We start from the raw sequence: 72089 nt of genomic DNA, 5'->3' as shown, positions 1-72089 counted from the left end.
GTCAAATTCTTTCACTTTTTGTCAAAATTCATCACTGGATTCCAATATCAGCATGATTCATAAATTTCTAACTAGAATTTACCTAATATCTATTGATATTTGCTTATTATGCATTACTTCATAAGAGGTTTAAAAGGGTGACAATCTAATTCAATCATGTCCATATTCATTATTTTGAGTCCCTGAACTATATAAAAGAAAGGCAGGATAAATTCTCAATTATTTTCCTTTTCTTTTTTTTTAATTTAAATAATTATCAATAGTACTCTAGTATCCAAAGGTAACCAATGAATTTTTAGTGAAATCATGGATGTAAATGTATTTTAGATATTTCAGTCTATTGCAGTGATTATTTTTTATAATAACCCCCTTTGCCATCTTAGAGCAGTGACATTTCCTTTAACTTCATTCCTGTATCCATTTACATGTTATCGGCAGGTTTGTATAACTTCCCTGCTTCATCTTTCATGTTTTCTGTTCCAGAATTGGAATCAGCCTTTTACTTTGTTCATTTTAGTGGGAAATGTTAGAGGCCATAATTTGAGCATTAAGTCTGTTCATTACTAATGTGTTATGAGCACTTCTAAGTCTTTTTAGTGACCAGTGAAAATATATTTAAGGGAAAAAGTTTACCTCAAAAACTCTCTATTCCACTTCCCTTTTCATTGTTATCTGTTTACATATTTTTATCTTGGGTGTACTCTTCATTTAATGTGGGTATTATCTTCATTATTCTTTTGTCTAATTAAATTCTTAATTTAGATCAAGGACTTCACATAAGCCTAGACAATCTTCTTTTAAGAATTATTAAGAATAATTTATAGTCATTTAATACTGAACATGCAATTCACACATTCACTACAAAAACTCTTATGAGTTATGCTGGGAAAACATTTAGGTTAAGTTAAGCCACTGGCATGAAGGAACTTTAAAAAGACTAGAACTAGTTTTTGTGAGTCTTAACCTCCTGATAATGTTAAAAGTTTGTTCCCACTCTAAACATTTCACACCTGGGTTAGATTTATTTCTGTTCAAGAAACACCAAGTATAGCTATTGTTGCTTTCTGCTTTTAACTCTATTTATCTGTAATAGTCTGCTAACCCCTCTTCTCTCCATTCTTCATCCTTTACCACTTCCAAGATTAGAATTTATTCATCTTACTTACTTCCTATTATAATATCCTACATATTGCACACATTTAATAAAACTATGTTGATTTTTTTTCTTTCAGTTAATGCTATCACCCTATAGGAGATAAATATGATTTTATATTTCTAATATTAAGGATCCCTGAATTAAGAAATCCTAAATCATGCAATATAATAGAATCAGTACCAGCTTGGAAGCCCAAAGATCTGAGATTAATTCCTGATTCACTTGCTGATTAACTGTAGGACTTATACAAAGAACCTAAGGTCCACCAAGTGTGATTTTGTTGTTTTTGTCTTGTTTTTTGTTTTAATCTTTAAAAATTAAATTTAAATATTAAATTTAAACATCTAGCAGTCTGCTTCCTAGATATCAAATTCCATTGATCCTAAAAACATACTTTTTTCTTACATTTTAACATCTCTGCAATCTGAATATACCTAAAGCCAATGTCTTTTATAGTTTCTGTCAGCCTGAGGCAGACATGATAGAGATTTTATTACTTGGACAATTCATGAGCATGGCTGAAATTACCAATAACACAACTGGACAACTGCAATCCCTGGATGCTTTATCCGAAAAGTAATCAGGGGAAATGTGAAGAAGATATATTGTTTTTTGCCATTTTCTTAAAATGCTTTACTTATTTTATAATAAAAAAAAAAGCATAAAGTGTTGTTAACGGCTTGGAGAAAGAGGTAAAGAAAAGAATGTAAATGTATGGCAAAACCAATACAATATTGTAAAGTAAAAATAAATAAATAAAACTGAGATAAAAATAAATAAAATAAAATAAAAAGTAAAAGAAAAAAAGAATGTAAATTTCTTTATAGACATACTGTTTTCCTATCACTCTTGTTGGTAGGAAAAAAATCACACAAACAAGGATGGCTCTAAGAATACCTTAACTGGTTAATTTCATTAAATTTTCCTTTGATTTACACATGACATTGGCATCAAAATGAGTATATAGGGTGTATTATGTCTAAAAGATCTCTATAAATATGTAACAAAAAGTATGTGGTAAGAATACATTTTTGTATGATTTAATTTATAGCTTTATTAAGTTTAGTAGATAATATAATCATTAATTTACAATCAGTGCTATCTTTGAATCCTTGAAGTAATGTGGTTAACATAAGTCAGTGATCCCCTTTACTTTGTTGTATAGATATTAAACACTATAGGTATTTGTAGGGTCTAGTAATGTTATATTACCTATTTTATATGTCTCAGTATATGTATAAGATCAATTATTTTCTTATAATTTTAGGATACATTCTATATTATAAAATTATTTAACTATCAGTTTATCAAATGAAGTAATCTAATATTTAACTAATAAAAACCCACAACTACACAAGTTCTATTCTAGGAATTGGAATTAATTTTTTCACAAAGTTATGCATAAAACAATTCTCAAATATATCTGATGTGTTAATTATAATGGTAAAGATTATCATAAGAGACAACATACATACAGTATTTGTTGGATTGATTTCATTCACTAAGATTTAGTCCATTAATTTTTTTTTCCTTTGACAGTAGTCCTTATTTCCCTACTTAGCAACACTATAGAATACTTATCATAGGCCAGTCTATTTCTAGTCACTTTATAATTATCAATGCATTTAATATTAATATCACCTCTATAAGGTAGATACTATAATCATCTTCAATTAACAAAGGAAAAAATATGATGTACAATTAAATTAGGTAATTTATCTAAGACTATAAACAATTAACCAAAGTAGAGGTGAAAGTCACTCAGTAGTGTCCAACTCTTTGCAATCCCTAGCAAAGACTCTTCGGAGAAGGCAATGGCACCCCACTCCTGTACTCTTGCCTGGAAAATCCCATGGATGGAGGAGCCTGGTAGGCTGCAGTCCATGGGGTCACTAAGAGTCAGACACGACTGAATGACTTCACTTTCACTTTTCACTTTCATGCATTGGAGAAGGAAATGGCAACCCACTCCAGTATTCCTGCCTGGAGAATCCCAGGGATGGGGGAGCCTGGTGGGCTGCCGTCTATGGGATCGCACAGAGTCGAACATGACTGAAGTGACTTAGCAGCAGCAGCAGCAGCAGCAGCAGCAAAGACTCTTAGTATATAAATTGCACAATAACTTCAGTGGGATTGAGAATGACAATCTTTATCACATAAACTGATCAGATTTGCCACTAATTGAAACAAAAGAAAGTGTTCCTGCCATCACCTTTATATTCTCTGTTTTTATGACATTGTTGTTGTTTTTTTTCCAGATTCCACAAAGTGACACAATACTGTATATATCTTTCTCTGTCTGTTGATTTCACTTACCATAATGTCCTCCAGGTTCAAATGTTGTTACAAATGACAAATGACAATAATTCCTCCCATTTTGTTTCTGATTAATAATTAACAGTTTATATAGATAAATATGTATGTACATATCTTGCCACATTTTCTATATTTATCCACTTGCTGATGGATTGCAGTCATGAAATTAGAAGACACAGGCTTCTTGGAAGGAAAGCTGTGACAAACCTAGACAGTGTATTGAAAAGCAGAGACATCACTTTGCTGACAAAGATCTGTATAGTCAAAGCTATGGTGTTTCCACTAGTCATGTATGGATGTGAAAATTGGACCATAAGGAAGGCTGACTGCTGAAGAATCGATTCTTTCTAATTGTGGTGTTGGAGAACTCTTGAGAGTCACTTGGATAGCAAGGAGATCAAACCAGTCAATCCTGAGGGAAAATGATGAATGTTCAGTGGAAGGACTGATGCTGAAGCTGAAGGTCCAATACTTTGATTGATGCAAACAGCCAACTAACTGGAAAAGACCCTGATGCTGGGAAAGATTGAAGGCAAAAGAAGAGGGCAGCAAAGGATGAGATGGTTGGATGGCATCAGCGATTCAATGGACTTGAACTTGGGTAAACTCCAGGAGATGGTGAGGGATAAGGAGGCCTGGCATGCTGCAGTCCATGGGGTCACAAATAGTTGATCATTACTTAGTGACTCAACAACAATAATAACAAATATTTGTGATAGTTTATTCCCTACTTCTCTAAAAATTGTCATTGGAATCTTGATAGGGATTGAATTGAATCTGTAGATTGCTTTGGGTAAAATAGACAATTAATCATATTAATTATTCTATATGTTTTCTTCAGTTTATTTCATTAAGGTCTTATACTTTTTAGCATACAGATATTTCACCACCTTGGTTAAATTATTCATAATTGTTTTATTTTTTTTTTTGATGCTATTGCATTTAAGATTGCTCTCTTATATTCTCTTACAGATAGCTCATATTTAGTGTATGATATGAAACTGGTTTCTGTATGTTGATTTTTTATCTTGTCATCTTAGTAAACTCATTTCTTAGCTCTAATAGTTTTGGGAGAAGTCTGTAGGATTTTCTATATTTAAGTCTATTTCATCTACAAGTAGAGACAGTTTTGCTTCTTCTGCTGTAATGTGGATGTCATTTATTTCTTTGTCTCACCTAATTGCTCTAAGAATTCCAGTACAATAGCAAATAAAAGTAGCTAAAATGATCATCTTTATCTTGTTTCTGACCTTAGAGTAAGAACTTCAGATTTTCACATTTAAGTATGATTTTAACTGTGGACTTGTCATATATAGCCTTTATTATGTTGAGCTACATTCCATCTTTATCCATTTTGTTAAGAGTTTTTATCATGAAGGTACATCGAATCTGTAAAATATATTTTTTGCACCTATTAAGATGATCATGTGAGTTTTCATCTCCATTTGTCAATGTGATATATCACATTTATTTTTTTGTGAATTGTAAACTATACTTTTATGGCTGGGATAAATCTCACTTGAACATGATGTATGACTCCTTTTATATGCTCTTAAATTCAGTGCTAGTATTTTGTTGTATATGAATATTGCTAGAAAACTGCATATTTCTTTTAATTTTATAATTTATATAAAGTTCAATCACTCAGTTGTATCTGACTCTTTGTGATCCCATGGACTTCAGCACTCCAGGCTTCCCTGTCCATTAACTTCCAGAGCTTGTTCAAACTCTTGTCCATTGAGACGGTGATACCATCTAACCATTTCATCCTCTGTCGTCCCCATCTGCTCCTGCCTTCACTCTTTCCCAACATCAGGGTCTTTTCAAATGAGCCAGTTCTTCACATCAGGTGGCCAAAAATTGAAGCTTCAGCTTCAGCTTCAGTCCTTCCAATGAATATTCAAGACTAATTTGCTTTAGGATGGACTGGTTGGACCTCCTTGCAATCCAAGGGACTTTCAAGAGTCTACTCCAACACTACAGTTCAAAAGCATCAATTCTTCATCACTCAGCTTTCTTTATGGTCCAAATCTCACACCCACACATGAATACTGGAAAAACTACAGCTTTGCCTAGATGGAAGTTTGTCTTCAAAGTAATGTCTATTCATTTTAATGTGCTATGTAGGTTTGTCATAGCTTTTCTTCCAAGGAGCAAGAGTCTTTCAATTTCTTGGCTGCAGTCATTGTTCACAGTGATTTTGGAGCCCAGGAAAAGAAAGTCTGCAACTATTTCAATTGCCATGAAGTGATGAGACCGGATACCATGATCTTCTTTTTATGAATATTGAGTTTTAAGCTAGCTTTTTCACTCTCCTCTTTCACTTTCATCAAGAGGCTTTTTGGTTGTTGATATTTCTCCTGGCTATCTTGATGCCAGATTGTGCTTCAGGATTTTCATGATGTAGACTGCATAGGATTTAAATAAGCAGGGTGACAATATACAGCCTTGATGTACTCCTTCCCAATTGGAACCAGCCAGTTGTCCCATGTCAGGTTCAAACTGTTGCTTCATGACATGTATGCAGATTTCTCAGAAGGCAGGTAAGTGGTCTGATATTTCAATCTGTTTCAGAATTTTCCACAGTTTGTTTTGATCCACAAGGTCAAAGGCTATGATATAGTCAATAAAGCAGAAGTAGATGCTTTTCTGGATCTCTCTTGCTTTTTCAATGATCCAGCAGATGTTGGCAATTTGATCTCTGATTCCTCTACCTTTTCTAAATCCAGCTTGAGCATATGGAAGTTCATGGTTCAAGTACTGTTGAAGCCTGGCTTGGAGAATTTTGAGCATTAGTCTACTAGCATATGAGATGAGTGCAATTGTTCTGTAGTTTGAGCATTCTTCGGCATTGCCTTTCTTTGGGATTGGAATAAAAACTGACCTTTTCCAGTTTTGTGGCAACTGCTGAGATTTCCAAATTTGCTGACATATTGAGTACAGCACTTTCATAGCATCATCTTTTAGGATTTGAAATAGCTCAACTGGAATTCCATCACCTAAATTAGCTTTGTTCATAGTGATGCTTCCTAAGGGCCACATGACTTTGCAATCCAGCCTGAATTCCTCTAGGTTACTTATCACAGCATTGTGGTTATTTGGGTCATTAAGATTTGTGTAGTTCTTCTGTGTATTATTGTCACCTCTTCTTAATATTTTCTGCTTCTGTTAGTATCATATCATTTCTGTCCTTTGTTGTGCCCCTTTTTGCATGAAATATTCCCTTGATATCTCTAATTTTCTTGAAGAGATCTCTATAGTCTTCTCCATTCTATTTTTTCCTATATTTCTTTACACTGATCACTGAGGAAGGTTTTCTCATATCTCCTTGCCATTCTTTGGAACTCTGCATTCAGATGGGTATAGCTTTCCTTTTCTCCTTTGCCTTTCACTTCTCTTCTTTTCTCAGCTCTTTGTAAGACCTATTCATATAACCATTTTGACTTTTTGAATTTCTTTTTCTTGGGGATGGTCTTGATCCCTGACTCTTGTATAATATCATAAATCTCCATCCATAGTTCTTCAGGCACTCAGTCTATCAGATCTAATCCCTTCAATCTGTCACTTTCACTGTGTAATTGTAAGAAATTTGATTTAGGTCATAACTGAATTGTCTACTGGTTTTCCCTGCTTTCTTCAATTTAAGTCTGAATTTTGCAACAGGAGTTCATGATCTGAGCCACAGTCAGCTTCCTGTCTTGTTTTTGCTGACTGTATAGAGCTTCTCCATCTCAGCTGGAAAGAATATAATCAATCTGATTTCAGTATTGACCATCTGGTGATATCCATAAGTAGAGTCTTCTCTTGTATTCTTGGAAGAGGGTATTTGCCCTGATCAATGTTTTCTCTTGGCAAAACTCTGTTAGCCTTTGCCCTCCTTCATTTTTACTCCAAGGCCAAACTTGCCTGTTACTTCAGGTATCTCTTAACTTCCTACATTTGCATTCCAGTCCCCTTTAATGAAAAGGACATTTGTTGTTGTAGTTAGTTCTAGAAGGTCTTGTAAGTCTTCAGAGACCCATTCAACTTCAGCTTCTTCATCATTAGTTGTTGGGGCATAGACTTGGATTCCTGTGATATTGAATGGTTTACCTTGGAAACAAACAGAGATCATTCTGTCATTTTTGAGACTGTGCCCAAGTACTACATTTTAGGTTCTTTTGTTGACTATGAGGGCTACTCCATTTCTTCCAAGAGATTTTTGCCCACAGTAGAAGATATAATGGTTATTTGAATTAAATTCACACATTCCAATCCATTTTAGTTCACTGATTCCTAAAATGTCAATGTTCACTCTTATATATTCAATGTTCAATTGAATATTCAATGTTCAATCTATATATAGTGTATCGCAAAGTCACTTCTGATACAAAAGACTAATGCTGTATAAATTTTAATAATTATCAACACAAAAATGACTATATGTATTTCTAGGTGATGAACTAGAGAAACAATCACTGGATGAGTGAAAACACAGCCTAGGAGTGCAGTCAGTCATTTATTATTAAAGAATCTTTTCTTTAAGGCATTTGAAAAGGAATCAAAGTAATCTTGCAGAGAATATAATGAACAAACACTACAAAAATATTCTTTTTTAATTATATTTTTTGTTGTATAAATGATCTTTACTTTTAATTAACTTTTAGATAAATGTTTAAATAACTTTTATACATTTCCAGTTAAAAGATTTACTACATTTCAGGACATTTGGGTTTCTCTTTATGGAATATTTGGTTTCCTTAAATTTATATAAAATAGCATATTGAACTTTATATTTTGCCTTTGAAATAAAAAGAACACATTACATATAAAAGTGAAAGTAAAATAAACTCCACATATTTATGTTGACTCTAATATTGGATCTTCATTTGATACTTAACTATGGGCATGCACTACAAAACATGAAACCTGCTTATGACTATCAGAAATTTAGACACTAATTAACAAGAGTTATAGGCATGCTTTGTTTTATTGCACTTGGCTATATTTCACTTGACATATGTTCCACTTTTTATAAATTGAATATTTGTGGCAATGCCACTTCTAGCCAATCAATTAGTGTTAATTTTTTCCAAAAGCACTTACTTCCTTCATGTCTCTGTGTCACATTTTGGTAACTCATGCAATATTTCAAACTTCTTTATTATTGTTATTATTTGTTATGATGATTTGAGATCAGTAATCTTTGATGTTACTATTGCAAAAAGATTAGATTTGTTGAAGGTTCAGATTATGGCTTGACTTTTTAAGCAATAAAAAATTTTTTTAAAGTATGTCCACTCTTTTCTAGACATAATGCTATTCACATTTAACAGACTACAGTATAGTATAAACATAACTTTTCTATGCACTAGGAAGCCAAAAAGTTCATGTGACTTTCTTTATTATGATGCTTACTTTATTGCAGTGGTCTGAGACTGAACCCACAATGTTTCCAAGGTATGCTTGTAATTAAAAATGGAATATGCTTGGAATTATTTTTTTTCTTCTTCCCTCCATAGTGAGGAGGAATATGAGAAGCATAAAAACAGATCAGAGATTCACTAAAAGTTCAGAAAAAAAATTAAAGTCATTAGTTAAATAGATTAATAAACTAGGAAACATGGAAGAAAGTGTTAAGAAACTTAATTTCAGAAGTAAGTATCAGTAAATAGACTATTTTGATATATTGATTTGTTGTTATTTCTGGTTAGTATTTAGGAAGCAGAGAGATAGTAGTATAAAAAATGGAGAAATACATTAGTTAATTCCTCTAAGAACTGGACATGGAACAACAGACTGGTTCCAAATAGGAAAAGGAGTATGTCAAGGCTGTATATTGTCACCCTGTTTATTTAACTTATATGCAGAGTACATCATGAGAAGCACTGGACTGGAAGAAACACAAGCTGGAATCAAGATTGCCGGGAGAAATATCAATAACCTCAGATATGCAGATGACACCACCTTTATGGAAGAAAGTGAAGCGCAACTAAAAAGCTTCTTGATGAAAGTGAAAGAGAAGAGTGAAAAAGTTGGCTGAAAGCTCAGCATTCAGAAAACGAAGATCATGGCATCTGGTCCCATCACTTCCTGGGAAATAGATGGGGAAACAGTGGAAACAGTGTCAGACTTTATTTTTCTGGGCTCCAAAATCACTGCAGATGGTGACTGCAGCCATGAAATTAAAAGACGCTTACTCCTTGCAAAGAAAGTTATAACCAACCTAGATAGCATATTCAAAAGCAAAGACATTACTTTGCCAACAAAGGTCCGTCTAGTCAGGGTTATGGTTTTTCCTGTGGTCATGTATGGATGTGAGAGTTGGACTGTGAAGAAGGCTGAGCGCTGAAGAATTGATGCTTTTGAACTGTGGTGTTGGAGAAGACTCTTGAGAGTCCCTTGGACTGCCATGAGATCCAACCTGTCCATTCTGAAGGAGATCAGCCCTGGGATTTCTTTGGAAGGAATGATGCTAAAACTGAAACTCCAGTACTTTGGCCACCTCATGTGAAGAGTTTACTCATTGGAAAAAACTCTGATGCTGGGAGGGGTTGGGGGCAGGAGGAGAAGGGGAAGACAGAGGATGACATGGCTGAATGGCATCATTGACTCGATGGAGATGAGTCTCAGTGAACTCCAGGAGTTGGTGATGGACCGGGAGGCCGGGCGTGCTGCAATTCATGGGGTCGCAAAAAAGTCGGACATGACTGAGCGACTGATCTGATCTGATCTGATCTGATGAAATCCATTGGGTTAGTAAAGAATCCACCTGCAATTCAGAACACACTGGTTCGATTCCTGGGTTGGGAAGATAAGCTGGAGACAGGGTAGGCTACTCACTCCAGTATTCTTGGGGTTCCCTTGTGGCTTATGTGGGAGACCTGGGTTCCATCTCTGGGTTAGGAAGAATCCCTGAGAAGGGAAAGGCTTCCCACTCCAGTATTCTGGCCTGGAAAATTCCATGGACTGTATAGTCCATAGGATCACAAGAGTCTGACACAACTGAGCGACTTTCACTCACTTATGAAACTCAATTTCTGATTTTATAATTAGGATTTCTCTAGAATTATTTATAAATTTTTGTGGAATTATATATAAACATATAAAGTAAGTATGTTGGCCTTTATATTTTACTATATAAAGTTATTTAAGTTCCTCTCTCTTATCATGTAAAATATTTTTACGAAAGACATAAAAATCAAACAGGAATTAACATCAAGGTAAATGGAGGATTAAGGGACAGAGAAGAAGAATAAATAAAAACACATTTTATTTTTTAAGAACTCTTTGAAAATCTTTTGTTACATTTTTTACATATAGCTCCAGAGTAATGTTACAAAACTGACGAAAATTGAAGGAAGAAAATTGTTTGCTTTTGCTCTCATTATTTTGAAACTGAAAATGGTCTCTTCTCTGTAATTATATTTAATATATTTTTAAAATAACACTAGAAACTAGTTGATAGCTACAGATGTAAATGTTTCTTTTTGCTCTGATATGGCTGAGAAGTTTTCTTAAAAGAAGTTTTGAGAACTGTGTGCAAATATCTGAATTGGTTAAAATCCTTTTTTAATTTTTTTCCAAAATTGTTTGTGACAGCTTAGGGAAAAATTAGGACACAATTGTCTATATTAAGTATCCATGTACTCCCATTACTATATTACACAGTTACAGTTTCCATATTACATAGTTTCCTACAGAACCTGTCTAGGTTCAGATATGGAGGGATCAAATCAATGGAAATATGGTGGAAGCAGCAAGCAGATTTTTTTATTTTACTTTATTTTTTTTAACTTTACAATATTGTATTGGTTTTGCCATTTTTGAAGTTGGCAATATTTCTGTTTGGAAGATAAGGCAATATTTGCCCTTAAGAAATTTCAATGAGTTAAATTAAAATGATGACCTGTTTACATAAGATGTATAACCTGTATAACCAAAATTAGTATAGTTAAACCCAGACTTTAAATTTTCTTCTAATTTTCTGACCATAAGAAGCACAACAGTCCAGTCCAGATTTTGTCTCTTTGAATCATGGAGACTGGTAAAATGATTTGTTTTACAATAGAGTTTTCTATGTGCTAGACTGTATACCAACAATGCCCAAGGTTTTCTTTCTTTTTTTTTTAACTCTTAGTCATTAAAACATGACTAAGTTTTAAATATTGATAGTATCTTAACAAAGCAATTTGCTCTAAAATCTTGATACAACGAACTTTTTTTACCCTCCAAAGACTACTTCCATTAATTCTAATTAAATTTTAACATGCATTTAAATTTGTGTGTATATGAATGTATATATGTGTGTATATATGTATATATGTATGTGGTATACACACATGTATCTTGTTATAAAGGGAGCAGGACAAACTATAACACTTAAATATGAATATTTTATATTTTGTCATTTGAATTTATAAAATATACTGTTTTATGCTTTTATTTTTTATCATTTTTAGGTTTCAGATAAAGGAGAGAAAAACATTTAGCTCTTGAACATAAAAATTCAAAGAAATCTTTAAATATCTAATCATATGTTCTAAAAGTACCTCCCTTCCTCTTGTAAGTTAATCAATACCCTCACTTGAAACCTTGTCTTTGTACTAATTCCCAGTGACAGGCAACTCTCATCTTTGCTGCCTCTAGATCAAATCTTCCTTACTATTAGAAATATCCACATGCATATACTGGAAAATCTACTAGGAGAGACATGATATTATGATTTAAATTTCAGAACATTTAAGAGAACAATTATTAACATATTTTGTCCATATATTTTCCTTGTAATGATGACTCTGAAAATACTATTGGACATAATCATGGGAATCAGGGACAGAGGAGCCTGGTGGGCTGCCATCTATGGGGTTGCACAGAGTCAGACACAACTGAAGCGACTTAGTAGCAGCAGCAGCATGTATGTATGTATACATATTTATATATATACATACTTCCCTGTAGATCAAACGCTTAAGAATCTGCTATGTGTGTGTGTGTGTGTGTGTGTGTATATATATATATATATATATATATATATATATATATATATATAAATGTATACATAGTGAGACTTCCCTGTAACTCAAATGGTAAAGAATCTGCCTGCAATGCAGGAGACCAGAGTTTGATCCCTGGTTAGGGAAGTTTCTCTAGAGAAGGAAGGGAATGGCAATCCACGCCAGAATTCTTGCCTGGAGAATTCCATGGAATTCCACCAAGAAACCTGGTGGGCTATAGTCCAAGGAGTTGCAAGCAAAGAGTCGGACATGACTGAGCGACTAACACACACACACACACACACATACATATATATACATGCACACATAAGTATTTTAAGGGTATACATAGAATTACCTTTTCATAGGACAAAATCTCAACTAATACATTTTTGTACTCATTTCTATGTCAGGGTTTCCCTGGTGCCTCAGACGGTAAAGAATTTGCCTGCAATGCAGGAGACTCGGGTTTGATCCCTGAAAAATGGAATGGCTACCCACTCCAGTATCCTTTCCTGGAGAATTCCATGGACAGAGGAGCTAGGTGGGCTACAGCCCATGGGATCGAAAAGAGTTGGACATGACTGACTGACTATCAGTTTCACTTTAAATTTCTATGTCAGCAGCTTCACAAATAAAATAGAAACAAGTTCCATTAAAAAATAATTGCTTTAGCTCTCAGTTTATAATACTTTTTTGAATAATTAAAATCTAGCAGAATCACAAAATTTAATCAGAAAACTAGAAGATCATTCAGACTTAACACATTTTTTCTTTTTCTTTTCCCAGTAAAATGTAACAGTCAGATCAGCTATCAGTGTCTGAGATGCACTTTTCCTATGGGATCAGATGTCTTAGCAAGTATGTCCAATCTGTCAGCATCTTGAACCTGTTGATATTAAAATCTATATTCCCCAGTCCATCGGTACTTCTTCAAGCATCCTGTTATGTGTAACCTCGCCCTGACTTGTGTTGTTACAAATACTGGATTTTCCTAAAACAATCCTGAGGGCAAGATACTTAAATGTGGGAAATCTTATGGAAAAGAATCAAGATTCTGGCTAATTCTAATGCATGTCAGCTAGTCATTGTAAATTCTTTATTCTTACACCAGTTTCCTTTTCTTTAGGAAAAAAAAAATCAGTGATTTCTGTCAGTATCTGTCATAAAACATTTAGTGCATTTCAAGTTTGTCATATTGTCCTAAATAAAGGCAAGTAGTACTCAAAAACTTAGCACAGGATGCACCTGGTGTTTATTCTTTAGCTCCCTATGGGCTAACAAGACAGAGAAGACAGAGCAATAGCTTCAAGCTTATTTTGCATAGAGCAAGTAAATCCCTGAAGTACCATACATTCTTGAGAAGAACTTGACATAGTATAAAGATAGTATTGCAAAAAATAAGCATTAAGTAGATTACTTGTGTTAACACTGAAATAGGTGTAAGTCAGAGAACATGGCAAGTTGTTTTCAAGGCTCAGTTTACTTGATAATAGAAAAATTTGAACATACAAAGATATTATTTGACTCTTTGTACACAAAGAAAGCATGCATATCTTGAGAAACTGGATGCAGAATTTAGAAAATTTTACTCACTAATCCTAAGAATTTTAAATAAAACTGTCCCATTACATATATTTCAATTTCTGTCAGCAATACAGTAAATTCTAGTTGAAAAATTTTAGGAAATATAAGCATATATCATAGTCACATTAGTGTTCTATATACATATTTTTTATAAATCCAAAAATAAAAACTGGATTAACCTTATACTTTCAATTCATACTCTTAGAAAGGGAGGACTATTTTTCAACACTATGTTTTCCTGGAGGATGAAAACTTCAAATTGAAGAATTGGGAATCGAATTCACATTTGTGTCTGTGTGTGTGTGTGTGACCATGTGTGTGTGAATGTGTGTCTGTTTAATGAAAGTGAACTGCACATAAAACACAAATGACTACTTTAAAGTATATGATTCAGTGGAATTTAGTTTATTTGCAATCATGTGTAACTGCTATCTCTCTCATTTCAACTTTTCATTACTCCAGAAGCATATCCCATATCCATCAAATAATCAACACCCATACCCATTAAATAATCACTAAGTGTTCCTCTTTTCCCTCATATCCTGATAACCACTAATCTGCCCCCTGGCTCTATATATTTGCTTATTTTGAATATTTCATTTGAAAGGAATTGTACAACATGTGACGTTTTGAGTCTGGCTTATTTCACTTAGCATGTTTAAAAGGTTCATCCAGGTGGTTACATTTGTCAATACTTCATTCTGTTTTGTGCTTGAATAATCATGTTTATGTATATAGAAAAATTTGTTTATACATTGACCTATGATGGATACTTGGGTTGTTTCAACCTTTTGATACTAAGAATAATGCTGCTATAAACATTCCTGCACAATTTCTATGCGGATTTACATTTTCATTTCTCTTGATATATACCTAGGAGTAGAATTACCAGTTTATATGATAATTCTATTTTTAACTCCTTCAAGAACTACCCAACTGTTTTCTTCAGTGGCTGTATCTTTTTACATTCTTATTAGCAATGAATAAGTGTTGTTTCTTTACATCTATACCAACAATCGTTATTTCCATCCTTCTTAGTATACACTTGAGTGGGTGTGAAGTGATATCTCATTGTAGTTTTAAAATGCATTTCCTTAAATATCAATGATGTTAAATATCTTTTTAAGTGCTTGCTGGGAATCTTAAACCATCTTTGGAAAAATTTCTATTCAAACATTTTGCATATCTTAAAATTATGTTGCTGGTCTTTTTGTTGTTGAGTTGTAAATGTTTTTGGCATTCTGGATATTACCCTTATAAGATAAATGATTTGCAAATATTTTGCTCATTTTATAGGTTGTCATCAATTATTTGATAATTTTGTTTGATGTAAAACACTGTTCTTTTTATTTTTATCAAATTTATCTTTAAAAAATTTTGATTATGGTAAGACCACTTAACATGGATCCAACCTCTTAAAAGTTTAAGCAGATGATAAAGTAATGTTAAATATATATACTATGTTTTACAGACAATCTCTAGAAATATTTATCCTGAATTACTGAAATCCTATACCTGACAAAAAACAACTCCCTACTCCCCCACCTTAGTCCTGGCCCCTGGAAACCATTTATCTACTCTGCTTCTTTGATTTCAACTATTCTACATAACTCATATAGGTGAAATTTTTTTTGTGTATCATCTGTCCTTCTGTAACTGGGATTTGAGACCAATTATATTAATATGTAAATATTACTGAGCAGGAAGACCTAATTAACAATATAGTCAAATATGTTTTGGACAGAGAATTGCTGAACATATCATTCAAACTAAGTTAAAAAATATGCTGGCCTTAACTGTGACCAAATTTTTAGCCTAATTTTCTTTCACATGAATCAAAATGTGTTTTTTTGCTTAGTCTGAATGCCATTGCACTAATATTTTGATTTGTTTATGGTTGTTCTTTTCTCTGAAGTTACAAATTACTTTTTTTTTGGATTGGTTTTTAGAATCCTCAAAAGCCACATTCAAAAGCTCTTAAGATACAGTTAACAGTATATGCATTTTCTAGTTTCTGTGTTCTTCCTTATCCCAAGAATAGGAATTGCCTTCTGTTTAGGGAGTCTGGGCCTTATTAAAGAGAAATATTGTAAATATCTAAATTCCTGGCACAGAGAAGCCTCTAGAAATTCATTTTTTTCAATTGCCATGTGTAAAATCAAAATTAGACAAAATCAAACCAGCTGTTTTGTTCTAATTGTTGATTTTTACAGCCAAATATTTTAGGTAAAACTAGTGATAAAATAATGCTTTCCTAATATTGAGTTTTTCTGGGTTATTTTCTATCTTGTCTCTCTTTTCATTAACAGATCTTGGGTATATGAAATATATCTTATTTGGTTTGATATCATCAAACCTTTAAAATAATCTTGATCAGAGCATAACAAACCAAATTTTAAAAATAGGAAAATGATTTCAAAAATAACAACTGGAACTATGTTTACCCACTGAGTTCAATGCTTTTGATATAAATCTGTGAATGATTTATGTCAGTGCCAGGCCCTATAACAAACAGAGTACAAATGCCAATTGAAAGCAAAACTAGAAAGAAAAAAAATCTGTGATTTGGGGACTGTGAAATAGCCCATTCTGATTTTAATATTTTCTATATGTGTTGTGTAATTCCATATTCACAAAATTTAAAGTATAAACTAATAATATTGTAGCTAATTTTTAGCCACTATTGGAAAGAATATATCATCCTACCTCACCCACTCCCTCTTAAAAAAATAAATTATGATAAAACATAAAACAAAGTATATCTAGATAAATGCCATTATGTATTAGGTACAAAATATTAAAAGTGTTTCAAAGATAAATATACAAGCATATGTCCTTTATTTTTGAGTGTGTATAGTACCACACCCTCATCAAAGAAAATAACTAAAATTATAGGTATTTGGTATGAATTATTCCTCTCAAAAAGATATATTGGAGTTCTAACCTCTAGTATTTCAGAATGTGAACTTATTTGGAAATATGGTCTTTGTAGTGATAATAAATTTAAAATAGAGTCATTAGGGTGGGTTAATTGTCAATATGATCTAATTATTACAGTATTTATACAATACCAGTCTAGGTAGGTTAAAGGGATAAAAAAAAAAGTTTCCTCTACGGGATATCTGCAATGGGAGAGCTGTCTATGGAAATATTTTGCTCTTGAAAATCAACATTTATGTAGCTTTTAAAATGATAATAAAAGAAACAAATAAGAAAATTTAATCTATATACTCTGGCAGTGTATAATGTTTTCAAATTTTATTTGAAAGAGAATTAAGAAAAGGTTAAAAAGCTGTGGCAGATTTGAAAACATTAAAATATTATTAAATAAAGACATTACAGAATAAAGTGAGGAAGTATAGACACAAAGTTTATTAAAGTCACAAATGAAGGGATTTTTATTTATTTATTTGCCCTTAAGTAGCATATTGACTGCCTTGGGGAAAAATGTGACTAATAAATTATGAGTTATCATATCTACCTAATTGAAGAACTTAAAGACTCATGGGCCAATTAAAAAAAATAGAAAAGGTTGCATTGATTTTTAATAGTCTGTTTTTATGTATGAGTGATAAATATTTATAAAATCCAAATCTATGTATATTTTGACAGTGCTCCAAATAAGTGTTTAGATAAAAAATAACATGAAATTAGAGTTGATAATTCTGATTCTTAAAACTAATTATAATTCGATTATCTCACAGCTTTAGGGGCAAAAACTTCCAACAAAGTTCTATGTGTGTGTAAAGGTAAATATTATATAATTTTCACATAGAATCTGAATTCCAAATTATAAAAGAAAAATTATTCAGTGATAATTGTTAAAGATGATAAGGTAGACTTTATTCAAGATTATGATACTAGTTAAAGGGACTACTGCAATAGGATTTTATAGTGAGGGACATGGACTCAACTCCAAAAATAGCCAAGGAGGGGAAGTGGGTGAAAAATTATTGAGGAAACATCAAGAGTAAGGGTGACTCTGGCTGAACCAACCTAACAGGATTCCCAGCTGAAGACAGGCCAGAGTAAGCAGATATCACCTGGAGAATGGAGGAGGATGAGGATCAGATTTTGAGAATGAGCAGGCATTCAGGATTTAGGGATTTCAGTTAAACTGAATTAGTATGTTTCTTGCTAACACTAGATTTTATAAGGAACTGCACAGGTGGACATAGGAGAAGGTTCAGTAGTCTGACTAAAGTTAGGTCAAAGATTTTTTGTCAAAATGAATTACTATTTTAGTTTGATGTACAACTTTTTGATCTTTGATCTGTTGAATACATAAAGAATTTATATGACCTATAACAGTAATGGTTAAAAGTGCTTTGAAATAGAATTAGATGCAAAGATACATTAAGAGTCACTAAACGGATAATTGCTGTTAAGTCACTTCAGTCGTGTCCGACTCTGTGCAACCCCAGAGATGACAGCCCACCAGGATCCCCCATCCCTGGGATTCTCTAGGCAAGAACACTGGAGTGGGTTGCCATTCCCTTCTCCAATGCATGAAAGTGAAAAGTGAAAGTGAAGTCACTCAGTCATGTCCGACTCTTAGCGACCCCATGGACTGCAGCCTACCAGGCTCCTCCGTCCGTGGGATTTTCCAGACAAGAGAACTGGAGTGGGGTGCCATTGCCTTCTCCAATGGATAATTACTGTGAGCTAAAAAATGACCTGAATGAATTTTGACAAGAATAAAAAGAAACAAAAGGATAGAATCAGTGAAATCAAAGTGTAGTCAGGGGTGATTAGAATATTATTAGTGAAAAAATTGGCTTAAAGCTTAACATTCAGAAAACTAAGATTATGGCATTCGGTCCCATCACTTCATGGCAAATAGTTGGGGAAACAGTGGAAATCAATAAGAGACTATTTTTTTGAGCTCCAAAATCACTGCAGATGGTAACTGCAGCCATGAAATTAAAAGATGCTTACTCCTTGGAAGGAAATTTATAACCAACCTAGACAGCATACGAAACAAATCGCCAGTCCTGGTTCGATGCATGATACAGGATGCTTGGGGCTGGTGCACTGGTATGACCCAGAGGGATGGTACCGGGAGGGAGGTAGGAGGGGGTTCAGGATGGGGAACACGTGTATACTCGTGGCAGATTCATGTCGATGTATGGCAAAACCAATACAATATTGTAAAGTAATTAGCCTCCAATTAAAATAAATAAATTTATAATAAAAATATCAAATAAATAAATAATTAAAAAATAAAAAGCAGAGACATTACTTTGCCAACAAAGGTCCACCTAATCAAGGCTATGGTTTTTCCAGTAGTCATGTATGGATGTGAGAGTTGGACTATAAAGAAAGCTGAATGCCAAAGAATTGATGCTTTTGAACTGTGGTGTTGGAGAAGACTCTTGAGAGTCCCTTGGACTGCAAGGAGATCCAACCAGTCCATTCTAAAGGAGATCAATCCTGAGTGTTCATTTGAAGGACTGATGTTGAAGCTGAAATTCCAATACTTTGGCCACTTGATACAAAGAACTGACTCATTTGAAAAGAACCCGATGTTGGGAAAGATTGAAAACATGAGGAGAAGGGGACGATAGAGGATGAGATGGTTGGATGGCATCACTGACTCAATGGACATGAATTTGAGTAAATTCCAGGAATTGGTGATGGACAGAGAGGCCTGGCGTGCTGCAGTCCATGGGGTCACAGAGTCGGACATGACTGAGCAACAGAACTGAACTGATGATATTTAACATACCTCACTTATATTCTGTGGTGATTGGTATGTATATGGAGAGTAAAATTTATATTTCAAGGGTACATGGAAATTAGAAAGAAATTGTAAGCAGTTAACACAAAGTCTATAGTAAAGTAAAGCAAAAAGTAAAGTCTCTGGAGAATGGAGAGTAAAAAAGCATACATTTAGGAGGCAGATGAGAAAATAAAATAAAGATGGAAAGAGTCCATTACTGTTATAGCACAGTAGATAGAGAAGGCAATAGGAACATGAATACAGAGTTTAAAAACCATGTTAGGAATGGTGATGTATAATAACAAATCTAACAAATAAATTGGAAGCTAAGGAATATATGGATTTATTTCTGTTATATTTACAAAAAATAAAACTGTTTCTAAGTAGAAAAATCATCCAGAGGCCACAGGTCTTGAAAAGGTCAGTTTTCATTCCAATCCCAAAGAAAGGCAATGCCAAAGAATGCTCAAACTACCGCACAATTGCACTCATTTCACATGCTAGAAAAGTAATGCTCAAAGTTTTCCAAGCCAGGCTTCAACAGTACGTGAACCGTGATCTTCCAGATGTTCAAAATGGATTAAGAAAAGGCAGAGGAACCAGAGGTCAAATTGCCAACATTGGCTGGATCATCGAAAAAACAAGAGAGTTCCAGAAAAACATCTACTTTTACTTTATTGACTATACCAAAGCCTTTGACTGTGTGGGTCACAACACACTCTGGAAAATTCTTCAAGAAATGGGGATACCAGACCACCTGACCTTCCTCACAAAGCAACAGCTAGAACTAGACATGGAATAACAGACTGGTTCCAAATGGAAAGGAGTACACTGAGGCTGTATAATTTCACCCTGCTTATTTAACTTATATGCAGTGTACATCATGAGAAACGCTGGGCTGGATGAAGTACAAGCTGGAATCAAGGTTGCTAGGATAAATGTCAATAACCTCAGATATGTAGATGACACCACCCTTATGGCAGAAAGTAAAGGACACCTAAAGATCCGTTTGATGAAAGTAAAAGAAGAGAGTGAAAAAGTTGGCTTAAAACTCAACATTTAGAAAACTAAGATCATGGCATCTGGTTCCATCACTTCATGGCAAATAGATGGGGAAACAGTGGAAACAGTTAGAGACTATTTTTGAGGGTTCCAAAATCACTGCAGATGGTGACTGTATCCATGTAATTAAAAGACGTTTGCTCCTTGGAAGAAAAGTTATGATCAACATAGCATATTAAAAAGCAGAGACATTACTTGGCCAACAAGGCTCCATCTAGTCAAAGCTATTTTTTTTCCAGTAGTCATATATGGATGTGAGAATTGTTGACTATAAAGAAAGCTGAGTGCCAAAGAATTGATGCTTTTGAACTGTGATGTTGGAGAAGAATCTTGAGAGTCCCTTGGACAGCAAGGAGATCCAATCAGTCCATCCTAAAAGAGATCAGTCCTGAATATTCATTGGAAGGACTGATGCTGAAGCTGAAACTCCAATATTTTGGCCACCTCATGCAAAGAACTGACTTATTTGGAAAGACCCTGATGCTAGGAAAGTTTGAAGGCAGGAGGAGAAAGGGATGACAGGATTAGATGTTTAGTTGGCATAATCGACATGAATTTGTGTAAGCTCTGGGAGTTGGTGATGGACAGGGAGGCCTGGCATGCTGCAGTCCATGGGGTCACAAAGAATCAGACACGATTGAGCAACTGAACTGAACTGATTCTATAAAAATATATTGTATAAACATTTACAAAGTAATTTACATGGCTATCTGAAAGCAATAGCTCACAGGACTGGAAAAGGTTAGTTTACATTCCTCTCCCTAAGAAAGGCAACATCAGAGAATGTTCAAACTGCCATACAATCGCACTCATTTCACATGCTAGCAAGTTAATGCTCAAAATCCTTCAAGCTAGGCTTCAACAGTACATGAACCAAGAAGTTCCAGATGTAAAAGCTGGATATAGAAAAGGCAGAGGAACCAGAGATCAAATTGCCAAAGTTCATTAGATCATAGTAAAAGCAAGGGATTTTGTTTTTTTTTTTTTTTTAGATCTACTTCTGCTTCACTGACTATGCTAAAGCCTTTGACTGTGTGGATCATAAAAAGCTGTGGAAAATTTTTAAAGAGAGGGGAATACAAGACCACTTTACCTGTATCCTGAGAAACCTGTATGCAGGACAGGAAGCAACAATTAGAACTAGACATGGAATAATGTCCTGGCTCAAAATAGAGAAAAGAGTACATTAAGGCTGTATATTGTCACCCTGCTCATTTAACTTCTATGCAGAGTACATCCTGCAAAATGCCAGGCTGCATGAAGTACAAGCTGAAATTAAGATTGCCAGAGAAATATCAGCAACCTAAGATATGCAGATGATACCACTCTAATGGCAGAAAGTGAAGAGGAATTAAAGAGCCTCTTGATGAGAGTGAAAAAAGAGAGTGAAAAGGCTGGCTTAAAATCAACATTCAAAAAAGTAAGATCATGGCAACCAGTCCAAGCACTTCATGGCAAATAGATGGGGAAAGTGGAAACACTGACAGATTTTATTTTCTTGGGCTCTAAAATAACTTCAGATAGTGACTGCAGCCATGAAATTAAAAGATGCTTGCTCCTTGGGAAAAAATCTATGACAAACCTAGATGGCACATTACAAAGTAGAGACATCACTTTGCTAACAAAGATCCTTATAGTCAAAGCTATGGTTTATCCAATGGTCATGTACAGTTGTGAGAGCTGAACAATAAAGAAGGGTGAAAGTGAAAGTGAAGTCACTCTGTCATGTCCAACTCTTTGGGACCCCATGGACTGTAGCCTATCAGGCTTTTCCGTCCATGGGATTTTCCAGGCAAGAGTACTGGAGTGGATTGCCTTTCCTTCTCCAGGGGATCTTCCCAAACCAGGGATTGAACCCAGGTATCCTGCATTGTAGGCAGACGCTTTACCCTCTGAGCCACCAGGGAAGACCTAAAGAAGGCTGAGTGCTGAAGAATTGATGCTTTTGAACTGTGGTGCTGGAGAAGACTCTTGAGAGTCCCTTGGACTGCAAAGAGATTAAACCAGTCCATTCTAAAGGAAATCAACCCTGAATATTCTTTGGAAGGACTGATGCTGAAGCTGAAGCTCCAATACTTTGGCCACCTGATGCAAAGAATCAACCCATTGGAAAAAATTGATGCTGGGGAAGATTGAGGGGAGGCAGGAAAAGGAGGTGACAGAGGATGAGATGGTTGGATGGCATCATTTATTCAATGGATATGAGTTTGACCAAACTCTGGGATATACTGAAGGACAGGGAAGCCTGGTGTGCTGCAGTTCATGGGGGTCACATGAACTGCAAAGAGTCGGTCATGACTAGCGACTGAACAACTACAAGACAGGTAAAGGAGATAACTAGTATTTCATCTGAAGTATACTGATGCAGAGTATTAATAATTAGGTAAGTTACTCAGACAGAAAAATAGATGTATTTCTTGTGATAGAGTAATTAGAATTGTATTTTGAAGCCATACATGTTCAGAAAAGTGAAATAAGTACATTTAAGAATTTATATTTATTTGTTGAATTGACTGGTTTGATCTCTTTAAACTGGGCTCTAAATATGTCAGAATAACATAAGACACATGGCTACTTGGTTAAATACTCTAAATTAGTTATTTCTATTTTTTATATCAGCACATTGTAACTTTCTACAATGTTTCTGCAGCCATATTTCTTTGGCTTCAACATAGCTTAGCCATGATTTTCCATGATATAGAAGAGTTAATTATAATTTATAGAAAAATAGTATTGCTTGTACTGCCTAGAGAACAACTTGATTTTAAAAATAAACAACATCTTTCAAAGTGAATTTACTTTTCTAAAGTACACAAAAAAATCTAAACTCTGCTAAAATTTTATTAAATATGTTTAGTTAAACACAAATACATGAATGCCAAAACACTGTATTCATACAGCATTCATTCATAATTCAAAAGATTCAATCTAATTGCTGTTGTTTTATTTTATACATATATTTCTATGTTACCACCAAAACCAGAAGTGCTTAAGAGTACTATGTGATGAAATATATTTTAGTAAATGAGAGCTAATTTACAGAATAATTTTTATTTAGCTTAGAATGAAAGATGGCAAATAAAATAACAGTGAAATACAGTAAGCCTTCTACTACAAGGGTTACTGAAATAGGAAAATGTTTTACTAAAGTATTCTTATGTGTAAATTCTTCATTTTCTTCATTATATAATTTATTTTCTTTATAAACACATGTGGGACATCTGTATTTATAGCCTTATGTCTAAATAAAATTAGTTTGCTAGGATGGAATCAGAAAATAGAGCAAGCTAAAATGCAGTATATAAAAAGTAATACATAAAAACGGTGACTTGGAGAACAGGAAAGACTTAAAAAAATTAGGTAGATTTAAAGCAAATCAAAATGTATTTTTAAAACTATCTACTTGTAAAGAATCAGTTCAATTCAGTCACTCAGCCATGTCCAACTCTTCCAGATCCTGTGGACTGCAAAACACCAGGCTTCCCTATCCATCACAAACTCCTGGAGCTTACACAAACTCATGTCCGTTGAGATAGTGACGCCAACCAAACATCTCATCCTGTTGTCTTCTTCTGCTACTGCCTTCAATCTTTCCCAGCATAAGGGTCTTTTCAAATGAGTCAGTTCTTCGGATCAGGTGGGCAAAATATTGGAGTTTCAGCTTCAGCATCAGTCTTTCCAATGAATATGCTTGACTGATTTCCTTTAGGATGGACTGGATGGATCACCATGCTATCCAAGAGACTCTCAAGTGTATTCTCCAATACCACAGTTTAAAAGCATCAATTCTTGAGCACTCAGCTTTCTTTATAGTCCAACTGGCATGTCCATACATGCCTACTGAAAAAACCATTATAGCTTTGAAAAGATAGATCTTTGTTGGCAAAGTAATGTCTCTGCTTTTTAATATGCTGTCTAGGTTAGTCATATCTTTTCTTCCAAGGAGCAAGTGGATATTAATTTCATGGCTACAGCCACCACCTGCAGTGATTTCAGTTCAGTCGCTCAGTCATGTCCGACTCTTTGTGACCCCATGAGTTGCAGCACTCCAGGCCTCCCTGTCCATCACCAATTCCCTGAGTTCACTCAGACTCACATCCATCAAGTCAGTGATGCCATCCTGCCATCTCATCCTCTGTCGACCCCTTCTCCTGCTGCCCCCAATCCCTCCTTGCATCAGTCTTTTCCAATGAGTCAACTCTTCACATAAGGTGGCCAAAATATTGGAGTTTAAGCTTTAGCATCAGTCCTTCCAAAGAACACCCAGGACTGATATCCTTTAGAATGGACTGGTTGGATCTCCTTGCAGTCCAAGGGACTCTCAAGAGTCTTCTCCAACACCACAGTTCAAAAGCGTCAATTCTTCGGTGCTCAGCTTTCTTCACAGCCCAACTCTCACATGTATACATGACCACTGAAAAAGCCATAGCCTTGACTAGATGGACTTTTGTTGGCAAAGTAATGTCTCTGCTGTTCAATATGCCATCTAGGTTGATCATAACGTTCCTTCCAGGAAGTAAGCATCTTTTAATTTCATGGCTGCAATCACCATCTGCAGTGATTTTGGAGCCCCCAAAATTAAAGTCTGACACTGTTTCCACTGTTTCCCCATCTATTTCCCATGAAATGATGGGACCCGTTGCCATGATCTTAGTTTTCTGAATGTTGTGTTTTAAGCCAACTTTTTCACTCTCTTCTTTCACTTTCATCAAGACGCTTTTTAGTTCCTCTTCACTTTCTGCCATAAGGGTGATGTCATCTGCATATCTGAGGTTATTGATATTTCTCCCAGCAATCTTGATTACAGCTTGTGCTTCTTCCAGCCCAGCATTTCACATGATGTACTCTGCATATAAGTTAAATAAGCAGGGTGACAATATACAGCCTTTGACATTCTCCTTTCCTATTTGGAACCAGTCTGTCATTCCATGTCCAGTTCTAACTGTTGCTTCCTGACCTGCATACAGATTTCTCAAGAGGAAAGTCAGGTTGTCTGGTATTCCCATCTCTTTCAGAATTTTCCACAGTTTATTGTGATCCACACAGTCAAAGTCTTTGGGGTAGTGAATTAAGCAGAAGTAGATGTTTTTCTGGAACTCTCTTGCTTTTTTGATGATCCAGCCAATGTTGGCAACTTGACCTCTGGTTCCTCTGCCTTTTCTTAATCCAGTTTGAACATCTGGAAGCTCATGGGTCATGTACTGTTGAAGCCTGGCTTGGAGAAGTTTGAGCATTACTTTACTAGCGTGTGAGATGAGAGCAATTATGCTGTAGTTTGAGCATTCTTTGGCATTGCCTTTCTTTGGGATTGGAATGAAAATTGACCTTTTCCAGTCCTGTGGCCACTGCTGAGTTTTCCAGATTTGCTGGCATATTGAGTGCAGCACTTTCACAGCATCATCTTTTAGGATTTGAAATAGCTTAACTGGAGTTCCAGCACCTCTACTAGCTTTGTTTGTAATGATTCTTCCTAAGGCTCACTTGACTTTGCATTCCAGGATGTGTAGCTCTAGGTGAGTGATCACAACATCATGATTATCTGGATCATGAAGATGTTTTTTTTGTAGTTCTTCCATGTATTCTTGCCACCTCTTCTTAATATCATCTGCTTCTGTTAGGTCCCTACCATTTCTGTGCTTTGTTGTGCCCATCTTTGCATGAAATATTCCCTTGGTATCTCTAATTTTCTTGAAGAAATCTCTAGTCTTTCCCATTCTATTGTTTTCCTGTATTTCTTTGCATTGATCATTGAGGAAGGCTTTCTTAACTCTCCTTGCTGTTCTTTGGAACTCTGCATTCAAATGGATATATTTTCCTTCTCTCCTTTGCCTTTAGCTTGTATTCTTTTCTCAGTTATTTGTAAGGCTTCCTTAGACAACCATTTTGCCTTTCTGCATTTCTTTTTCTTGGAGATGTTCTTGATCACTGTGCCCTGTACAATGTCAGGAACATCCGCCTATAGTTCTTCAGGCACTCTGTCTATCAGATCTAATCCCTTGAATCTATTTGTCACCTCCACTGTATAATCATAAGGCATTTGATTTAGGTCATACCTGAATGGTCTAGTGGTTTTCCCTACTTTCTTCAATTTGAGTCTGAATTTTGCAATAAGGATTCAAGATCTGAGCCACAGTCAGCTCCTGGTCTTGTTTTTTTATGACTCTATAGAGATTCTCCATCTTTGGCTGCAAAGAATATAATCAATCTGATTTTGACATTGACTATCTAGTGATGTCCATGAATAGAGTCTTCACTTGTGTGTTGGAAGAATGTGTTTGCTATGACAGTGCATTCTATTCTAATGAAGATATACAAATTACAAAGAAACACATGAGAAATTACTTAACATCTTTAATCCTCAGGGAAATGAAAGTCTAAAATCATAATGATTTTTCACTTCATACTTGTAAGAACTGAAGAGCCTCTTGATGAAATTAAAAGAGTAGATTTTAAAAGCTGGCTTAAAACCCAATATTTAAAAAAACTAAGATCATAGTACTGGCCCCATCACTTCATTGCAAATACATGGGGAAATAACAGAAACAGTAACAGACTTTATTTTTGGGGTTCCAAAATCACTGCAAATGTTGACTGCAGCCACAAAATTAAAAGACGCTTACTCCTTGGAAGAAAAGCTATGACCAACCTAGATAGCATGTTAAAAAACAGAGTCATTACTGTTGCATCAAAGGTCCCTCTGGTCAAAACTATGGTTTTTCCAGTAGTCATGTATAGATGTGAGAGTTGGACCATAAAGAAAGCTGAGCAACGAAGAATTGATGCTTTTGAACTGTGGTGTTGGATAAGACTCTTGAGAGTCCCTTTGACTGTAAGGAGATCCTACCAGTCCATCCTAAAGGAAATAAGTCCTGAATGTTCATTGGAAGGACTGATGTTGAAGCTGAAACTCCAATACTTTGGCCACCTGATGCGAAGAACTGAATCATTGGAAAAGACCTTTATGTTGAGAAAGATTGACGGCAGGAGGAGAAGGGTACAACAGAGGATGAGATGATTGGATGGCATCACTGACCTGATGGACATGAGTTTGAGGAAGCTCCAGGAGTTGGTGATGGACAGGAAAGCGTGGTGTGCTGCAGTTCAATGGGTCACAGTGAGTCGGACATGACTAAACAACTGAACTGACTAAACTGACATGTAAGAATGCCTATTATCAGAAAAATAAGAGCTAACATATGGTGGCAATATGTGGGAAAAAAGGGACCTTTGTACACTGTAGGGAATGTAAACTGGTATAGTGACCGTGGAAAACAGTATGGAAATTCCGCATGAAATTAGATAGAATTATTATGTGACCCATGAATCCAATTTCTGTGTATATTTCCAAATGAGATAAAATTACTCTCCTGAAGAGACATTTCTACACTGATGTTCATTGCTACAATAGCCAAAATATGGAAAGAACCTAAATATCCAGTGATGGATAAGTGGATAATAAAATGTTTTACATCTATCTCTATCTATCAATCTATCAACTATCTATCTCTCATTTAATTCAACCTTAAAAAGGAAGGAAATCCTACCATTTGTGAAAACATGATGAACCTGAAAGACATTGTGCAAGTGAAATAAGACAGAAAAAGACAACTATTGTATCGTATCATTTATATGAAAAAGTCTTTTTAAAAAGTTGAGCTCATGGAAGCAGAGGGTAAAATGTTGCTTCCTTGGGGCTGTAGGAAAAGGGAAATAAGGAAAGATTTGTAAAAGGGTACAGATTTTCAATTATAAATGAATAAGATCTAAGTATCTAATATATAATACAGTGATTGTAGTTGATAATGCATGTGAGTGTGCTCAGTCCTATCTGACTCTTTGCAACCCCATGGATTGTAGCCTGCCATGCTCCTGTTCACAGGATTTTCCAGGGAAGAATACTGAAATGGGTTGCTATTTCTTCCTCCAAGAGATCATCCCAACCTAAGGATCAGACACAGTGGAGCCTGGCAGATTACAGTCCATAGAGTCACAGAGATTCGGACAAGAGTAAAGCAATTTAACATTGCCTTCACTAGGGTAATCACAACTCACTCACTGTTTTAGAAGACTTACTTCTTAGTTCACTCTATGTGATAGGTATTATCATATTATTTTATATTCCTGAAAAACAAGAATTATGTATTCTTCAGTTAATCAGAAGTTTCTCCTTCAAGCATATGATGATTCCTTGATAGAGGTTATTGACCTATAGTGAATATGTATTGTGAGAAACATTTTGTAGAAATTGATTAAGATATATAAACTATGCATATGAAATATATTTATCTAAGTTAAAACAAAAAAATAAAGCTGAACAATCATAAAAAAATAAACCCACTGTAAAAATAATCACTCATTATAAATCCCTTACTTTCTGTTTGCAATGTTTCACCTATAGCAGGACCAATGTATTATATTATACGGTAAGACTACAATTGCTAGTATATTTTATTTATATTAAAGAGAAGACAGCAGCATGCTTTTTGTGTGTGTAGTCAAGATTTCGTGACATGTGAAAATGTTTGTCATTTTGTCGTGTCTGTCTCTTTGTGACTCCATGGACTGTAGCCTGCCAGGCTACTCCATCCATGGGATTCTCCAGGCAAGAGTACTGGAGTGGGTTGCCATTTCCTTCTCAAGGGGATCTTTCCAATCCAGGGATAGAATCTGGGTCTCCTGCATTGCAAGTAGATTCTTTGCCCTCTGAACCAACATGTGTTCATGAGCAACTTACCTGATATTATTTTTGAGTTTGAATATAAATATCACTGCATAGATTTATATTTATATTAATAATTTATAAATTAGAAAAGCTATTATAAACATAAAGATTGCATGCATTAGTGCTGGTAGATATTGGTAAACATTCCTGTTATGTCATCCAGAAAATACAACCAGCTATGTTATAATAATAGCTAAAAAGAGAAAAAGCTCTAAACTAATAGTCTCATCAGTTCAGTTCAGTTGCTCAGTTGTGACCGAAGGAAAGAGCTCTATCAGATCAGATCAGATCAGATCAGTCGCTCAGTCGTGTCCGACTCTTTGCGACCCCATGAATCGCAGCATGCCAGGCCTCCCTGTCCATCACCAACTCCCAGAGTTCATTCAGACTCACATCCATCGAGTCAGTGATGCCATCCAGCCATCTCATCATCTGTCGTCCCCTTCTCTTCCTGCCCCCAATCCCTCCCAGCATCAGAGTCTTTTCCAATGAATCAACTCTTCGAATGAGGTGGCCAAAGTACTGGAGTTTCGGCTTTAGCATCATTCCTTCCAAAGAAATCCCAGGGCTGATCTCCTTCACAATGGACTGGTCGGATCTCCTTGCAGTCCAAGGGACTCTCAAGAGTCTTCTCCAACACCACAGTTCAAAAGCATCAATTCTTCGGCACTCAGCCTTCTTCACAGTCCAACTCTCACATCCATACATGACCACAGGAAAAACCATAGCCTTGACTAGACGAAGCTTTGTTGGCAAAGTAATGTCTCTGCTTTTGAATATGCTATCTAGGTTGGTCATAACTTTTATTCCAAGGAGTAAGCGTCTTTTAATTTCATGGCTGCAGTCACCATCTGTAGTGATTTTGGAGCCCAGGAAAATGAAGTCTGACACTGTTTCCCCTGTTTCCCCATCTATTTCCCATGAAGTGGTGGGACCAGATGCCAGGTTCTTCGTTTTCTGAATGTTGAGCTTTAAGCCAACTTTTTCATTCTCCACTTTCACTTTCATCAAGAGGCTTTTGAGTTGCTCTTCACTTTCTTCCATAAGGGTGGTGTCATCTGCATATCTGAGGTTATTGATATTTCTCCCGGCAATCTTGATTCCAGTTGTGTTTCTTCCAGTCCGGCGTTTCTCATGATGTACTCTGCATATAAGTTAAATAAACAGATGACAATATACAGCCTTGACGAACTCCTTTTTCTCTATAGTTAATTTTTTGCCAGGCTAATGAGTAATTCTCTGGTTCAGTTCAGTTCAGTTCAGTCGCTCAGTCGTGTCTGACTTTTTGCGACCCCATGAATTGCAGCACACCAGGCCTCCCTGTCCATCACCAACTCCCGGAGTTCACTCAGACTCAGGTCCACCAAGTCAGTGATGCCATCCAGCCATCTCATTCTCTGTCGTCCCCTTCTCCTCCTGCCCCCAATCCCCCCCAGCATTGGAGTCTTTTCCAATGAGTCAGTTCTTCGAATGAGGTTGCCAAAGTACTGGAGTTTCAGCTTTAGCATCATTCCTTCCAAAGAATACCTAGGACTGATCTTCAAAACCTACAAAAGTGGATTATGAAAACAAGATCCTTAAAAGAAGAATAAATGAGGGTAGGATACTAATAAGAACTAATCACATGAAAGTTGGTATAAAATAAGATGAGCCATTAGAGCATATTACATATTTTTTAATTTGGCTATTCAGATATACTGAATTAAATTTCCTTTTCACATCGAATTACTCCAATGATGTGTAGCACAAACAGTTAGTATGGCAAATGTTTATTTTTACTAAATATTATTGGTATTAATTTCCAATGAATATATTTAATAAGCTTTATGTTATTAACCAGATATTATTTTCATGTTAAGCTCACATATGTCTATGGTAGGTTCATGTATCATTCAATTTTTCTTAAATTTTAAATGAGTACTCTATACTTTCAAGACTATTTTAGAAAATTATCATTTTATGAGAAAATGTATAGAAAAATGCCAATGTACAATGACTTCACAGAATTAAGTAAAGTCAGTTATCTAATTTTTAGGCAATTAGAGTTACTATTATGTAGTTCTCAACAAGTACAGCCTGTAATATACTAAGAATTTTGGAACTCATGTTTGTGTCAGAAACATCTTCATTTATCAAAATTTATCTTCATAGTTATGTCTACAGAGGAATTCACCACGTAAAATTGGACAAGTATTTTATCTAACACTCTGTTTGAAAGTTAATATAAATCTATGTAATTTTCCTCCAGTAATTCAGGTCATTTTTCAGATACTGTTTGGTCAAGGGTCATTGCACAACTCTTCATGCAATAAAGTTTTGTCTTCCTAATGAATGTGTTTACTAAAAAAAAAAAAAAAAAAAAGGAACCAATTAGCAAAGAGAATATTCTTTCAGGACACAATTAGAGAGAAAACAACTGATGACCACTGCAAAATTTCCTACCACATTGCGTAGTTTCAAAGTCAGAATACACACAGAACATAAATACATTAGTGAATGTTAAATATCCTTCCACAAGAGCCAGAGAGACCTAAAGTTCTCTGGAATGGCACCCAAGTATCCCTCACAGTCTGCACAAATGATCCAGCTTGTCAGAGGATACCAGAACCCTTCCAGTGCTGCACCAGAAGAAATAAACATCTCTCTTCTGACACTGTACTTTCCAGAAGACTGATTCCCCATCTTGAGTCTTTCTTCCTCTTTCCCTTCCTTAATCAAAGTTTGGATGCTTGGGGCTGGTGCACTGGGACAACCCAGAGGGATGGTACGGGGAAGGAGGAGGGAGGAAGGTTCAGGATGGGGAACATGTGTATGCCTGTGGCGGATTCATGTTGATATATGGCAAAACCAATACAATATTGTAAAGTTAAAAAATAAAATTAAAAAAAAGAGAAAGAGATCAAAAGATAAAAAAAAAAAAGTTTGACACTAACGTGTGTGATTGGCTATACCTATACTTAGACTTAGGGTAGTCTGGAAAAAAGACTTTTCTGGTTTCTATCTTTGAACTGTAAAGCCCAAAAGAGAGGGAGGGAATTCAAAGAGGTTTAGTGACTCCAAATGTTGCACATCCCCTGCAATAAGTAACCACAACCTTGAGGTTGGTAAAAAGTGTAAGGTAGCAGGTACAGCCTTCCCAGTGGCTCAGCGTAAGCAGGAAATGTGGGTTTGATCCCTGTGTCTGAAAGATCCCCTGGAGGAAGAAATGGCAACCCAGTTCAGTAATCTTGCCTTGAAAATCCCATGGACATAGGAGTCTGGTGGGCTATAGTCCATGGGGTCGCAAAGAGCTAGACAAGATCCAGTGACTAAACAACAACCAATATGTAGGGGGGGTGTGAGGTGGTTACATTAAACACTGGCAGCAAGTGTCACTTTGAGGACCTGGCAATGTGGAGATGATTCCAGAAAGAATCTTGTAGATATGACAGTTTGCCTCTCATGTAGCAAGTTTCAAGAGAAATGCTGGCATTTAGTAGGAAAAAATAAGAGGATACAAAAGGTGAACAGTCAGGCATGGTGATCTGACATTTCAAAGTGTGCAGAGAGCTACAGAAGTTATCCATTTCTCAGAGGTATGATAGAATACAAACATTGGAGTTATTAAATGTTTCAAAGTGTTGATTCTAAAGCCCCAGGAGCAAAAGAAATAACTAATATTACATATTTTAACAATTTCAATATTTGCTTTAGGAATTAAAACTAGTATTAAATGGTATTTTCTCATATTAATCATATTAAGCAAACTTAATGTAAATATGATAGTTATTAATATTTTTATAGGTCAAACCCATCATGTATAATTAATTACTGTCCCTTAGGATTTTTTCTCACTTGTTGAAGACTATTTTTTACATCCCTTTTTTCTTGTGATCCGAGGTTTTTTAAAATTCTGTTCCTTTTGCTTCTTGAACCTATTCCTAACAAAATTTTCTATCTCCAAAAGTGGATATCGATTCTGATTCTTACTTCAAGGTGGAAAAACTTTCTGACTTCCATTACCAATCTCCAACTTCTGATTATACAGCTCAGCCCTCTCTAGATGCATAGCTTTCTACATTACACACAAAGATGGCTCCTTTGTGTTACTAATCATGAAATTCCTCTGGCTGATGTCTTTCTGAGTGTATACATGCTTGAAAACTCAGATATCTGCTTTAAGTAATAATCTTTCATAGAAAAATGCCAATGTACAATTAATTATTCTGAACTAAACTAAGTTAGTGACCTAGTTTTTTGGGGCAATTAGAATTACTGATATATTATTCCTAATACAATTATTGCAGCCTTTTATATATTAAGAATTTTGGAACTTGAATGACTTCATAAGGATTTTCACTTTTTGAATAGGTAAAGTTTTGTCTTTGATGTGTAACTTATGTGTCTGAAAGGCACTTCTAAAAAGGATTTTTAACCAACACATGGCACCTGATTTTTCTTAGCACAATAATGGTGCATATGAATTTCAAGGGATGGTTGAATGTTACTTTCAAGTAGAATGGTTCTAAAGCTCTTAAATTATTTAAATAACTGAAAATAAAAAGGCTGTGTTGAGTCACACACACAAGAACAAAAAAGATCACTCACATTAACCCTTTAAAAATAGTATATCTTTTCAGATAGCATCTTAAGAAGCTGGTGAAGGGGACATTGTGCCTAAAACACACAAATGTTCCTAAAAATGCTAAGTGTTACAACAAAAAAGATTTCCTATAATAGCTGCTCAACTTAATTTTCCCTGTTTCTTTCATTTTCTCATTACTGTGTCCTCCTATCACGAATTTATTTTCCTGAAATCCTTAATAATCCTCAGAATTTTCTTCTGTCTGTAGGTTAATGTACAAATATGAAGTTTTTTTACCATGCTTTCTCCTCTGTTTCTCACCTGAAAGCAGAATAGAATATGAGGGCTGTAAACACACACACCCATATCCTGGAGAGAATTGTATACCATCTCCTATTAGTACATACATGTTGTTGCTGTTCATCACTATGTGTGCTTAATCTAATATTGGAGATTATGAATAGCTTATAAGGTTTCATGATTTTTGTTACTTATTGTCACTTTTGCTTTTGAATATTTCCATTGTCTTAACTTTTTTATTTTCTTTTTTTAATTTCTTTTTTAAATTTTAATTGGAGGCTAATTACTTTACAATATTGTATTGGTTTTTCCATACATCAACATGAATCCGCTGCAGGTGTACACGTGTTCCCAATCCTGAACCCCCCTCCCACCTCCCTCCCCATACCATCCCTCTTTATTTTCAATTTTATCTTTTGGGGAAGTTATGCTGCTTGCAGGCTTCCCTGGTAGCTCAGCTGATAAAGAATCCGCATGCAATGCAGGAGACCCCAGTTTGATGCCTGGATTGGGAAAACATCCTAGAGAATGGATAGGCTACCCACTCCTGTATTCTTGGGTTTTCCTGGTGGCTCAGATGGTAAAGAATTTGTCTGCAATGTGGGAAACCTGGGTTTGATCCTGTGGTTTTGAACCTGGATTTTCCAGGGAAAATCCCCTGGAAGAGGGTATGGCAACACACTCCAGTATTCTTGCTTGGAGAATTCCATGGATAGAGGATCCTGGTGGGTTACAGTCCATGTGGTCTCAAAGAGCTGGACACTATTGATCAACTAAGCACAGCACAGCACAGCACAGCATAGCACACTGCTTGCAGGATCATTACCTATGGTAATCTGCACTGATGGAGTAACTGTCTCTCTAACTTACACAGTGAAAAATACATGATAAGTCTCAAAAGCCAGGTAAAAGTTGCAGGAGAGTCCTTCTCTACGTCAATACTGACTGAAACAACACAGCCATGAGATATCCAAAATGACTGCATTGGGAATGTGATTTCCATCTAGGGAAACTATGGGGACTTTCTTTTCAGTCTGCAAAACAAAATTAATTTTGACACAAAATAGATACATACTTTGTACGATAGAATTTTATTGAAATTTTGCTTGAGACAAATGGAATTATTCTCCTAGGAACCAAATTATAAATAAGCTTTGAGAGAATCAAAGATTATAAATAGATTTATACTTTTAAAACATGCCAGTTTCCCCAAATAAAAGTATTACATTGGTGGCACTCGTGGTAAAGAACCTGCCTGCCAATTCAAGAGACATAAGAGATGTGCATTTGATCCCAGTGTCAGGAAGATCCCTGGAGGAGGGCATGGCAACCCACTCCAGTATTCATGCCTGGAGAATTCTATGGACAGAATAGTTTGGTAGGCAATGGTCCGTAGGGTTGCAAAGAGTCAGACAGGACTGAAGCAACTTAGCACACACACACTTATGAAATAAATATAACCTTTATATAAAGTCCTATGTGACATTTCCTAGAAATCAGAAGGAAAAATGTTAAGCCACAAGAAGTGAGTTGAAAATTTTCTATGAAAGTTGAAAATGAGACTATAAGATTGCAAAAATAGATATGAGTTTGCAAAAATAACTTTAAAATCATAAATTCACTATAAAACTAAAATAGACATACCCAAAATGTATGTAACATATCTGACAAGAAACAAACAAAAATTTTTAGAGTAAAGGTAAAGGAAACCAATTTGCATGGTTTTATCATTTAAGATTTTTTACAGATTTATAGAAAATGTAGAAAGATAGTACAATGAATGTTTCTGTATACCACTCACTCAGCTTCACCCTTAACATCTTGCATTGCTATTGTACATTCATCAAAACTGAGTAACTGACATTGCTATACTACTCTTAGCTGAACTCTATCTTTATCTGGATTTCAGTTTTTCATTATATCCTCTTTCTGTACTAGGATCCTATCCACAAAATCAAAATTTGGTTGTCATGTCTCTCCAGTGTCCACTTGTCTATGACTGTTTCTTAGTTTTTCCTTTCTTTTCATAATCTTCATAGTCTTGAGAAGTACTGTCCAGGTATTCTGTAAAGTGACCTTAATCTTAATCGATTTGTTTCTGTTTTTCTCATGTTTAAATTTAGCCTGCATTTTCAGAAAAAAAAAAATCAGAGGGAAAGCCCTTTTTGTCTTTTCATATCAAGTGAAATTGTTATCTTTATGACATCATTGATAATATTAACTTTCATCTCTTGGTTAAGGTAATGTAGGAATTGATCAAAGCAATTTTGGAATAATGGTGTTTTGATTACCTATTGAAAAGCTAAAGAAACTTAAAATACTGTACTCAAGTTCATTTCTCAAGGGGAGATGATTAACTACTCTAAAGATATTTTATCTGTCTACTGGGATTGAATAAATAAGTAAATGGATGGCGGGCAGTGGGATTCAGGCTTCTTACTGTCACAGAGAGAAGTTAAAAGATAAAAAGAATGGAAGATTAGAATGAATCGTGGTGATAGATTGAATCAGAGACATTGCTATAAACCAATATGTATCAGTGTGCATGCTTAGTCACTCAGTTGTGTCTGATTCTTTGAAATATGAACTGTAGCCTGCCAGACTCCTCTGTCCATGGGATTCTCCAGACTGTAACACTGGAGTGGGTTTCCATTTCCTACTCCAGGGGATCTTCCTGGCCTAGGGGTTGAAACTTCTTTGCTGTGCCTTCTGCATTGGCAGGTAGATTCTTTACCACTGAGTCACCTGGGAAGATTGGCACCATATCATTATTCTCTAAGAAGCAGAAGTAATTAAAACTGTGTTAAAAAGTTCTAGCAAAGAGTTGTGAATATGTGCACTAGTGCAATGGCAAGTAATTAGCTGATTTTAAAATAATTTTATTTTGAGGCTGAATACATGTAGATTCTTGAGAATAGTGTATATTCTGAATGTAAAGCAATTATGAGAGATTTTATTTGATGTTATTTAAATATAAAAAAGGATGATATATCTTATTTGTTTAGTTCAAGTATGTCTCTTACAAGAATAAAATTTCAGCAAAAATCAAATTCAATATTGAATATTGATCATAATTATTTAAAAATTAATTTGTTAAATTAAAGATAAATGCTATGTTTAAAGAATTCATATCTTTATTTTCTTAAGGAATGTTATATAGTAGCCTAAAATGCTCTCTTTATAGCACCGGACGTTGCTTCTATCACCAGTCACATCCACAACTGGGTGTTGATTTTGCTTTGGCTCCATCACTCCATTCTTTCTGGAGTTATTTCTCCACTGATCTCCAGTAGCATATTGGGCACCTACCAACCTGGGGACTTCATCTTTCAGTGTCCTATCTTTTTGCCTTTTAATACTGCTCATGGGGTTTTCAAGGCAAGAACACTGAAATGGTTTTCCATTCCCTTCTCCAGTGAACCATATTTTGTCAGAACTCTCTAGCATTACCCATCAGTCCTGGGTGGCCTTACATGGCATAGCTTAGTTTCATTGAGTTAGACAAGGCTGTGATCCATGTGATCAGATTGGCTAGTTTTCTGTGATTGTGGTTTCCGTCTGTCTGCCCTCTGATGCCCTCTCTCAGAGCCTACTGTCTTACTGGGGTTTCTCTTACATTGGACATTGGGTATGTCTTCATCGCTGCTCAAGAAAAGCGCAGCCGCTACTCCTGACCTTGACGTGGCGTATCTCCTCACAGCCGCCCCTCCTGACCTTGGATGTTGGGTAGCTCATCTCAGCCACTCGCAGCTCCAACACCGAATCAAGGCAAATTGGAAGTGGTCAAATAGGAGAGGACAAGAGTGAACGTCGACATTCTAGGAATCAGCAAACTAAAATGGACTGTGATGGGTGAATTTAACTCAGATGACCATTATATCTACTACTATGGGCAGGAATCCCTTAGAAGAAATGGAGTAGCCATCATAGTCAAAAAAAGAATCCAAAATGTAGTACTTGGATGCAATCTTAAAAATGACAGAAATATATCTGTTCATTTTCAAGGCAAACCATTCAGTATCACGGTAATTCAAGTCTGCTGCTGCTGCTGCTAAGTCGCGTCAGTCGTGTCCGACTCTGTGTGACCCCATACACGGCAGCCCACCAGGCTCCCACGTCCCTGGGATTCTCCAGGCAAGAACACTGGAGTGGGTTGCCATTTCCTTCTCCAAAGCATGAAAGTGAAAAGTGAAAGTGAAGTCGCTCAGTTGTGTCCAACTCTTAGCGACCCCATGGACTGCAGCCCACCAGGCTCCTCCATGCATGGGATTCTCCAGGCAAGAGTACTGGAGTGGGGTGCCATTGCCTTCTCCAAATTCAAGTCTATGTCCTGACAAATAACACTGAAAAACCTGAAGGTGAATGGTTCTATGAAGACCTACAAGAACTTTTAGAACTAACACCCCAAAAAAGTGTCCTTTTCACTATAGGGTACTGGAATGCAAAAGTAGGAAGTCAAGAAATACCTGTAGTAACAGGCAAATTTGTCCTTGGAGTACAGAATGAAGCAGGGCAAGGGCTAATAGAGTTTTGCCAACAGAATGCCTGGTCAGAGCAAACACCCTCTTCTAACAACACAAGAGAAGACTCTACATGGACATCACCAGATGGCCAAGATCAAAATAAGATTGATTATATTCTTTACAGCCAAAGATGGAGAAGCTCTATATAGTCAGCAAAAACAAGACCGGGAGCTGACTGTGGCTTAGATCATGAACTCTTTATTGCCTAATTCAGACTGAAATTAAAGAAAGTAGGGAAAACCACTAGACCATTCAGGTATGACCCAAATCAAATCCCTTATGATTATACAGTGGAAGGGAGAAATAGATTTAAGGGACTAGATCTGATAGACAGAGTGCCTGATGAACTATGGACGGAGATTTGTGATATTGTACAGGAGACAGGTATCAAGAACATCCCCAAGAAAGAGAAATACAAAAAAGCAAAATGGCTGCTTGAGAATGCCTTATAAATAGCTGTGAAAATAAGAGAAGTGAAAAGCAAAGGAGAAAAGGAAAGATATACCCATTTGAATGCAGAGATCCAAAGAATAGCAAGGAGAAATAAGAAAGCCTTCCGCAGTGATCAATGAAAAGAAATAAAAGAAAATAATAGAATGGGAAAGACTAGAGATCTCTTCAATAAAATTAGAGATACCAAGGGAACATTTAATGCAAAGATGGGCTCAATAAAGGACAGAAATTGTATGGACCTAACAGAAGCAGAAGATATTAAGAAAAGATGACAAGAAGACACAGAAGAACTGTACAGAAAAGACCTTCACCCAGATAATCACTATAATGTGATCACTCACCTAGAGCCAGATATCCTGGAATGTGAAATCAAGTAGGCCTTAGGAAGCATCACTGAAAACAAAGCTTGTAGAGGTGATGGAATTCCAGTTGAGCTATTTCAAATCCTAAAGGATGATGCTGTGAAAGTGCTGCACTCAATATGCCAGCAAATCTAGAAAACTCAGCAGTGGCCACAGGACTGGAAAAGGTCAGTTTTCATTCCAATCCCAAAGAAAGGCAATTGCCAAAGAGTGCTCAAACTACTGCACAATCGCACTCATCTCACACCTTACCAAAGTAATACTCAAAATTCCCTGGGTCAGGCTTCAGCAATACATGAACTGTGAACTTCCAGATGTGTAAGCCAGTTTTAGAAAAGGCAGAGGAACCAGAGATCAAATTGCCAACATTGGCTGGATGATCAAAAAAGCAAGAGAGTTCCAGAAAAACATCTGTTTCTGCTTTATTGACTATGCCAAAGCCTTTGACTGTGTGGGTCACAATAAACTGTGGAAAATTCTTTAAGAGATGGGAATACCAGAACACCTGAGCTGCCTCTTGTGAATTCTGTAAGCAGGTCAGGAAGCTGACCTGGTCAGTTAGACCTGGTCATGGAACAACAGACTGGTTCCAAATCAGGTAAGGAGTATGTCAAGGCCGTATATTGTCACACTGCTTATTTAACTTATATTCAGAGTACATCATGCAAAATGCTGGGCTGGATGAAGCATAAGCTAGAATCAAGATTGCTGGGAGAAATATCAATAACCTCATATATGTAGATGGAACCACCTTTATGGCAGAAAGTGAAGGAGAACTAAAGCACCTCTTCATGAAAGCTAAAGAGGAGAGTGAAAAAGTTGGCTTAAAACTCTACATTCAGAAAATTAAGATCATGGCATCTAGTCCCATCACTTCATGGCAAATAGATGGACAAAAAGCAGAAACAATGGAAGACTATTTTTCAGGGCTCCCAAATCACTGCAGATGGTGACTGCAGCCATGAAATTAAAACACACTTGCTCCTTGGAAGAAACATTATGACCAACCTAACAGCATATTCAAAAGCAGAGACATTACTTTGCCAACAAATGTCTGTCTAGTTAAGGCAATGGTTTTTCCAGTAATCATTTATGTATGTGAGAGTTGGACTGTAAAGAAAGGTGAGTGCTTAAGAATTGATGCTTTTGAACTCTGATGTTGGAGAAGACTCTTGAGAGTCCCTTGGACTGCAAGGAGATCCAACTAGTCCATCCTAAAGGAGATCAGTCCTGAATGTTCATTGGAAAGACTGATGTTGAAGCTGAAACTCCAATACTTTGGCCACCTGATGTGAAGAGATGACTCATTTGAAAAGACCCTGATGCTGGGAAAGATTGAAGGCAGGAGGAGAAGGGGGACGACAGAGGATGAGATGGTTAGATATCATCACTGACTCAATGGACATGAGTTTGGGTAAACTCTGGGAGTTGGTGATGGACAGAGAGGCCTGGCGTACTTCAGTCCATGGGATCACAAAGAATCGGACATGACTGAGAAATTGAACTGAACTGAACTGAAAGTGCTCTGTTACAAGGATAGGTCCCAGTTTCTATTCATTTAAAAGCATATGAATAATTTTATATGATTCAATAGGTAAAAAAGGGAAAACACTAGACCTGTTTATCAGCTTTTATTTTGTTAAATTAATCTTTAGGGTAATACATTTATATTACTCTTGGTGTATTAGAGAAACAAATATAGAGATGATATTGAGGCTTGATGATTTGAGGCTTCATTTAGCATGACTGCTTCATTCTTGCAGCAAGAATCTTGAAATGTTGACCCTCAGTATTTAAGCACTGGTCTGAGAGAGTAATTACTGGTATTTTCATTATAGCCAGCCCCTCCCATCATTAAAAAGAGAGAGGAGGAAATGAGTACTTTTAAGTCAGGGGAGGGGAGAGTGAAGAAGATGGTGGAAGACAATATATGCAACAACCTTATTTGACCACAACACCTGAAAGAGGGATTCTGTTTCTGTAAGACAGCAGTTATACGTGTCTGATAACATAGAGTATCATTATATTGAAATATCCACAGTGGTAGGAAAATAAATATTCACAACTTAGTCTTAAATTCCTTTATGCCATGAGTCCTCAGTTAGTTGTTTTTGTTGTTTTATACTATTATAAACACTTTGATTGCATGTTCATAAATTTTCAGGGTTTTTTTTTTGTAATTTTAATTTTATTTTATTTTTAAACTTTACATAATTGTATTAGTTTTGCCAAATATCAAAATGAATCCATCACAGGTCAAATTTTCAGTTTTGACTCATCAAATTAGAAAAGACTTAAGTCTTTTACTTTTGAATTAAATTGGTATTTCTAACCATAATTAATACAAATACATATCTCTGTTACACAGACATACACACAGTTTACTATAATATTTTAACTCTAAATTGAGACCATTTATCAAATTACTACCTACAGGGATTTTTTTTCTCTGACTTCAAAATTTACTTACAGTTATGAAATACACAGAGAGATCACAGAGAAGTACAGAGTATGTAAACTCATGAGAAAAGTAAAAAATGTATATATAGATATATATAGTATATAGCTTATATTTGCAAATTTATGTACATATACATGTACAATTAAATTTAATACATATATGTATAAATTAATTACTGTATCATAATTATTAATAGCCATCACAGAGATATAGTAGTCATTGATCTCTATCAAGTTATTAATAACATTTAAGTGATGTAAAAATTCTGGTTTAGATAAGCAAAAGTAAAAAATAATTGTTTATAGTTCCTATTATATTCAGTATTTTTTAAGCTTTTTAGACAGTATAGTAGACCTAGATATCTTGGAGAATTGAAAATTGGTTTATTTTAAAAATAGATTATTTACATATACTACATATATGTAATGTATAATAATATATAACACATACTATACTTGCAGTACATTTCTGTTAGCAAAGAGGATTAATAATCCTTTATATAAAATAAAAGTAACTATAGTTAAAACTAGTCTTTAAAGTTTAATACAATCTAGTTTTGAATATAAAACATTAAAAACTAATTTTAGATAACTATTTAAGTTAGAATTTACATAAGATAGTACACTTATTTTTCCTTCTAGTTTTAAACGCAACTAATATGTCCAAAATGATTGAAAAATCTTACACTATTTGAAAATGTTGTTAACATATACAGTAGTACTTTCTTATGCAAATAAATGTGAAAGAATCTTTTTCAATTTAATTTTGTTGAAAATATAAGAGGTGGAATATTAATTTCATTATATGCTCCTCTTTCTCCTAAGATAAATCCATTTTTAACATTCATTAGGTTTGTTTTTTTAATCAAATGTCAGAAACACAATTAGAAGATGCTGACCACACTCCTTTCTGAATAATGAAAATCTCAATAGGTAAAGTAGTAGAATGTAAGAAAAAAATATATATATTCAGAATGTTCTGGGAAAGGCCATCTAAAAGTATCTAGTTAAGTTATTAAAAAACAAATAAAATTTAGTCTATAATAGAACTATGACTACTAAGTATACATATTCAATTTTCCCCCTTCACTACAAGGATATCTCTAAAGAGATACAAATGCCTAGATCTTTTGGTTGAAATATTTAACTGTAAATATCTGAAAGAAAATTATAAAAGGAAGAAATTGGTAGCTTACTTCCATCCATTAGGATGTTTATAGTCCCTTTGTGGAACAAATAGGCTATCATTTATATTTGTATAAGCTGTTATATCAAAAAATGTAAATCTATCATGACTAGTATTTGCTTTAAATCTATATTAACTTATTTAAATTCCACTTATAGAGGCAAAGGTACACATATTTAAAATACAATAGATGCAACCTGGAGCTATACGATTTATCTCTATGAAGAATATTAGATATAATATAATAATAATGACTGACTATAGAAAAACAGTATTTAGAGACTTCCAGCTGAAGATGGTGGAGTAGAAGGATATGTGATCATCTCCTCCTGTGACAGCATGAAATCGTAACTAATTGTTGAACACCCATTGACAGGAAGAGGCTGGAACCCACCAAAGAAAGATTCCCCATGTTCAAAGACAAAGAAGAAGCCACAGCAAGACAGTAAGTAGGAGGGGTGCAATCATGCTAAAATCAAATCTCCTTCTGCTGGGTAGGTGACCCACAAACTGTAGAACAATAATGCCAAAGAAGTTCTTCCAGTCTTGTGAAGATTCTGAGCCACATGTTAGGCTTACCAGCTTGGGAATCTGATAAAGGGATTGGGAATCCACAGGTAATCTGACCTTAAAGTCTAGCGGGATTTGAATAGAGGACTTCCATAGGACTAGAGCAAACAGATACTCCAGACTCAAAGGGCACAAACAAAATTTTGTGCATACCAAGACTCAGAGGAAAGGAGCAGTGACCCCATAGGAGACAGATACAAAACTAACTGGTGGTGCTGGAGGATGTCCTGTGAAGGGTAAGTCAACAGGGTCTCACCACAGGGATGGGGGCACTGGCAGCAGCAGTCTTGGAAGCCCCTCCCCCGGCCCCGGCATAAGCCCTCTTCAGTTCAGTTCAGTTCAGTCGCTCAGCGGTGTCCGACTTTTTGCTACCCCATGAATCGCAGCACGCCAGGCCTCCCTGTCCATCACCAGCTCCCGGAGTTCACCCAGACTCACGTCCATCGAGTCAGTGATGCCATCCAGCCATCTCATCCTTTGTCGTCCCCTTCTCCTCCTGCCCCCAATCCCTCCCAGCATCAGAGTCTTTTCCAGTGAGTCAACTCTTCGCATGAGGTGGCCAAAGTACTGGAGTTTCAGTTTTAGCATCATTCCTTCCAAAGAAATCCCAGGGCTGATCTCCTTCAGAATGGACTGGTTGGATCTCCTTGCAGTCCAAGGGACTCTCAAGAGTCTTCTCCAACACCACAGTTCAAAAGCATCAATTCTTCGGCACTCAGCCTTCTTCACAGTCCAACTCTCACATCCATACATGACCACAGGAAAAACCATAGCCTTGACTAGACGGGACCTTTGTTGGCAACGGAATGTCTCTGCTTTTTAATATGCTATCTAGGTTGGTCATAACTTTCCTTCCAAGAAGGTCACCATTCAGTTCAGTTCAGTTCAGTCACTCAGTCGTGTCCGACTCTTTGCAACCCCATGGACTGCAGCATGCCAGGCTTCCCTGTCCATCACCAACTTCCGAAGCTTGCTCAAACTCAATTCCATGGAGTCAGTGATGCCATCCAACCAATTCATCCTCTGCTGTCCCCTTCTCCTCCTGCCTCTAATCTTTCCCAGAATCAGAATCTTTTCTAAACAGTCAGTTCTTTGCATCAGGTGGTCAAAGTATTGGAGTTTCAGCTTCAGCATCAGTACTTCCAAAGAATATTCATGACTAATTTCCTTGAGGATGGACTTGTTGGATCTCCTTGCAGTCCAAGGAACTCTTAAGAGTCTTCTCCAACCCACAGTTCAAAAGCATCAATTATTCGGTGCTCAACATTTTTATGGTCCAACTCTCAAATTCATACATGACTACTGGAAAAACCATAGCATTTAATAGATGGACATTTGTGGCAAATTAAGTCTCTGCTTTTTAATATGCTATCTAGGTTGGTCCTAGCTTTCCTTCCAAGGAGCAAGTATCTTTTAATTTCATGGCTGCAGTCACCATCTGCAGTGATTTTGGAGCCCAATAAAATAAAACCTGTCACTGTTTCCATTGTTTCCCCATCTATTTGTTAGGACGTGATGGGACTGGATGCTCTGATCTTAGCTTTTTGAATATTGAGTTTCAGTCCAACTTTCTCACTCTCCTCTTACACCTTCATCAAGAGACTCTTTAGTTCCTCTTCCCTTTCTGCTGTAAGGGTGGTGTCATCTGCATATCTGAGATTATTGATATCTCCCCCAAAAATCTTGATTCCAGTTTTCTATTCATCCAGCCCAGAATTTCACATGATGTACTCTGCATATAAGTTAAATAAGCAGGGTGATAATATATTGCTTTGTCGTACTCCTTTCCCAATTTGGAACCACTCTGTTGTTCCATGTCCGGTTCTAAGTATTGTTTCTTGACCAACACATAGGTTACTTATGATACAGGTAAGGTGGTCTAGTACTTTCATCTCTCTAAGAATTTTCCACAGTTTATTGCGATCCACACAGCCAAAGGCTTTATTGTAGTCAATGAAGCAGAAGTAGATGTTTTTCTGGAATCCCCTTGCTTTTTTATGATCCAAGAGATGTTGACAATTTTATCTCTGGTTCCTATGACTTTTCTAAACCCAGTTTGTACATCTTTAAGTTGTCAGCTCATGTACTGCTGAAGCCTAACTTGAAGGATTTTGAGTGTAACCTTGCTTGCATATGAAATTAGCACTACTGTATGATAGTTTGAACATTCTTGGCATTGTCCTTCTTGGGGATTAGAATGAAAGCTGGCATTTTCCAGTCCTGTGCTATTGCTGAGTTTTGCAAATTGGCTGATATATTGAGTGCAGCAGGTTAACAGCATCATCTTTTAAGACATGAAATATCTCAGATATACAGCACTTTTACTTGTAGTAAAACTTCCTGAGGCCCACTTAACTTCACACTCCAGGATGTCAAGCTCTGCCTGATTATGGTTATCTGAGTCATGAAGACCTTTTGTGTTTCTTACTTCTGTGTATTCTTGCCATTTCTTAACATCTCTTTCAGTTAGGTCCTTAATCTTTATCATGCCCATAATACCATGAAATTTTCCTTTGATATTTCCCATTTTTTAAAAGAGATCTCTAGTCTTTCCCATTCTATTGTTTTTCACTGTTTTTCTGTACTGTTTCTTTAAGGAGGCTTTCTTATCTATGTTTCCTGTTCTTTGGAACTCAACATTCAGTTGAGTATATCTTTCTCTTTTTTGTTTGCCTTTAGCTTCTCTTCTTTACTCAGCTATTTGTAAAGCCTCCTTAGACAAACACTTTGCCTTCTTGCATTTCTTTTTCTTTTGGATGGTTTTGGTCACTGCTTCTGGTGCAATATATAAACCTTCATCAATACTTCTTCAGGTACTCTGTTTATTCATCCCCTCTACTGTATAATCATAAGGGATTTGATTTTGGTCATACCTGAATGACCTAGTGCTATTCCCTACTCTCTTCATTTTAAGCCTGAATTTTGCAATAAGGAGTTCATGATCTGAGTCACAATCAGCTCCAGGTCTTGTTTTTGCTGACTGTATAGAGCTTTTCTATCTTTGGCGGTAAAAAACATATTCAATATTATTTCAGTATTGACCATCCAGCCCAAAATTTTGCATGATGTACTCTGCGTATAAGTATAAATATAAGAGCAATAAGGCTTATTTAAACAAGTTCAATTTAATTAGACATGTTCCATTTCAGTCATCAGCCTAATTATCAAAGATAGATTTTTAATAAAAAGTTTGATTTTATATTTGATGTTTGCTGACAAGTTTATAGAACCTTCCCTGTAGCTTTCCTCTTGCCCCACATCTAGGCAAACCAATAAGAACATTCCATGCTCCATTGACATAAAGTTCAAATAACTCAACCCTAGGTGGCTTCTGGTCTGAGCACTTGTCATTTGAGTTGATTAATTTTAAATAGCAGAATGGTAATTAAGGAAAATGGGCAAAAAAAAAAAAAAAACTCAACCCTAGCCAGTGTGAAAATCCTGACCCCAGTTGCACAAACAAAGCATGATAAAAGCCAAACTAGTATATCTTCCCTACTCTCTCAAGATTTTTATATCTGTTTGGGATCTGACAACAGTCTTGCATGGAGGGTTAAAGGCTTTTTTTTTTTTTTTTTTTAATAACTTTCTCTAACCCACTTCAAAATTGGACTTCCATACTTATTTATCTCATTCAATTTTGACTTCTTAAAACATATGTCTTTCTTTTATTGATTTTGATTTCCATTTAATACAATACATTCTTAATTACTTTTAAACAACTTTTTCTCTAGAAAATACAGTGTTTACACATTAATTGCCTACAAAATGAAAGCATTAAAAACAAATTAAAACTCTTCAATAATTTGATACTTCACAGAATTTTTGCACACATGCATGCTAAGTTGCTTTAGTCGTGTCCGACTTTTTGTGACCCTATGGACTGTAGCCCACCAGGCTCTCCTGTCCATGTGATTCTCCAAGCAAGAATACTGGGGTGGGATGACAGGCCCTCCTCCAGGGGATTTTCTGAAGCCAGGGATCAAGCCAGATCCCTTATGTCTCTTCTGCATTGGCAAGCAGGTTCTTTACCCCCAGTGCCACCAGGGAAGCCTCCTCAGAATATTTAAGCTAGTCATGTTTTTGAAATGTCTTGAAAGTTTCACTGAATATACTCTGCAGGAATTTTTGTTCTAAACTACAATTTTCTAAAAAAAAATACATTTTTTCTTCCTATTTTCTTACTTGAAGTCTATTCCATATTTGTAGTAAACAAATCTTTTATAAAGCACTCAGGAATCAACAAGTCTATCAGAAAATAATTATAATTATTAAATAATAAAATGTATTATTACTTTATTTTTATTTTTTTATTTTCTTCTATTTCCAGTTATCCTGATATAGAAAAATGTTTAGAGGATACTCTCTAACTAGAGACTCTTAAGCTGTGATAAATCTAGTATTAATAATGACCAGAGAGAGAAAAGAAAGTATAAAAAATTTTGTAAACATACTATTTTTAGTAAAATATAACCTATAAGGGCAAACATGAATTAAGGACTTGATAAAATATTGATTAAAAATAAATCCTACTGCTTACTTTGTAGAATATAGATTATTATAAGTGATTACTTTACTTTTCATTTTCCAAGTTGGCAACAGTTTAGTACAATAAGCCCAAGAGAAAAGTTAATATATTCAAGCTATATTAATATCTGACTTGAATATGCAAAGTATTTTAAACAGTAATATTATAAAAATGGAAGTCCTTGCACATATGCTGATAGATCATTTGTCTATCATCTCATATTGAAAATAGATCTTTAAAGGTTAGAGACATGATGATTTCCCCTAAATCTTCCATAAACATTTTGACTTATTTTTAAACTCCAAGATTTTGCTTCTGAACTTTTCTAAGAATAAAAACAAGAAATAAAAATTTAGGCAACATAAAACTATAGTTCAGATTCTAAAGTATAAAACATCCTTTTGAAACTATCTTATATTTAAGGGATTTGGAAACCTAAATCTTATTGGGTTTTCCCTATATGCAGTGCTGAGACTTTCAGAGATTATCTCAATGTAACATGTTCTCTTCTAGTAGCCTACAGTCTCTGGTGGATCGTGAGCATACCATTTTTTTGATCTTCCCAGAATTCATTTAATTAAATATTGCTATTCTTATTTATCTGATGTGGAAATTGATGTTTAGAGAAGTTAATCACTCTTACATTCTAAAAATACATCCCCGAGTAACAAAATTGCAAGTAGGCATGGGGGTAGTGTAATGACTGGAAGTGAGAGCTCCTGAACCTCCTGAGGTCCTTCCAGGGGTTCCTACTTGCTCTATGAGGAGCCTAGTTCTCTCTGGTCTGATTAACAACTAACTTTGCCTGGATTCATTAGTTTTTGTCAATTCCATTTTAATTCCCCAATTTATCACACATTTTACACTGATAAATTACTTATGTGTCTGACCCAGAAACTTCTGCTCTGAATTGTGTGAATAAATTGCTAGATTAGCTATGCCCAAATTTCTTTAGTTTTGCCTATCTCATGCCTGACCTTAACCTACTACCAACACATTACAGTAGGCTAGATTTAGGGCCAAACAAACAGCAGAAGCATGTTGTAACATCATTTATATTCCATTTGCAAGGGAACTGTACTTTGAAAAAATTAAACTTAGGAAAGTTGCAAATATTGTATAACGGCAACCCAAGAATTCTTCATCTAGGTTCACAATTTTGCCACATTTACTTCATCTTTCTTTCTCTGAATTCCATACAATGCTGACAGAAAACCACAGTTGTGTTATGGAGATGGAACTGTATCACTACTCCAAAAAAGTTGCCTTAGTTGAAAAAAATATTAAGCTCTCCTCAAGCAAAATTTTATTCTTATTTACAAATTCCTATAATTATCTGTAATTTTTAAATGTAATAAAAGAAATAGGCAAACTTTGTTTGCAGAATGTGAAACAGGTGTTAATTATTTAGCTGAGATTGTTTTCAATATAAATAAATGTCCCATTGGTTTTATGTCTTTTATATAGCCCTTGGCAATCGTTTTGAAAGAAGACACCTTAATAGGTAACAAACTTTTATAGACCTATTCAGAAAGAGGTAAATATTAAATTACTACAATAAGATTGACTAATTGAAAATGTTGGCCCACTTGTTTCATTAGTGCTTCTTGGAAACTTTGAGTGATCTCTTTTCTTCATGAAGAACATATATTTAACCAGCCTAATGTTGAAAATTAAGCACAACATAAAAAGGAAAATAAAATTGAAAAGTTTTACTTGACTCTCTAAACTACTTATACAACAGCGATCCAAATTTATTTTCAACTGTGAGTGCATTCAATTGTATTAAAAATAAACAAAGTGGAAATCATTATGTGGTAAGTCTCTCCACATTCTGAGGCAAAAATTATGAGACTGTAGACTCGAATTTGTTCATGACTTTAAAAGTTACGTAGCAAAATAACTCTATGTTAGGGCCAGTTATGAAGAATTTGATTATTACACTGAAGGCAGCAGAAAGTATCAATTCAATGAGGTAGCCTGAAATCTGTCATGAGAGTATCTGCAGCAGGGCAGTCAGCAAATGCTATAAAATCAGGGATATTTCCCAGTTCCACCCCTACTCCCACCCTAGGCAGCTGGCTATTAAAAATTTACCAGGACACCAGTGGTTTTATCCAGCCTCTGTCTTTTTTTAGTATGGAAATTGCACTAATTATTTTACTGTTCTGTATATCACATTTCTCAATTGTCAAATGGAAATAGTAGTATTTATCTTAAAGCAATTTGGGGACAACTGCAGTAAGTGCATTCTTTTAAATCAACTGACATTCACTAGATGCTCAGAATGAATTGATATGTAAATTAAATTGCCTTTACAAAGAGTTCAGAAGTCGTTGTTCAATCTTAAAACTATCAAGCATAACATATTGAGAGACAAAACAGGATTTAATTCATAAATCGATACTAAAGATACAGCTGTAGAATGTATATGCATGCGGTAAAGCGTCTGCCTGCAATGAGGGAGACCCGGGTTCAATTCCTGGGTTGGGAAGATCCCCTGGAGAAGGAAATGGCAATCCACTCCAGCACTCTTGCCTGGAAAATCCTGATAGGCTACAGTCCATGGAGTCGCAAAGAGTCGGACACGACTGAGTGACTTCACTTTCACTTTCATATGTTTCTACAATTCTAAGTATTGGACTAAAATGAGTCCAGCATATAGTATTCAACAACAGAATAAATATATATATTTCATAATTTAACAGAAAGTCATAATCTAAAGGGGTTAAGTCAGAGGCTCTAAGGATTTATTCTAGGGGACTCTAAAAAAGAAAAAAAAAATGAAATAACATGTTTTCCTTCATACATTTGCTTCCGATGGATGTACACTTGATGTCTATTACATATTAGTTATTATTCTGAATTGTGGTAATGCAAAATATAAAGCATTAAAGTTCTGTAAAACCAATGCTATGCATGCTGCTGCTACTGCTGCTAAGTTGCTTCACTTTTGTCTGACTCTGTGTGACCCCATAGACAGCAGCCCACCAGGCTCCCCAATCCCTGGGATTCTCCAGGCAAGAATACTGGAATGGGTTGCCATTTCCTTTTCCAATGCATGAAAGTGAAAACTGAACGTGAAATTGCTCAGTTGTGTCCGACTCTTAGCGACCACATGGACTGCAGTCTACCAGGCTCCTCTGGCCATGGGATTTTTTAGGCAAGAGTACTGGAGTGGGTTTCCATTGCCTTCTCCAAGTGCTATGCATAGCTCTTGGCAATAGAAAAAACAATAATAACTAACATTTTTGTGTGTGTTCTATTTATGAGATACAACTCTATATATCTTATAACTATTACCCACATATCACAAGTGAGGAAAATAATGTAGTAGAAAGTTACTTAGAAGTTGACAAATTCTAGATACCCCATTTACAGTTAAAGAAGAAAAAATCTAATTTCATATCTATAAAATAAATGTACAATCAACCACAAGTTTTCTTGTTTCTGTTTTACTGTATTCATATGCTATTGTAAGAAATACAATTGCAAGAGAAATTCCATATATCCCTTTCTTAGTGCCCCCAGTGTAACACCTTGCATTAGTACAGTAAAACACCACAACCAAGAAACTAAGGTTGATACAATCCATCCACTTTACTCAGATTCCATTAGTTTTACATGCAAATGTGTGAGTGTCTTTGTGTGTATATGTATTTAGTTCTATGCAGTTTTAACACATAAGTATTTGTGTGACCACCATCACAGTCAACACACAGAATAATCCCAAATATGGTTTGTGTTGTCCTTTCACAGTCACAGCCACATCACTTCTGCCCTCCCTCCTTAATCTTCAGCAATCACTAATCTATTCTTTGTCTTTACAATCTTGTTATTTTTAAGAAGTGGACATGAACGGAATCACATATAGGCAAATTTTTGAGATTCTGCCTTCACTCAGGATATTTTTCTTTGGATCCATCCAAACTGTTTCTTATAGAAACAGTTTTTACTCCTGAATTGTTTCTTATGTTAGAGATGTATGATAGATTGTTCACTCACTCACCCAACTGAAGGACATTTTGATTTTTTCCAGTTTGTCTACTTCAAATAAAGCTTCTATGTACATTTGTGTACAGGATTTTGTGTGGGCATAAGCTTTCATTTCTTTGGAATAAATGTCCCAGAGCACAATTACTTGATTTTATGGTAAGTACATTTTTAGTTTTATAAGATACTCTTACACTCTTTTCCACAGTGGGCTATAATATTTCGCATTTCTATACCAACAATGTTTGAGTGATCCAGTTTCTCTTCAATCTTGCCAGAATTTGGTGTTGACAACACTTTTAACACTTAGCCATCATAATATGTTTTTAGTGATGATTCATTGTGGTTTCAACTTGTGTTTCTTTAATGGCAAGTGATGACAGATATCTTTCATGTGTTTATTTGCCACCTGTACACAATGCTTTATTACTACAGGATTGGGGTAGTAGCTCTACTGGGTCCCACTGGGCCCTTTTGACACTAAGGTAAGGCATGAATATAACTGCAGTCCAACTAGCCCACATCACAACATTTCATTCTTTTTTGATGTCAAATGAATGTGGAATCTCAGCTTCCCACTGGAGTCTTCTGACACCAGTGGGGTACTGGTGAAGTAGAGTGGTGCCTGGCCCTTCATCATCCTGGTCCACTAAGTTTTATTATTTCTGGATTGAGGATGGGTGGCACAGGGGTTAAAATCTCCAGTGGACCCCACTGGCACTATGCTGGCAAAGGAATCTGAAGAACTACTTACTTCAACTAAGCAAGTATTGGAAGATCAACTGTCTTCAACAAAACTAACTCTATCCTTGTTTTTTGGTCACACTGTGTAGCATGTGGAATCTTTCTTCCCAGGGATCAAATCTGTGCCTCCTGCATTGGGAGCACGGAGTCTTAACCGCTGGACCACCAGGGAAGTCCCTGACACTATCTTTGACAGGGGAACCGGAGTATTGTCAGTTTCTGCCTGGAGAGGATAGAAGAAGATAAGCTTCCTGCTTGGCCCCACTGATAACATAGGATGAGGGTATATCTGTAAGGCCACCTGACTCATTAGCCATCAAATTGGGATAAAAGTTTACTTACCCTCTCAGCCTCACTGAAACCACTGGGAGAGGAATGTTGGTTGTCTTACTGGTGCTTTATTGGAGTAGGGAAAGTCCAGTAAGTTCCATACATAGGAAGCTTCAAGGTGCAAATATTCAAAGATGCAACCTCAACATTCAAAAAACTAATATCTTGGCATTCAGTCCCATCATTTCATGGTGTTTAGATGAGGAAACAATGGAAACAGTGACAGACTTCATATTGTTGGTCTCCAAAATCATGGCAGATGGTGGCTGCAGCCATTAAATTAAATGATGCTTGCTCCTTTGAAGAAAAGCTATGAAAAGCCCAGACAGCATATTAAAAAGCAGAGACATCACTTTGCCAACAAGGGTCCATATAGTCAAAGCTATGGTTTTTCCAGTAGTCATGTATGGATGTGAGAACTGGACCATAAAGGAAGATGAGTACCAAAGAACTGATGATTTTGAACTGTGGTATTGGATAAGACTCTGGAGAGTCCCTTTGACTGCAAGGAGATCAAGCCAGTCAATCCTAAAGGAAATCAGTCCTGAATGTTCATCAGGACTGATGCTCCAATACTTTGGCCATCTTATGTGAAAAAATGACTCCTTAGAAAATATCCTGATATTGGAAGGCAGGAGAAGGGAATGACAGAAAATGAGATGGTTGGATGGCATCACTGACTCGGTACATGATTTGAGAAAGCTCTGGGAGTTGGTGATGGACAACGAAGGCTGGTATGCTTCAGTTGATGAGGTTGCAAATGGACAAAGACTGAGCACCTGAACTGAACTGAAAGATGCAAACATATGTTCCATCAACCTCATGCATGGGTGAAACTGTAGCTTTCCCTCTGTCTCCTATTACTGATGATCCTTCAGCTCTACCATCTTCCATCTTTCTCCCTCTTCCAGTCAGTAATTCTTGCCTGTTTTCTCGATGCCAGTCCCTGTATGTACTGTATTAATACTACTATACTTTTAAAGGTACTGTAAAAAAAAGTGTGAAAAGTGAAAGCTGCTCAATTCTGTCCAACTCTTTGCAACCCTGTGGACTATATAATCCATGGAATTCTCCAGGACAGAATACTGAAGTGGGTAGCCTTTCCCTTCTGCAGGGGATTTTCCCAAGCCAGGGATTGAACCCAGTTCACCCACATTGCAGGCAGATTCTTTACCAGCTGAGCCATAAGGGAAGCCCTTTGTGTATTAATTACTACCATCCTTTTTAATTAGTACAGGATTCCCTCATAGCTCAGTTGGTAAAGAATCCGCTTGCAATGCAGGCAACCCTGGCTCAATTTCTGGGTAGAGGGGATCCCCGGGAAAAGGGATAGGCTACCCACTCCAGTATTTTTAGGCTTCCTTTGTGGCTTAGCTGGGAAAGAATTGCTTGCAATGTGGGAGACTCAGTTCGGTCCCACTCTTTGCAACACTATGGACTGCAGCATGCTAGGCTTCCCTGTCCTTTACCAACTACCGGAGTTTGCTCAAACTCATGTTCATTGAGTTGATGGTGCCATCCAAATATCACATCCTCTATTGTCCCTTTCTCCTCCTGCCCTCAATCTTTCCCAGCATCAGTATTTTCCAATGAGTCCTCTTTTTGCATCAGGTGGTCAAAGTATTGGAGCTTTAGCATCAGTCCTTCCAATGAATATTCAGAGTTGATTTCCTTTAGGATTGACTGGTTTGATCTCTTTGCTGTCCAAGGGACTTTCAAGAGTCTTTTCCAGCACAACAGTTTGAAAGCCTCAGTTCTTCAGTGCCCAGTTTTCTTTTTGTACAAACTCTCTCATCTGTACATGACTACTGGAAAAGCAATAGCTTTGACTATATGCACCTTTGTAGGCAAAGTGATGTCTCTGCTTTTTAATATGCCTTCTAGGTTTGTCATGACTTTTCTTCCAAGGAGAAAGTGTCTTTTAATTTCAAGGTGGCAGTCACCATCTGCATTGATTTTGGAGCCTGAGAAAATAAAATCTGTCACTGTTTTCATTGTTTTCTCATCTATGCACCATGAAGTGATGGGACCAGATGCTATGATCTTGGTATTTTGAATGTTGAGTTTTGAGCCAGCTTTTTCACTCTCCTCCTTCACCTTCAAAAAGAGGCTTTTTAATTTATTCTTTGCTTTCTGCCATAAGAGTGGTGTCACTGCATATGTGAGCTTACTGATATTTTCCCCAGCAACCTTGATTCCAGCTTGTAATTCATCCATGCTGGCATTTCACATGAGTACTCTGCATATAATTTAGATAAGCAGGGTGACAATATATAGCCTTGATGTACTTCTTTCCCAGTTTGGGATCAGCCTGTTATTCCATGTCTGGTTCTGACTGTTGCTTTGTGACCTGCATACAGGTTTTTCTGGAGGCAGATAAGGTGCTCTGGTATTCCAATCTCTTTAAGAATTTTCCATAGTTTGTTGTGATCTACACAGTTAAAGGCCTTATTGTAGTCAATGAAACAGGAGTAGATTTTTTTTTTTTCCTGGAATTTTCTAGCTTTTTCTATGATCCAACAGATTTGGCAATTCGATCTCTGGTTTTTCTGCCTTTTCTAAATATACCTTGGACTTCTGGAATTTCTCAGTTAACATAGTTTTGAAGCATAATTTGAAGAATTTTGAGCATCACTTTGCTAACTTGTGAAATAAGTGCAATTATTTGGTACTTTGAACATTGTTTGCACTGTCCTTCTTTGGGATTGGAATGAAAACTATTTTCCAGTCCTGTGGCCACTGCTGAGTTTTCCAAATTTGCTGGCATATTGAGTGCATCACTTTCACAATATCACATTTTAGGATTTGAAATAGATCAGCTGGAATTCCATCACCTCCACTAGTCTTTTTCATAGTGATGCTTCCTAAACCCCACTTGATTTGCATTCTAGGATGTCTGGCTTTAGGAGACTGATCACACCAGTGGTTAGCCAAGTCATTAAGATCTTTTTTGTATAATTCTGTGTATTCTTGCCACCTCTTCTTAATATCTTTGGCTTCTGTTAGGTCCATACCATTTCTGTCCTTTGTTGTGTCTATATTTGCATGAAATGTTCCTGTGGTATCTCTAAATTTCTTCAAGAAATTTAAAAAAAAAAATTGTTATTTGGGTACATAGATTAACTTTGTCAGCCTTACAACAAATAGGACTTAATAACTTGCCATTAGAATGGAACTCATTCATATGCAGCAGTCTTACAGTATTGACAAGAGTTTTTGTTGTTAGGACACCATTTTTGAGTCTTGTGACTAAGAAGAACTGACTTCTTTTGAAGCTCCTTTTGTCTCTACCTTTTTGCAAATCTGGATTGGAAGCTTTTGCCAAACTGTGCTCAGTGTATATAGAAACTAGGATATTCCACCCCATGCAGCTGCTGCTGCTGCTGCTAAGTTGCTTCAGTAGTGTCCGACTCTGTGCGACCCCATTGATGGCAGCCCACCAGGTTCCCCCAACCCTGGGATTCTCCAGGCAAGAACACTGAAGTGGATTGCCATTTCCTTCTCCAATGCATGAAAGTGAAAAGTGAAAGTGAAGTCGTACAGTCGTGTCTGACTCCCAGTGACCCCATGGACTGCAGCCTACCAGGCTCCTCCATCCATGGGACTCTCAGAGCAAGAGCACTGCAGTGTCCACCCCCATGAATTTTTCTTAAATCCTAAAGTCCGTAGGCTGTTCTCCTTTACAGTCTACCGTTTATAGTCCTCTATGTTGTGTTATCGGAGAAGGCAATGGCACCCCACTCTGGTACTTTTGCCTAGAAAATCCCATGGACAGAGGAGCCAGGTGGGCTGCAGTCCATGGGGTCGCGAAGAGTCGGACACGACTGAGTGACTTCACTTTCACTTTTCACTTTCATGCATTGAAGAAGGAAATGGCAACCCACTCCAGTGTTCTTGCCTGGAGAATCCCAGGGATGGGGAAGCCTGGTGGGCTGCCGTCTATGGGGTCGCACAGAGTTGGACACGACTGAAGCAACTTAGCAGCAGCAGCAGCAGCATGTTGTGTTATACCTAGCACTTTTACTTCATTTTGTCAGCTGTAAAAATAGTGGAACTGAAAAAATTTCAGCCATATTGGCTGAAATCCACACAAGGTTATGTTGATTAATGAAAAAAAAATTTTTTAATCCATTTTAAAGAATAATACCAATACCATATTTTATTTTAAAATTAACTACTTTTTAATATCATAATTTGTAGTCTACATTTCCTTAGATATAAAATCCTTTTTTTTCTGCATATCAAAGGCATTTTCTACAATTTTACTGAAAAAGTATCTACATAAATGACTCACATCCATACAGTAGCTCTGAATAAGAACAGAAATGTTCTACCTCTATAAAGACATTTTAAAGAATACTTTAAAATTTAGTTGAGCTAATTCACTTAATGTTTTATAGTTGGTTATGCATTTAGTCGGAGAAGGTAATGGCACCCCACTCCAGTACTGTTGCCTGGAAAATCACATGGATGGAGGAGCCTGGTAGGCTGCAGTCCATGGGGTCGCTAAGAGTCAGACACGACTGAGCAACTTCACTTTCACTTTTCACTTTCATGCATTGGAGGAGGAAATGGCAACCGCTCCAGTGTTCTTACCTGGAGAATCCCAGGGATGGGGGAGCCTGGTGGGCTACCATCTATGGGGTCGCATAGAGTCGGACACGACTGAAGCCACTTAGCAGCAGCAGCAGCAGCAGCAGCGTACATTTAATACATTTCACAAATACTTAGCTATATAACTATTTTCATTTTTGAAAGCCCCAGATATTACTAATTATCCAACTTCCTTAGTATTTTACTAAAAACCTCTCTTAGTAGGCTAAAAGATTAATCAATACAGTTCAATAAAGTGTGAAATGGTAAGAGACTTATGATAATCTGAAACTATTTACCCTGGAGAATGCTTATTATTAAAATTATAACATTAGATCGGACATCAATTTTCAATATTAATCTAAATATATCATAATATTTGAAGAACTAGTAAATGTAAAATTTATGTTTTTATAAATATCTTAACATATATTTTTTATTATTTATATACTAAGATTGACCTGGAACTATATTAAAAATTATAAATCAAAATAGTATATTTTAACATTTAATTAAAAATCTTAAAAAGTTATTTTACTATATAACAACAGATGATTTAATAATATTTGTTGAAAATATTTGTAGTAGTAATATACAAATTTGGGGAGAAACAAAACAATTCAATGAAAAAAGTTAACATTGTTATTGAATACTAAAGTTATTGTTGTACACATTTCCTAATTCAAATTTCATTAAAGGAACCATATACCATCTAGTGATCTAGTGGCAAAATTACAACTTTTAATTCAGTGTTTTCTTGCAAATATCATCATTATCAGACTGTGATGAACAGCAACAACAACCAAAAACAACAAAAGTTTAACTGTACATCTTACTTTAGAAAAATAAATTTCTGGAAAATTTTTCAGATACTCAGTTATTCGTATTAGCTTGCACCTTAACAAATAAGGAGAACTAACAAAACAGGGAGGTGTTACTGTGAGTTCTTGTGATTTTGCTGTTTATGAGAAATATTTATATAAATGCCATAACACATGGTCATTTTTGTCCCCAAGAAATATATATTATATTTTATGTTTGATATATTATCATACTATATAAATATATATTTGATTTGCTTTTAAGTTTGTGTCTCATCTAAGTATATATTGGATACAATGTTTTCTAATCAAATAGAAGGAAATAGGGAGAGGTTGATATGCAAAACATAACTGGAATAATGTGAGAAATAAGGCAAATTAGTATATTATTACTTCCACATTTCTTTTTTTTTTCAGTTTAAGTGGATAGTCTACATTGGTTTCCAGAAATACACAGTTTCAGATTTTCTTGTTTATTTCAAAATGTCCAGATTTGAAAATTCTTTTTTTTTTTTTCCATTTTACTTATAAAATACCCTTGCATCCACATGCATTTCACATTTCTCAACTTCAGATTTCAGCTCCCATTTCCTCACTTGCAATGTCAGATCAGATCAGATCAGATCAGTCACTCAGTTGTGTCTGACTCTTTGTGACCCCATGAATTGCAGCACGCCAGGCCTCCCTGTCCATCACCAACTCCCGGAGTTCACTCAGACTCACGTCCATTGAGTCAGTGATGCCATCCAGCCATCTCAGCCTCTGTCCTCCCCTTCTCCTCTTGCCTCCAATCCCTCCCTGCATCAGAGTCTTTTCCAATGAGTCAACTTTTTGCATGAGGTGGCCAAAGTACTGGAGTTTCAGCTTTAGCATCATTCCTTCCAAAGAAATCCCAGGGCTGATCTCCTTCAGAATGGACTGGTTGGATCTCCTTGCAGTCCAGGGACTCTCAAGAGTCTTCTCCAACACCACAGTTCAAAGGCATCAATTCTTCAGTGCTCAGCCTTCTTCACAGTTCAACTCTCACATGCATACATGACCACAGGAAAAACCATAGCCTTGACTAGACGGACCTTTGTTGGCAAAGTAATGTCTCTGCTATTGAATATGCTATCTAGGTTGGTCATAACTTTCCTTCCAAGGAGTAAGCGTCTTTTAATTTCATGGCTGCAGTCACCATCTGTAGTGATTTTGGAGCCCAGAAAAATAAAGTCTGACACTGTTTCCATTGTTTCCCCAACTATTTCCCATGAAGTGATGGGACCGGATGCCATGATCTTCGTTTTCTGAATGTTGAGCTTTAAGCCAACTTTTTCACTCTTCTCTTTCACTTTCATCAAGAGGCTTTTGAGTTCCTCTTCACTTTCTGCCATAAGGGTGGTGTCATCTGCGTATCTGAGGTTATTGATATTTATCCCGGCATTCTTGATTCCAGCTTGTGTTTCTTCCAGTCCAGCGTTTCTCATGATGTACTCTGCATAGAAGTTAAATAAACAGGGTGACAATATGCAGCCTTGACGTACTCCTTTTCCTATTTGGAACCAGTCTGTTGTTCCATGTCCAGTTCTATCTGTTGCTTCCTGACCTGCATGCAAATTTCTCAAAAGGCAGATAAGGTGGTCTGGTATTCTCATCTCTTATGGTTCTTCTCACAAGGATGATTACTCAGTTCCTAAACTTTCTACCTCAATATGACTTTTTGTCTTTATTCTTTGTCTCCATTTTAACATGAAGGGGAAGCATAATTTCTCCTCCTCCCTTTCCAAAGTTACTATGTTCCTTAACTGTATTCTCTATTTCTCTGAATCTTAGCTCTATCAAATTCCCCAATCCACTTAATAGCATCAAGCTATATAGTGCCTTCATTTGGATTTAATCTTTATAGAAATGACAATAGCAGAAAATATACTCTCCTTGATAATTGTACCCACTGGTTTCTCTATTTCCTCTAATCCATCAGATACATTTTTCTTAGATAAATTATTTCTGATAAGCAAAATCTAACATATCATCAGATCAGATCAGATCAGATCAGTCGCTCAGTTGTGTCCGACTCTTTGTGACCCCATGAATCACAGTACGCCAGGCCTCCCTGTCCATCACCAACTCCCGGAGTTCACTCAAACTCACGTCCATTGAGTCAGTGATGCCATCCAGCCATCTCATCCTCTGTCGTCCCCTTCTCCTCCTGCCCCCAATCCCTCCCTGCATCAGAGTCTTTTCCAATGAGTCAACTCTTCTCATGAGGTGGCCAAAGTACTGGAGTTTCAGCTTTAGCATCATTCCTTCCAAAGAAATCCCAGGGCTGATGTCCTTTAGGATTGATAGTTTGGCTCTCCTTGCAGTCCAAGGGACTCTCAAGAGTCTTCTCCAATACCACAGTTCAAAAGCATCAATTCTTCAGTGCTCAGCCTTCTTCACAGTCCAACTCTCACATCCATACATGACCACTGGAAAAACCATAGCCTTGACTAGACGGACATTTGTTGGCAAAGTAATGTCTCTGCTTTTGAATATGCTATCTAGGTTGACCATAACTTTCCTTCCAAGGAGTAAGTGTCTTCTAATTTCATGGCTGCAGTCACCATCTGCAGTGATTTTGGAGCCCAGAAAAATAAAGTCTGACACTGTTTCCACTGTTTCCCCATCTATTTGCCATGAAGTGATGGGACCGGATGCCATGATCTTGGTTTTCACTCTCCTCTGTGAGACTGGAACAACAACCAGTCTGTTGTTCCATGTCCAGTTCTAACTGTTGCTTCCTGACCTGCATACAAATTTCTCAAGAGGCAGACCAGGTGGTCTGGTGTTCCCATCTCTTGAAGAATTTTCCACAGTTTATTGTGATATACACAGTCAAAGGCTTTGGCATAGTCAATAAAGCAGAAATAGATGCTTTTCTGGAACTCTCTTTTTTTTTTGGATGATCCAGCAGATGTTGGCAATTTGATCTCTCGTTCCTCTGCCTTTTCTAAAACCAGCTTGAACATCAGGAAGTTCACGGTTCACATGTTGCTGAAGCCTGGCTTGGAGAATTTTGAACATATCATACAACCACTCAATCTTGAATTTTTATTTTATTTTTTAGGGGACTGTTCTTTTCACATACATAAATGAAATAAAGTACTATTCAGAGAATTCTAGATTTGTGCCTATTTTTGCATCCTATTCCCTCCCTACAACTCAATCTTTAATTTTTTTTGTTTTAATTTATAAATTGTATTTTTTTAATTTGTTTGAAGTTTATTTTGGTTTTTCTCAATAGACATTTACATCCGTAAACAATACAATTTTTGTTTCAGCCCCTTATTACTTTCAAGGTGTATATTATCTATATGCAATACATACTATTCTCATTTTTCTCTCCCATGATATTTTTCACTTAAAAGTTTTATTCCAGTGTTAATGCCATAATAAATTATTTTTCAGTTTTGGCACTACTGACATTTGGTGCTGGATACTTCTTTGCTTTGAGGGGCTGTTTTATACATGGTGAGATGATGAATAACATCCCTTGCCTCTAACCAACCAATGTCAGCAGGAACCCCAAGTTGTAATAATCAAAAATGTTTTCAGAGATGTCTTAGACATGTGAAAAATTACTACCAGTTAAAAGCCACTGACAAAGCAATGTGTAAAAGATACATACTGCAGTATGTAAAAGAAGTATGTAAAAGAAGTATGTAAAAGAAGCAGTATGTAAAAGAAGAACATTTCTTTTTTATAGCACTCATTCTTGAGGATTCCTTGTTGTTTGTTGACTAGTCCATTATTGATGAACATTTTGGTTCACTTCTTGTCTTTACTAATAGTACTACAATTCATTAGCTTATCATATCTTAAACGTTTTTAGAATTAATTTTTAGAAGAAAGCCTACTAAATGAAAACAAAAAATGTAACCATATAAAGTCACTAGATGCTGCCTAAGTATCCTTCATTTACATTTGCATTCCTATCAGTCATGTATGGGCCAGTAAACATTGATGCTATAACCTTACTGAGAAAACAATCATCTATTTCATATTTAACTGTTTCATATTAAACAATCCATCCTTTGTCCTGATTAACTTCCTTCCTTTCTTGTCACACTTTGGTGAATACAATGCTTATTTCCATATTTTTCTATTCTCATTAATTAATATTTCAATATGCCTAATTACTGAAAATATGTGGTTAGAGACTATATTAATTATAAAATAAGAGAGTTTAGTTCTACAAGGCAAATAAAAAAAAAGAAATTAGGAAAACTGAGCAAGATAAAAAGTACTCATAACAATTACACTTCCTGTAGATTTAAAACTGACAAATATACAGCATACAATTCATTTTGGAATCACTTATCTATTACCTCACTTATCTTTCCCTTTATTCCTTTTGTCACAAAGACAAAAATATACTGAATGTCAAAATTGTAAACAATAAATACATAAGGGGGTCCAGATAGAATTTGTACCATAAAACACTTATAAAACTATGATTGAAATACACTTCAATTTAGAATGTGTCCTCATGCTTTAAGTTTTTCATTATACTCATAATGGTATAAAATAGTGTTTCAGTTTGAAAGAATTTCTTGGGATTTCCACCACAAGATTCTGTTTAATGAAAATTTCACTAACCCATTTACACAGGGTTATTGTAATATGGCTAGCATTCTGTGGTAGCAAGTAACCTTTACTATTACTAAAGACATTTGAAAAGAAATGAGAAATTCTTATTTACACTTTAAAACAAAATGAAGCAAAGTATTAAAACTCTAACAATAGAAAAAATTATGCATCACTTTTACTCTCCAAGTTCATAAGTATCAGTACTTTAACATATAAATTTAGACTGAATCAGAAAAAGAGAAAAAAAAAAAAACAGTTTAGAAATTTAAAATAAGAATACCAATATAAGAAATTGGTAACGAGAGGTGGAATAGGTGACAAGAAGGGACAAAAGGACTAAGGCACTTTTATACAAGCAAAGAGATAGCGACTAATGGGGTTAAGCTGACTCAATGGGCAGGAGTTGGAGCAAATTCAGGGAAATAGTGAAAGACAGGGAAGCTTGGTGTGCTGCAGTTCATGGGGTCACAAAAGAATCAGACTTGACTTAGCAATTGAACAATGATAGGGCTGAAGGAATAAAGGGAGAAAGAAGGGAAACCTAACACAAGAAGCCTGGACCTTTTAGGTGCTGAGGTATCACAGGTATATGAAAGGCTTGCATAGAGAGAGCTAGAATTCTGTGGAAATAGTTTCTCTATTGGAAACTAGAGTCACAGAGCATAGGACAACTCCTGAAGATACCAGCCACGAAGAGAATACTCTTGATTTTTCATCCTTCCATCTCCCAATCACCTAACAATACTTTTTTTTCAATGGTTCCAGGTGGAACCAGCAGAGTTCAGTCTCCTTGTTAAATACTGTAAAACCAAGAAACGGCAAGGCATATTTCTGAAACCAATGAGGAAAAAGACTTGCACAAAATTTCTTCTCATTCTTGTTATTAATAGTCATTAATCAACAGAAGACATCTGATTAATTGAGCTAGCTTTTTTCATTGCTATACTTTTGTGGCTTTTAATGTAATTTAGGATTTTTGTTTTTTCTTCCTGTAACATTATCACTTTGCATACTTTTCTTATGGTGACACTGTCATTCTGCAAAAAAAAAAATGCTATGAGAACAGGTGTGTTCTTTCTGTTTTGTACACTGATGTGCATTCAATACTTAAAAAGAACCTGGCCCATATTAGTTGGTCAACACAATATGGTAAATAATAGATGAATGACTTATCCCAGTTTCTTAGAGGATGCAATCATGGGCAGAATATAACACTGAAATTTAATTTAAAATGACTATTGTTTTACCTGGTTTGGTTTCTTATTTGTACAATGATCAGAAGACACATATGAAATGCACATTTTTCAATGTTTTAAACATCAACCTTTCTAATATATGTTTTTATGCTTTGTTGTGTTATATGAAATTTAAGATTCCACCTAAAATTTTGATGCTATATATGATACTTAAATAGTAAAGTAACCAACTGACAACACAGCTGATTGTTCGGATTATAATTAAATAATATTAGAAAGATAATTTGGAGAAGACAATGGCATCCCAGTCCAGTACTCTTGCCTGGAAAATCCCATAGACACAGGTGACTGGTGGGCTGCAGTCCATGGGGCCATAAAGAGTCAGACACGACCAGTGACTTCACTTTAACTTTTCACTTTCATGCATTGGAGAAGGAAACGGCAACCCACTCCAGTGTTCTTGCCTGGAGAATCCCAGGGACTGGGGAGCCTGGTGGGCTGCCATCTATGGGGTAGCACAGAGTCGGACACCACTGAAGCGACTTAGCAGCAGTGGCAGCAGCAGAAAGATAATTAATGTTATTGTATTCTGAAATATATACTGATGATAAGAGAAAAATATCTACACCTATTTACAGATTACACTAGAAAGATGAAAAAGACATCTACAGAAAGAAAAAATATGATATTTTCTAAACACTTCATGTAGAATAATTAAAATGAACAGCAACTTAATCATTAAGTTACTGAATTTACAACAGAATATGTGAAAATATTTTGATAGAAGAAAGCTAAAAAAAGACTCACTGGAATATGTACTCAGAAATAATGTGCATATTTAACAGAATTTTGTCAGCCGTATTTAACCAAACTCAGAGAATCATAATTGAATTAATTTATGTATTAATAGATGGGGAAACAGTGGAAACAGTGTCAGACTTTATTTTTGTGGCTTCTAAATCACTGCAGATGGTGATTGCAGCTATGAAATCAAAAGACGCTTACTCCTTGGAAGGAAAGTTATGACCAACCTAGATAGCATATTCAATAGCAGAGACATTACTTTGCCAACAAAGGTCCGTCTAGTCAAGGCTATGGTTTTTTCAGTAGTCGTGTATGGATGTGAGAGTTGGTCTGTGAAGAAAGCTGAGCGCTGAAGAATTGATGCTTTTAAACTGTGATGTTGGAGAAGACTCTTGAGAGTCCCTTGGACTGCAAGGAGATCCAACCAGTCCATTCTAAAGGAGATCAGTCCTGTGTGTTCTTTAGAAGGACTGATGCTGAAGCTGAAACTCCAGTACTTTGGCCACCTCATGCGAAGAGTTAACTCATTGTAAAAGACTCTGATGCTGCGAGAGACTGGGGGCAGGAGGAGAAGGGGACTATAGAGGATGAGATGGCTGGATGGCATCACCGACTTGATAGACGTGAGTTTGAGTGAACTCCGGGAGTTGGTGATGGACAGGGAGGCCTGGCGTGCTGCAATTCATGAGGTCGCAAAGAGTCGGACACGACTGAGCGACTGAACTGACTGAACTGACTGATGTATTAACTTGCATAAAATCTATGGCTTCCCAGGTGGCGCTAGTGATTAAGAACCTGACTGACAATGGAGGAAACATAAGAGACTGGGATTGGAGATGCTTTGGAGGAAGGCATGGCAACCAGCTCCAGTATTCTTGCTTAGAGAATCCCATGGAGGGAGGAGCCTGACAGGCCACAGTTTATAGGGTATCAAAGAGCTGGACACAACTGAAGTGACTTAGCAGTCATGCATAAAGCTATAAATCCAGATATCAAACTTGATTTTACTGTCCACGAGCAAGATATTGTATAGCAAATGCAATGCTGAACAAAATGTGATATTCCATGATAATATTTTTTCCATTACCTCTCAGAATATTTTGGAAGAGTAGTCTTCATTTGCAAAAAAATTTAGGGATATTTATCTTTGCCTTTTTTTTTTAAAAATTTTTCAAAGGCATGGGTAACAAATCTAATAAGGTAGTTCAATTTAAAGTAGTCAGCTTCTCTATATTACATATTCAGCTAGAAAAATTATATGGTTAATTTGACATTTATGTAGATATCTGTCCCACAATGATTAGTAGTTATCCTAATGATTTGCACAATAATTCAGTTGCATTAAAAAAAAAAAAACTATTGTAACTATTTAACCTGATTTGACTATAGAATCTCAATATTAATCTAATTATAGAGGAAAAGGATTGCTTAAGATAGATTGTTAGTCTACTGATAATATTTAGGTCAAATACTAAAAATGTAAATATGTAAAAGCCTAATTACAACAAATTGATTCACCATTGATCCATATCATACCATTTTGACATCCATATCATACATGAGGCACAGTAAACATTAGAGTTTAGCCACTGATGCAATGAGAAGTTTGAATTAATTTGTCTCTCTGATTGTTCCTTACAGATATTCTTATCAATAATGTAGCTCAATTTTGGAGGTTAAAATACTTCTTTGGTACAATCTATTCATTTAATATTATACACAAATAATTTTGGGTAATAATTCAATTGTCCTTTAGGGAACAGCTTGGTACTCATTTATAGTCACGAAATTGACATTTTCTGTTCTATTCTTATTTATTAGAAGGCAGATGACTTCCTGAATCATGTTCTTACAAAAAATGCAATAAAGAACAAATTATAAGGTAAATCAACCAATGTTCTTTACAAATGCAAACACTCTAACCTGACTCAAAATTGTATGAGCATATATTCTTATATATAAAATACCAAATGAATCAATCTGACCATATATAACATGTACAAAAAAAGTTTTGCTAACATATTCACTATTTTTATATAAACTACCTAACTTTAAATTTACAAGTAAATTTCTTCATTATCCAATATTTGCCTTATAACTGTTAATTACCACATCATCCATTCATTAGTAAATTTTTAAATGATATATTTTCTCAAATTTAAATATTTTTTATATTTCCAACCTCAGGTAATGATGAAAGTAAATCAAATTACATTAGTCTGTGATTATTTTCCTCTACAGTAGTTCAGTAGCTCTCAATAAGTCTTCAAGCATTCATGAAGCCAGAAATCATCCATAAAACAAAACAAAATAAAAAATTACACAAAAACCAAATAATGGCATTCCTAGACTTTTAAAATTTTCCAGAAGAAATAAAAATGATCAATATAATATATGAAAGGATATACTACCTGACTAGTATTAAAAAATAAAAATAAAATTTACATTATGACATAATCCCTTTTTAAAAGTCAGAACATTATAGAAAACTACCCTCAGCCTGTTGAGAGTACAGACAATATTTACTGTCTTCAATTGCAGGTAACAGAATATATCATACTGACACTCCTTCTGAGGGACATGCAGTTTGAAGACATAGAAAATATTTATATTCTTACACAGCAATTCAAACTTTAGGAAGCCACAATAAAAATAGGTATGGCTTACATTACAAATATGTGTACTATGTTATTCATTATAATGTTGTTCATGATTAAAATCAATATGAATACACACCATTTTTACTTTCAAAAGTATCTGTTTTATAATTTCCATGGCTACCTTATTTATAATAATGCTTCAAAATTGAAAATCACTTTAATGTCCAGAGAGTCTTGATTCAGTAATTGTCAATGACTTGTTCAGGGTTATTCACAGTAGCTACAAAAAAGCTATAATGTGTCATAAATAAACTATTAGTAATATAGCTGAAGTATGTTTTAAATGTGCATGTTTGCATGAATACAAATAGATATCTAGATAATCTTTGCAAAGTAAAAATTGTAGTTAATTAATGGTAGAATTTTAAAAATAAGGCCCTTTTTATCAATATGCATTTTCCATTATAATTTTCATTTTTTAAAGCTAATGTCATTTTTGAAAAAAGAACAGGTAGAATATGATTTAAAAATATTAGCTATGTAGGTAAGTATCCTTAATAGCCGAGTTTAACAATGGTTTGTCTATGAAAAATAACTTTGATGAGAATTAATAGAAGACTATTTGTATTCCATACTGAGTTGATGATTTGAGTAACAAATAACTGATGTTTATTTTTATATCAATTTATACATCATATTTTTAATACCTGCTGTACTTAATTTACCAAACCAGAAGGAAATACGAACTCAAAGAAGAATAAGCCAGACTTATATTGATTCATTCTGACCTAAGGCTCCAAAGGCACCATGATTGAAATAACATTTAATTAATAAATAAGGGCATATATTTAACTTATACGCAGAGTACATCATGAGAAACACTGGGCTGGAAGAAGCACAAGCTGGAATCAACATTGCCAGGAGAAATATCAATAACCTCAGATATGCAGATGACACCACCCTTATGGCAGAAAGTGAAGAAGAACTAAAGAGCCTCTTGATGAAAGAGAATGAGGAGAGTGAAAAAGTTGGCTTAAAGCTCAACATTCAGGAAACGAAGATCATGGCATCTGGTCCCATCACTTCATGGGAAATAGATGGGTAAACAGTGGAAACAGTGGCTGACTTTACTTTGGGGGGCTCCAAAATCACTGCAGATGGTGACTGCAGCCTTGAAATTAAAAGACACTTACACCTTGGAAGGAAAGTATTGACCAAATTAGACAGCATATTCAAAAGCAGAGACATTACTTTGCCAACAAAGGTCCATCTATTCAAGGCTATGGTTTTTCCAGTAGTCAGAGTTGGACTATAAAGAACGTTGAGTGACAAAGAATTGGTGTTTTTGAAGTGTGATGTTGAAGACTCTTGAGAGTCCCTTGGACTGCAAGGAGATCCAACCAGTCCATCCTAAAGGAGATCAGTCCTGGGTGTTCTTTGGAAGGACTTATGTTGAAGTTGAAACTCCAATACTTTGGCCACCTGATACAAAGAGCTGACTCATTAGAAAAGACCCTGATGCTAGGAAAGATTGAGGACAGAAGGAGAAGGGGACGACAGAGGATCAAATTGTTGGATGGCATCACCAGCTCAATGGACATGAATTTGAGTAAACTCTGGGAGTTGGTGATGGACAGGGAGGCCTGGTGTGCTGCAGTTCATGGGGTCACAAAGAGTCGGGACACAACTGAGTATCTGAACTGAACTGAAGAAATAAGGGGGGGAAAACAAGATGGCAGAGGAGCAGGTGGATGTGGAGTACCTCTCTCTCCACAGATACATCAGGAATACACCTTCAGACACAAAAAGGCAAGCAGAACACCAGCTGAGCACAGACAGGAGTACCTGAACCAGCAGAAAATAATATATAGACCCACATAAAAATTGGTAGGATGAAGGAACTAGGGGGAAAAACAGGAGTATTAGTATGAATGGACCTACCTTCAGCAGGTGAGGGAAATGAAGCAGGGGTCTGATCCTCACATTGGGACAATAGTCTGAGTCAGAGGAGAAACATTTAAGGCTGAGAGTGAAACAGCTAATCTGTGGACACCAAATAGAATCAGACAGTCCTTGCCATAGCCATACACACCCCAGATGGTGCAGTGTCTGGGAGCTGGAGTTTAGGGATTGTGGATCAGTACCCAGGTGAGGGCTGCTGTTGACTGCAGAGAGACAGATGGAGGGCATGTGAGGGAGGAGATTATGGTGGGAAATGCCTATGGAGGAAAGCGGGGCAGTCAGGGAAGCAAGGTAGTACTTCTGAGTCACACGTAGTGGGTGGAGCCATCACCATAGCTTCTCTGCCCCCCTACTCACCAGCATTGGCAGCTGAACAATAGAGAGGCTGGCCCATCAAATGCTTAAGGCACTGACCTACAGAGTAGGACCCCACCCAGGGTGCCCCTTTAAGTGCCTGATGTGCTAATCTACAGAGTAGGACTCAGCCAGGGGGCCCCCTCTATGTGCCTAATGCACCAAACAACAGAGAAAGACCCCAGGCAAGGAAGCCCTGTAAGTGCCTGAATGGGTGGCACCATGGAGAAACACTGACCAAAGAGGCCTTCTGATCACCAGCTACAAGAGGCTGGAAAAAAGACTCTGATAGAGCTGTAAGTCCTGTGGTGGAGGCAGTCCATGTCTCTGCACACTTGGCACTGCCAGGGCCCCTACAAGCCAAGCAGCTGTGCCACCATTACACTCAACTCTCACTGGGGCAGAGCCACCACAGGCAGAAAAAGTCTTGCGCCTATGCACGCAGGGTCGCTTTGGTAGTGTCTAATTCTTTGCATCCCTGTGGACTGTGGCCTGCCAGGCGTCTCTATCAGGAAGTGGGGTTCTCCCAGAAAGAATACTGGAGCGGATTGGCCAATACTGGTTGCCATACCTTCTCAGTTCAGTTCAGTCGCTCAGTCATGTCCGACCCTTCTAAAGGACCATATTTCCTGCTGCCCTAGCTGCCAACTCCCTGAGTACCTGGTGCTGCCAGAACTCCTGTGACCCAAGCAACTGAACAAGCCCCACACTTGGCCCTCACAGGTCCAAGCCCAAGTCTTCCAGGTCAGCCTCAGGAGCAAACCCCAGTGAAGGACCCACATGCAGAGGTGGAAATAAAACCACAGTTGAAACCCAGGGGCAGTGTGACTAAGGAAGAAGACCCAAAACCCTCCCACCAATTGTACAAGCTGCAGATTAAATCCACAGGATCAACTAGGCAGAATCTGTGTCTATGGAATATATAAACAGTCATTGAGAACTCTGACAAAAGAAAACACTATTTCTGATAGCTGTGGACATTGGAGGCTAGAACACAGAGGAGCAGGACTAGACTACAATCTGAGCTGCCCCAACAGTGGTCCAGAGATCAGCAGTGTTAGAGGTCATCCTAAGGATGTGAAGTGGACTGTGACTCCTAGCAAGGGAAAGGACTCTGACAGCAGTGACTCAAGAAAAAAAATTGTTATTCTTATGTTTTGACTTATTCTGTAGATTTTTTTGGATATTTTTCTTTTTTTTTTTTTCTTTCTTATTTTCTTTTTTTTTTCTCAATCACATTTTTTATTGTTGATATAAATCTCTGCTTCTATGTTGGGCTTTTTCAGTTCTGGGGAGCTTTCTTTTTTTCTTTTCTCTTTACTTTTTTAAACCTATTACTATTTATTTTACATTTATCCCTTTGTTTGCTTTTCCTACTGTTCTTTACCCCTTGAAGTTAATCTTTTAATATACAAAAATCTTCTTTATTTACCTCTATTTAACTTTGCATATCTATTCTTTCTTTCTTTTCTTTCTTTCCTTTAGTCTCAACATATTTGTTATTTTTAATTTCATTGCTTTATTCCTCACTTGGCACCTTGCTTTAGTTTTGTTTTGCAGTTTGTGCTTTAGTTAGTTTTGTTCTGGTAGATATA

Source organism: Bos indicus, chromosome 2 (genome assembly GCF_029378745.1).
Source record: "Bos indicus isolate NIAB-ARS_2022 breed Sahiwal x Tharparkar chromosome 2, NIAB-ARS_B.indTharparkar_mat_pri_1.0, whole genome shotgun sequence".
In the NCBI taxonomy this organism is placed as follows: domain Eukaryota; kingdom Metazoa; phylum Chordata; class Mammalia; order Artiodactyla; family Bovidae; genus Bos; species Bos indicus.
Note: the sequence above shows the minus strand (reverse complement) of the source record.